We start from the raw sequence: 72,089 nt of genomic DNA, 5'->3' as shown, positions 1-72,089 counted from the left end.
AGTTGGTATGTGTTGCACATAGTTTTATGACTCGAACTCATCCTGTTCAACTCTTGCCCTATCATCCAAACTTAGGCAAATTTCATTTTCAAAGTGAACCCATAAAGACCAAGAGTGCACAAGTGCACTCGAAAGCCTTGATGGGAAACCTTTCATTGTTCAAGAGTGCGCCTTGTTCAATCCAAGAGCACAGAGCACACTCCTCAAGCCCGATTCCCTTTCCTTGTTCTAAAATGTGCCCTTTAAAAATGACTAAGTCTTCCTAAAGAACACTCCTTTGACTCACCCTCCTTAAGCACACTAACGCACCTTGAAGACCCGAAACTCAATCCTTCAGCGTTCCCTAATGTGCTATGCGACCTCTTGAGCTTCTTGAGCGCATTGACGCACTCCAAAGGCACGAAGCCCCAACCTTCAGCCTTCAAGAGTGTGCCTTGTGCCCTTCTTGATGCCTCTTGAACGCATGAGCGCACCCCAAAGGCATGAAGCCTCAACCTTTAGCTTTTGGGAGTGCGCCCTGTGCCCTCCCTCTCTCCCTCGAGTAAAAAATGCACTTGGGAAGACCAAAACCTCCCCCTTCTCCTTCAAACTTGCTCCTTGCTCCCGACCTTGACTAGTTTATTCTTTTGGGCGCATGAACACACGATGAAACCACAAAGCCTCTCCTCTTTAGCCCTTCAAACTTTCAAAGTGTGCCCTTGCACTTGGTAGCCCCTTTGACCCTATTTTAGTGCACTTGAAAGGACTGAACATAAAATATGCATGGATCATGGTAGAACAAGATATTTTCAGGTAGATAGTTGCTTGTCATGAGTGGTTGTAGATAAAGGTATTCCAAAAACACCATGGGAAGAACACTTGAGGAAGCTAAAACAAGGAGAACAAGCAAACGAAGCATGGAAATAATGAAGAACACACTTAAATCTTAATTATCGAAGCACTCTAAAGACTCCAAGATTGAAGACCCTTTGGAGGGTGAAAGTACCATGATTAGAAAAACAATAAAGAATGAAGACACAATTAACAACCATGTCACCACCGAATAAATCCATGTCATCAGTCGCTATTAGTCCCAGTCATCAAAATAGTGACATGTCAAGTGTCTTCACATGATGATGTGGAAATAATGATGTATTATTGTAATCATTGAAAAATAAAAATAAGTGGAATTCCAAGAGTCATGGAAGTCCAAAAGACATGTAATATCAAAAGTTATATGTAATTCCAAAAGCCATTTTGAATCCCAAATGTTGTAGAAGTCAAAAGGTCACAAGAAGTTATAAAGTTAAGAGTTATGAGGATATGAAAGGTCATTCCTCAAGTTATAAATAAATCCTCATTTCTCATGTAAAGGACTTTTAACCTTGGCTTCTCCCATAAGGCATTAGAGAGACAAAGTTAGTACTTTTGGGGAGCAAGTAGTGGCTCTAACACTCCACTATTGGAGCTAGTGGTGTTCATTGAATTTATGTATCTTGGGACTTTTGCTTGATATTGAAGTCTTCCAGGACAACATGTTTTCACACGTAGATTGTGAATGCTTCTAAGACTATTATTTGAATGTTTATGGTTCATGTTTGTTTTCATGAGTACTGGATTAGATTAGTTGAACTATTTCGTTTACTCCTATTGTAACTTTTTTCAACACCTTAAAAAAGTTACAATTTTTTTAAAATTTTTGTTAATCTTTCTCTCGGGTTATACAAATAAATCCACAAGCATATATAAAATTTCCTCAAAAAATGTTTTCTGGGTTAGTTTCAAATAATTATAATTTTAAATATATATATATAATTACATTTATTTTAAATTAATTTTATTTATAATGAAAATTATTACAAAGAAAATTATTGGGTTAACACCCAATCCCCAAGTTTATTTCACCACGAATAGCTTCGAATAGCTTCAACCATCAAATAGTCAAAGCAAAAAACAAGTGAAAGTTGGTATTTTTTCTGGGTTAGTTTCAAATAATTATAATTTTAAATATATATATATAATTACATTTATTTTAAATTAATTTTATTTATAATGAAAATTATTACAAAGAAAATTATTGGGTTAACACCCAATCCCCAAGTTTATTTCACCACGAATAGCTTCGAATAGCTTCAACCATCAAATAGTCAAAGCAAAAAACAAGTGAAAGTTGAATATACCAATGCTAAGCCATGGGATAAAAACATATAATGGTGTAACTGACGTTGAAAGTTATGTACATAAATAGTATATATATACACCTAAGTCTTTTTCATTCGGCTATATGTGGGATTATTCTTCGTGATAGAAAATTAAAAAACATTGAAGTGTCAATCCTGTTGGCCAACCCACCAACGAAAAGCTAGCTTTCAATACACAAGTGCAAGCCAATGGAGAAGCCCACAAGGGGAGTATATGTATGTCCAATGCGTCAACAAGGTTCTTAGGATTTGGTGTGTGTAAACACCAAATGCTTGTTGTAGATATTTTAAAGTGTCGAAGGGCAGAGCCAAATAAACCTGTCAAAACTTTCACAAGCCGAGTATCATGGTGATTGCTGAACATCATCAGTTCCCAACAAGAAAGCATCCACCTGTCAACATAAAACAAGCAACTATCACCGAAATCATATGCCAGGGATGGACTACGATAATCCAAGGAGTTACGATTTCATTTGAGAAAGCAGTAGATTTGATTGCTGGTAGAATAGAAGTTAGACAAGTTCATCGTTTTAGAATAAAATGTAGACAATTTTCAATGGTGGATCTTAGCAATCAGAAATCAACAGTTTGATGGTTTTCAAAGTTTAATTGAGAGGGGGGGTCTGCAATTGGTGGTTTCTTCTAAATCACATTGGCTTACATGGCAGCTCCAGGGAAACTGTGGCACCCCCTCATCCAAAACTGCATACTACCTAGACTCCCTTGCGTAATTCCATTTCTGGTTTTGCAAAGTCAACATTACAATGGATCGTTTCATTGCCAGGAATGGCCATATTTTTACCATTTTCAGAGAAATACCCATTTAGAAGGATTTGTATCAAATCCATAATTGAATTGAAGGCGGGAATGTGAATGACATCAGTCAAATATGGAAAGAACATATTACTAATTGAAGGTAATCAATAAGTTAGGAGACTAAAAGACTAAAGCAACTGAAATTTGAATCAAGATCACAGTGATCGATAATCCAAAAATAAACCCACACCTTCCAGGGACACTCTGAAAATTGGCTTCCATAATTTCAATTCATGGTTTACAGATTTTAATGAAGGACAATATAACCTGGATGAAATTTTCACAGTCAAACTCTTCCTACAGATTTAGATTTGAAGGAAGTGAATCAAATTGATCTAAATGCATTATTTGCTATCAGATACAGGTAGTGAATTTTGAGCTCAGTTTCTAGACAATTGGAGAGGAATTTCAGAAATCCAAGACGTGGTTTTTTTGCAGAATGGCATCAGTTATCTCTCATGTGAGAATTTTCACCAAATTGTCAATGGTTTGAGAGATTTCATTGGTTCTTTGAAAGGGAAGCGTTCATATTTCGTGAATGGTTGAACTGGCAAAACATCCAACGAGTGCAATAATCAAGATGAGCTCTTAGCAAATGGATTTTTGAGATGAATTCTAATGGCTCCATATTCAATTGCAAAGCACACAAACACAGATAAAGCTACAGGAAAATTATGGGTGCCGAAGATCGAATATATGGATTGGAGATGTTCAAGAATTTTGGGCAAGTGCTAGATTTTATCACTGTTTGTGACTTTTCAGGTTCAGGATGTTAAGCCTGCAAATGTTAGCATGAAGCAGAATGGAAGAGATACCTAAGAAAGGATAATGCACGAATTTCAGTCTGCTATTGGTTCCATAGAATACTTGCTAGTATTAGGAGAGAAGGTTCTTCTTTTCCTAAGAGGAGAGTTTTGAAGCAAAGAGCATGAAACATGTTCAAGGGGAAAATGTCTTTTACCTGTAAAATTCAGAAAGAGATAGAGCAATTAATGCAATCAAAGTTGTATTTTCTGAACTTTACCTAGTTATATTTTCTGAGTTTTTCTGGAGCTGATGTGCAAGAAAAAATTGTAGCTTCCCTTACAACTTGTGTTTTGTGAGTATTAAGACTTGAAAAAAACTCGATTGGTAGTATTTGTACATTGGAAATTATTTCCACACCTAAATTTCGCAAATTAAAGATATTTTGTTTATAAAGGTGATTCGAAATAAAGTTACAAGTTATCTAGAGGGTTTCATGAATTTTGTTTCTCATACAGTACCAAGTGCGGTGGTGATTCAAACATTACCAACATATTTGACTTCTAAACAGGAACATAAGAACATTGTTAGTTACCTGATAGAGTCACATTTGACTTCTAAACAGGAACATAAGAACATTGCTAGTTACCTGATAGAGTCACAGAGTCACATTTGACTAGTCATTTCTTTTCATTTACATTTAAAGAAAATATCACGAGCATTGTATCGGCAAGTCTTATTGGTGAATAGTTGTTGAGACTCTGGAAAAACAAAATATTATTCGAGATTATTTATGTTATGCCTTCTTAAGTTACCATGTTTGATGATGTCTCCAATTTATATAAGATGGTTTATCAATACCATTTTGAAAAATGTGGATGGAAATTTCTCTATTACTATATTGTAAAGAAAAACGTCATATATAGATTGTAAAACGTTGAAAAATACATTTCAATAGCTGGAGAACATGTGGCAGAGTTAACCAAGTTTGAAGGGGAGGTGACAAATTTTGTGAAGACAACTTCAACCACTCTAGATTCCAAGGCAGAGGACCAACATTAATAAAACCTTTCCAGATTTAAAGGCAACATTCAGGAACCTAAATTAGCATCAATGAAACAATTCCCAAAATTGAAGGCTTAAGATTTTCTATCAATTCTAGATTTCTTGTAATTAATTAGAAATTGTTTTTATTTATATTATATTTTTTAGATTTCTATTCCAGATAGCTAGACACAGTTAGGTGGATGTGATGTTCTATATATTGTTTGATTTTGAATGTAGAAGGGTTGGATTTTGATGCCAAAAACCATGACATTTTTTTAAAGACTTCTGTTGCAGAATTTTTAATCAAGGGCTTCTGGATTTAGTTTTATGACATACTTCGTTTATCATGTATGTCTTTTCCTATGATACATATATTCAAGGTTGTATACGACACCAGAGAAGGCTAGGTTGAGTATCAACATCCCTGACAACCTACCGCAGTGTTACGATCTTTACTGAGTAGATCATGGTGACAATGTGCCACTATTGATTCCTCTAAATCAATAAATTCATGCTTCTATACAAATTCTTAAATGTTATGAAACCAGCTCACAAAAATATAGAAAAGATAGATCAACGCCTTAGAATTCAACCTCTTCGAGGGGGCAACCTCCTTTACATTACATAAATGAACAATTCTTGGATGATTCAAATGACAAAACCTCCTTTCTATATATAGGAGTCTAAGGAGTCACAATATAACCCAACCGACCTAACAATAATAATATAAAGGCACATAAATAACAATAGAGGGATTCTATGGGGCAGAGTAATAACAATATGGGGACAATAGGGGCACAACAATATTAATAAGAGATATAACTACAATAGTAATGGGGTAATCACTAGTATTATAAGGACCTAACATGCCCCTCTTCTTCAAAAAAGTGTTGTCCTCAATGCTTGAGTAGTTCTGGATGCTTCTGTATAAAATTCTCATTCTCCCATGTGGAATCTTCAGCGGATAAGTTCTTCCACTTGATGAGATACTCCGAAATTGATCGATTTCGTAGCTGTCGAGTTCTTGTTTCTGTGACTGCTTCTGGTTCCAATATAATTTTTCCTTCCTTGTCAAGTTCTAGCAATATTGTTTGAACTGGGAGCTTGTCGCCTATAACCTTCTTTAAACATGAAACATGGAAAACTGGGTGCACTTGAGAAGCTGCAGGAAGCTCCAATTTGTATGCCATAGTACCAATCTTTTGCAACACCTTGTATGAACCGTAATACTTTGGTGATAATTTATTATCCTTCTTAGCTTGCTTGAGGGACATTTGTTTATATGGTTGTAGCGGTAGGAATACCCAATCACCTACATCAAAACTTCTTTCGCTGCGATGTTGATTTGCCTGTTGTTTCATTCTATTCCGCGCCAACACGAGGTTATCCTTTAAGAGTTGGAGGACTTGTTGTTGATGTTCGATGTGATGTTCCACTGCTTGAACCTTAGAATTTTCTCTTAAATATGATGTGATGGATGGTGGCTGATATCCATAAAGTGCCATAAATGGGGTCATTTTTGTTGCTGTATGGAAGGAAGTGTTATACCACCATTCAGCCAGAGGCAACCATTTGACCCATTGTGTCTGTTTATCAGATACAAAGCAATGAAGATATCATTCCAAACATTTGTTTACTATCTCAGTTTTCCCATCAGATTGAGGATGATAAGATGAGCTATGAGCTAACTGAATTCCAAGACAAGAAAATAATTCTGTCCAAAAATTTCCAATGAAAATGGGATCTCTGTCACTTACAATAATCTTTGGGTTTCCATGTAGCTTTTGAATTATTTCCATAAATGCAATAGAAACTGTACTGGCTTTAAATGGATGTGATAATGCACAAAAGTGTGCATACTTGGTAAGTCTGTCAACTACCACCATGATGACACTCTTTCCCTCAAACTTGGGTAAACCTGTGATAAAATCCATTGAAACCTCCTCCCAACGTTGGCTTGGAATGGATAAAGGTTGTAATAGACCCGGGGTCTTAATTGTTTCAACTTTATTTTGTTGGCAAACCAAACATTTTGCCACAAACTTTTGAATATCCGATTTAAGGCCATCCCAAAAAAATTCTTTCTTAACCTTGTGGTAAGTTTTTAAAAATCCTGAGTGCCCTCCTAAGGGAGAAATGTGAAATTCCATAAGAATCTTTTGTCTGAGTTGGGAATTCTTACAGAGGTATAAGTGATCTTTGTACCATAATGAATCATTTTGTGAGCTAAATGTATCAGATGAACTGAAATCTTGTTGTAACTTTTGAATAAGTGCCCACACTTCTTCATCATTCTTCCATTCTTCCCTTGCTTCGTTTATCCAATCTGGTTGGATAATAGAAATGGCACACAACAATGCTTTCACATCCTCATCCTTTCTTGAGAGTACATCTGCCACTACATTTTGCTTCCCTTTTTTGTAGATGATTTCAAAGTCATAACCCAACATCTTTGTGACCCACTTTTGTTGCTCTTCAGAGGATAATCTTTGTTCTAAAAAGTATTTAAGGCTATCATGATCCGTTTTTACCTTGAAGTGTTTTCCCATTAGGTAGGGTCGACATTTCTTAAGTGCATGTAGTATTGCCAACATTTCCTTCTCATAAATAGCTTTGTGTAAAAACTTTCCCTTGATTGGACGACTTTCAAAAGCAATGGGTCTTTCATCTTGCATTAAAACAACACCAATTCCATTTCCTGAAGCATCACATTCCACAATAAAGGTTTTTGTGAAGTCTGGTGTAGCTAAGATCGGTGCTTGGCACATTGCCTCTTTAAGATGTTCGAAGGCCTTTGTTGCTTCTGGAGTCCATGAAAATGCATCTTTCTTCAATAATGTTGTTAGAGGTGCTACTATTCTCCCATAATTTTTAACAAACTTGCGATAATACCCTGTCAACCCGAGAAATCCTCGCAGATGCTTTATGGATGTGGGGATTTTCCATTCCTTAATGGCTTTAATTTTGCTAGGGTCTACCTTAACTCCTTCATGAGATACAATATGACCCAAATATTCCACCTCTTGTACTCCAAAGAAACATTTGGATCTTTTTGCATATAATTGTTTCTCCTCCAATAGTTGTAGCACCCTGTCAACATGTTCAACATGATCCTTCCAAGACTTGCTGTAGATTAGTATATCATCAAAAAATACTAACACAAATTTTCTAAGGAAGGGTTTGAAAATGGAATTCATCAAACCTTGAAATGTAGAAGGTGCATTGGTAAGGCCAAAAGGCATGACCAAAAATTCATAATGACCCTCATGAGTTCTAAATGCTGTTTTCGGAATGTCTTCAGTCTTCATTTTGATTTGATGATATCCTGAACGAAGATCCAACTTGGTGAAGTAAATTGATCCATGCAATTCATCCAATAATTCATCAATGACAGGAATGGAAAACTTATCTTTAATAGTGAGCTTGTTGAGCTCCCTATAATCCGGACACATGTGCCATGATCCATCCTTCTTGTGCACCAATACTACTGGAGCAGAGAAAGAACTTTGACTAGGTTGAATTATACCAGCCTCTAGCATTTCTGCAACCATACGTTCAATTTCACTCTTTTGGGCATAGGGATATCTGTACGGCCTGATGTTTGGAGGAACACTTCCTGGAATCAGATGAATAGCATGATCATGATCACGAATAGGTGGGAGACCTTTGGGAGTTTCAAATACCTTGGAATGATTGTCCAAGACTTTTTGGAGATCTGGAGAAATAGATGATTTTGATGTGGAAACATCTAGCGAACATAATTGTGCAATTACACCTCTTTGTTCCTTTTTTAGAAGCTTTGTCATACTGTTAGAGCTGATTATCTTTCCCGGTTTCCCTGCAATACCCCTTAATTCAACTTCCTTTCCTTCTGCAAAAAATTTCATGAAAAGTTCTTGAAAATTAAAAGCTATTGTACCCAAGGATTGTAGCCATTGGACTCCTAGTACAACATCAACACCTCCCATTGGAATGGAAAGCATTGGGCTAGTCAATACATATTCTCCCATGGATAGCTTGATATTATGGCACTTTCCAGAGCAATTTATTGTTCCTCCATTTGCAACCATCACTTGACACTCTGGTGCTGGATATAGGAAGCAATTCAATTCTTTTGCTACCTTACAATGAATAAAATTGTGGGTACTTCCTGAATCAATCAACACTATTACCTTTTTCTTCTTGATTTGTCCTTCTATCTTGATGGTTTGAGGAGTGGTAATTCCCGCCAATGCATTACAAGATATGGTCGGATTCATTTCTTCTTTATCTAGGCTTTGTTCCTGGAGTATATCCTCTTCTTTTGAGTTTTCTTGCTCCTTTTCTTCTTCCTCTTCACAATCTATGTAGAATAATTTCTTCTCAGCACACTTATGACCTTTAGTGTATTTGCTATCACAACTGTAACAAAGCCCTTTTGCTCTTTTTTCTTCCAATTGTTGTGGTGTCAACCTTATAGGTTGTGGAAGACTAGGGGCAACAACACTTCCATCTTTATAGTTGTGAGTGGTATGCTTCCTGGTTGCCATAATTTTTCTTTCCATTTTTCTTGCTAACCTGAATGCCTTCTCTAATGAATCGGGTTCCCAAAGGCGAACATCATGTTGGATATTATCCTTTAAAGTCCCTATGAACACATCAATCCTATGCTCCTCTGGAATATTTTTTACCCTTATGTTCAATTTTTGGAACTCTTCAATGTGCTCCATTATTGAACCCTTTTGTTTGAGACTTATCAATTGGCTAAAAAAAGTGTTGCTTTTTGTATCCTCATAATGTGCTGTCAATTCTTCCGTAAAAATTGCCCAAGTGATAATTTGTTTACGAGAGAAAAGCCATTGATACCATACAAATTGATTTGGTTCCAAATATAAAGTTGTAATACGTACCTTTTGTGTGTTTTGCACATTATTGAGATCGAAAAATTGCTCCATCTGTAATATCCATGTTGCGGGATCCTTGCCATCAAACTTCCTCATATTGATTTTTGGAATATGGTGGGTCTTTGATCCAACATTAGAGTCTATGAAATCATGATTAACATTTCTTTTGTTCGCATCATGAGTTTCCTTTACTACCCTTTCACCATTTGTAAGTATTTATTGTAGAAAATTTGTCAAATCTGTCTTCAAATCTGCCATGTCTGTCTTCAAATATATCTTCAAATCTGCCATGTATCTCTTCAAATCTGTCTTCAAATCATCCATCTTAGCTTCCACGCCCTTTATCTTAGATTCCACGCCATTTATCTTAGCTTCTGTTAGCTTTTGTGAGAGTGACATTTGTTGCACTTGGTCTTGTAATTTTGATATATCATGTAGCATTTCTTCCTCTTCTTCATGAGTCATGCTAGAGCTTTCAGGTTGCTTACTAGGTGTTTGCATTTTCTTTCCTCGTGGCATCAACTACCGATAATAATGCTCTACTATGCCCTTTGAATTCCTTCAAAATAATTTTTCAAACCAAGCTTAAGCAAAAATTTAAAAAAATCTACACACCTTTTTTCACTTTGTAGGAGCTCGATATTGCCTCTGATGTATCTCTGTAATTTCAGATCATCCAGTTTTGAAATTGCGACTTGCAGTATCCCTCTATGTCCTCTTTCCAATGCCACCAGTCTTATCCAAATTGGATTCTCCAAGGGAGATTTATGCCAAATCTCCCATAGTGACCTGATTATAGACTAGTTCAATAGAATGAACTTGTACGACATGCCACATGTCCCTGTTTTGACCTTTGGCTATAAAAAATATATACAAGAAACTACAGTCCGTCCTCTTTCTGTATCTTCTTACGAAACTTCAATCCAATTCTCAGAGAGAAAGTTATGACGATTTTCCCTAGGTCACCTATTTGGAATGTAATTCAGGAATCTGCAAAAAGATCAACTTCCTCAGATCATATCTTTGCAAATATAGTGCGATAACCTCTGAAATTCGGACCCAAGGTTCATTGCGATTTCGTCTCAAATGGGTTTTTTTTTTTGCTTTTGAAACGTCGTAGAAAAAATTTATAGCAAAAATGCAACGATGACCTATTTGGAGCAGCGAAACCCTAGAATCGAAAGCTCTGATACCAAATGTTATGAAACCAACTCACAAAAAGATAGAAAAAATAGATCAACGCCTTAGAATTCAGCCTCTTTGAGGGGGCAACCTCCTTTACATTACATAAATGAACAATTCTTGGATGATTCAAATGACAAAACCTCTTTTCTATAAATAGAAGTCTAAGGAGTCACAATATAACCCAACCGATCTAACAATAATAATATAAATGCACAAAAATAACAATAGAGGGATTCTATGGAGCACAATAATAACAATATGGGGACAATAAGGGCACAACAATATTAATAAGGGATATAACTACAATAGTAATGGGGTAATCACTAGTATTATAGGGACCTAACATTAAATGTACTATTGTTTGTTGTAGAGATCCTTCTACACATTTATGTTCTTATTTAGATAATTAGACATCCACGAAGGATATTTAATTACGTAATTTCTCCTCCATTCCTCCATCAAAACCTTTCAAGCAATGTTATTATGATATAATTGAACACTGGCACTTTGATCAGGCCTCTACAAGAGAGGGATTTGTTTGTGAGTAAGGATTTGTTACTCATTAGCAACTACCTATACAAAAAATCCTAGATATGGCCACTGTATTTTATAAGCTGTTGTCCAGTGATAGCGAACAACATTAAAAAGCCTCGTAACACTTGAGGAGCCCCCTCTGGTTCGAGGGCCATCGTGAACCTAAAGATTGGTCGAGTTGGTTTCTTAGCGAAGAATTGCCTTCGATAAATAGATACAACATTTTGTGCCATTGTTGGGGATCAAAGTAATGAATAAATCTATCCTCGGAGAAGGATAATTGATTAGATTTATTCTTTATTGGTGAACAAAGACTAGAAATTTGATATTGGTTTCATAAATTTCACTTGGTGGCTTCACTATTTATTTGGTGATTCCATGCGTTGAGGATCCACTGGTTTCGAAATGGCATCATTGAGCAACATATTTTTCTTCCTTTCAGTTTTGATAAAAAACCTCAGATGTATACAAAGGATGCAACTTTCCAAGTTCACTTGTAAGTATCGGTTGCCTATGGAGTTTGTATTTCATATTGTAAATATTTTTCAAGGTATAAACTGCATACACGGTGGTTTTCCAGTCAATCCAATCCTCACATCGTTGCACGGGAGCTCATTCTACATTTAACATGTATACTTTCAGTTGACTACAATAGGAGTGTGTATATCAATCAGTTATGGTGCACACTTTATGAATGGGGTTTATTCTCAGCGGTTTATGGGTTGATTTAGTTTATAGCAATCGTTGTTTCAGTATAGTTTCCACTTTTGGTTTACAGTAGATGAAGTGTTCATTTTTAGCAGTTCCAGTTTTAATTTTTGAAGAATATTGCAGGTTGAAGGTTTGGACAAACAAGTTGAACAAGGAAGTTTGAGATTGTAGTACATATTGCAAATTTTAGATTATAGGTTATAAGGATGCAGTATATGGTTTCGGTTTGCATATGAAACCATAGATTATAGGTTTTATGGTATGAATCCATGCCCAATACTCAAGGCAGAAGTCTACAGGTTCTTTGCGTCCCACAGGAGGAAGCAATCGCCAATTGGAATGTTGTAACTTTTTTTGACATCTTTAAAAAGTTACAAAATTTAAATTTTTGCCAGTCTGCCTCTTGACTACAAAATTTAAATTTTGTACAAAACGTTCGAAGGTTTTGTACAAAAATAGTATATACATAAACCTGAGGATTTCCTCATTTGGCTATATGTGGGACTATTCAACCATCAAATAGTCAAAGGAACAACCAAGTTAGAGTTCAATATGCCAACGCTCAGCCATGTAATAAGAGTGTATAATTGTGCAACTCACGTTTGAAGGTTTTGTACAAAAATAATATATACATAAAACTGAGGATTTTTCATTTGGCTATATGTGGAATTATTCTCCACGATGGAAAATTAAAAAACATTGAAGTGTCAAGCCCATTGCCGAGCCCACCAACGACACACCAACTTTGAATAAACGAGCACAAACCAAGGGAGAAGCCCACAAGGGGCGTATATGTATGCATAATGCATCAACAAGCTTCTTAGGCTTTGGTGTATATGAAACACCAAATGCTTGTCTCAATTCATCGACGTGGTGGTATAAATGCTTGTTGCAGAGATTCTAAAGTTTCGAAGGGCAGAGCCAAATAAACCTGTCAAAACCTTCACAAGCCAAGTATCATGGTGATTGCTGAACTTCGTCAGTTGCCAACGAGAAACCATCCACCTATCAACATAAAACAAGCAACTGTCAGGGAAATCATATGCTAGGGATGGACTACGGTACTCCAAGGAAGCACGATTTCATTTGAGAAAGTAGTAGATTTGATTGCTGGCGGAATGGAAGCTAGACAAGTTCATAATTTTGGAATAAAGTGCAGACAATTTTCAAAAGTGGATCTTAGCAATAATAAATCAATGGTTTCATTTGAATTGGGCGAACACCTTTCTTTTCGAAGTTTAATTTGAGAGGGCAAGTGTTGAAGACCAAAATTGTGTTTTTTTACACTTTTTTTAACTCCATTCTCTTCCTTTTTGACCATAATAACTCCAAGTGAGTGTGAGCTTGCAAAGTTATTCGCAAAAATAAGTATTTAATCATCTTTTATTCATAGTTTCATTATTTTTTATTATTTGATTTAATATTTGCATCAATTTTACAACTAATGATCGATTATGCAGTTTACTTTGAAGAATCTATAGGTTTTTAAACATCAATTGAGGAATGAAGCATATGAATACGTCACTGGAAACTAGCATAGTGATATCCACCCATTCCTTTGATCCAAGAAGGTGATAAGGACACCCGTATGAGAAGGTCAATGTGAAAGTCAATCTAGTGGAAAAAAACGAAGACAAATCAGGGGAGTGAGACGATCATTGATTGAGGCAGATATTTTGCCTCATGATTTGCTTCTTCGATAACAAATTATGAAGAATCATTATTTCATTTAAGCAATGTTATTTAAAGATGTTATGTTGAGAAATATAGGGTTAGAAATCTCCAAATAATTTAACAAAGGAGGTTATAAAACCTGCTTCTTGGCACGATGATACACATGACTAGTTATTACTTTAAAAACTCTTTGCAATCGATTAATTGACCTCTTGATTCCACTCTGTTGTGTGTATAAATGCCTAGTTAATATTTGTTGATCTCTGCATACCTACACTCATGGGAGGGCCCTTTGGGAGCTATAAGGTTTCGTTTTTATTTTTAGTTAAGCTTTCTGTTTATAGGATTAAGTTATCATAATGATTATAACTTTTATTTTTAGAAGAACGTTAGTAATAGATTAATATAGAATTTGCTATAGATTTTGTAATAAAAATTGTTGTATAATTCTTTTCTAGAATTTCTTTCATAAACCTAATCTCGTTCTGTGAATGATGAAGAAAATAATAAAATGGACTTATTATGCACATGTAAATTTTTATTGATAGAAAATAGAATCATTTTGTTTGGAATTTGCAATTAGTTCAAGGTTTTATTTTTGTTAGTGCGAAAAAGATTTTGATTTTGCTAGTGTGATATTTATTTTTGCACATTAAGATTAGTTTTGTTTTTTGTCAATGTGAAAAGAATTTAGATTTGATTTTGCTATTTATTTATGCACTTCCGTTTACTTTATTTTTGTCAGTGTGCTATTTTCCATTTTTGCAACAGTAACATTATTTTTAATTTGAGTGATTTTTAGATAAAACATGTGCATAAAAACATCCTAATTCAATTTGAAAATTATTAATATAATAAAGAATCCTAGCACAAATGGTGCACATACAATTCATCGGTGTACAAGCTCTCGGATAATTTATGAATTAATTTAAGATCAATTAAATTACCAACCAGGAGTTCACAATTGGTGATTTTTTCTGAACCACATTGGCTTACGTGGCAGCTCTAGGGGAATTGCGAAACCCCCTTATCCAAAACTGCTTACTACCTAGACTCCCTTGCACAATTCCATTTCTGGTTTTTGAAAATTCAACATTACAATAGATCGTTTCGTTGCGAGGAATCATCAGATTTTTATCATTTTTAGAGAAAAGAGCCATTTTGAAATATTTGTATCAAATCCATAATTGATTTGAAAACGAGAATGTGAATAACATCAGTCAAATCTGGAAAGAGAATATCACTGCTTGAAGGTAATCAATAAGTTAGGAGACTAAAAGACTAAAGCAGCTGAAAGTTGAATCAAGATCATTGTGATCCATAATCCAAAAATAAAACCACACCTTCTAGGGAACTTCTAAAATTGTCTTCCATAATTTCAATTCATGGTTTACAAATTTTAATGAAGGACAATATAGTTTGGATGAAATTTTCATAGTCAAACTGTTCCAACAGATTTAGATTTGAAGGAAGTGAATCAACTTGATCCAAACTCATTATTTTCTAATCAAACACTGACACTGAATTTAGGGCTCAATTTATAGACAATTGGAGAGGAATTTCAAAAATCCAAGGCGTGGGTTTTTGGCAGAATGGCATCAATTATCTTTAGTGCGAGAATTTTTGTAAAATTATCAATGGTTTGAGAGATTTTATTGGTTCTTTGAAAGGGAAGTGTTAAAATTTTGTGAATGGTTGGACTGGAGAAACGTCCAAAAAATGCAATGATCAAGATGATCTCCTAGCAAATGGATTTTTGAGATGAATTCTAATGGCTCCATATGCAATTGCAAAGCACAAAAACATAGATAAAGCTATAAGAAAATTGTGGCTGATAGAGATCGAATGTATAGACTGGAGATGTTCAAGATTTTTGGGCAAGTGTTAGATTTGATCATTGTTTGTGACTTTTCAGGTTCAGGGTGTTAACCCTGCAAATGCTAGCATGAAGCTGAATGGAAGAGCCACCTAAGAAATGATAATGATTGAATTTCAGCGTGCTATTGGTTCCATAGAATACTCGCTCGTATTAAGAGAGAAGGTTCTTCTTTTCCCAAGAGGTGAGTTTTGACGCAAAGAGAAGGACGCATGTTCAAGGGGAAAAGGTCTTTTACCTGTAAAATTCAAAGAGAGAGAGAGCAATTAACGCAATCGAAGTTGTATTTTTTGAACTTTACCAAGTTATATTTTCTGAGTTTTCTTGGAGCTGATGTGCAACAAACAACTGTACATTCCCTTACAACTTGTGTTTCGTGAGTATTAAGACTCATAAAAACTCGATTTGTAGTATTTGGTAAATGGAAATTATTTCCATACCTGCTTTTTGCAAATTAAAGAGATTGTGTTTATAAAGGTCATTCGAAATCAAGCTACAGGTTAACCAGAAAGATATTTTTTTGAAGTTTGTTTCTCATACAGTGCCAAGTGTAGTGGCGATTCCAACATTACCGACAGATTTGACTTATAAACAGGAACAAAAGAACATTGCTAGTTACCTGCCAGAGTCAAAATTGACTAGTCATTTCTTTTTGTTGAAATTTAAAGAAAATATCATGAGCATTGTATCTGCATGTTTTGTTTGTGAAAAGCTGTTGAGACTGAAAAAAAAAAAAAAAAAAAAACCATTATCCGAGATTATTTTTGTTATGCCTTCTTAAGTTACCATGTTTGATAATGTCTCTAATTTATATAAGATGGTTTATCTATACCATTTTGAAAAATGTGGACGGATATTTTTCTATTTACCATATTGTAAAGAAAAAAAAGTCATATACAAATTGTAAAGCTTTGAAAATTACATTTCAACAACTAGAGAACATGTGGCAGAGTTAACCAAGTTTGAAGGGTAGGTAACGAATTTTTTGAAGACAACTTCAACCACTCCATATTCCAAGGCAGAGGACCAACATTAATAAAACACTTTCAAATTTAAAGGCAACATTCGAGCATCTAAATCAATATCAATGAACCAATTCCCAAAAATGAAGGGAGGAGATCTTCTATCAATTCCAGACTTTTTGTAATTAATTAACTAGGAATTTTTCAACTCCTAGGCAAAACCCACCCTAATGAAATGTCATTAGCCTTGGCCAAAACCTTGTCCAATTAGGCTAAGTGAGCCTTCACTGCTCACCTCCTTGACCTACTTTACAATGAAGTATTCCCAACATTTTATAGGCTCTATTACATGAAATACCATGGGCATAAAACCATGGGTACATAATACCTTGTGCCTAAGAAACCACTACTGTTAGACTTGGTCAACCTTGACTCTAACCCCGAGTCAATTTTACCTAACATTCCCCCCTTAGATTTGAATTGGGGTTCCTTGACTAAATCCAGCCAACCTTGCCAAGTGAATCAGACCAGCCCTGCTCACTTTGGCCCTTACCTCGTTCAAAATTTTATACCTAGGGTATTTGTTAACCTGACATCCCCCCTATCACCTAGGTCTAACCAAGACTATACCAATGATTACCCAGGGGTACGCATGCCTTATGAGGTCTTACAGTAGTATGCCCATTTACATGCAACACTTATTATTATTATTATTTATATCTTGACCTATCCTCTCGCCTGGCTCTCGATGAACCTGCTGCTCCTAGCAATACCCTATACACTTTTCCTTATATTCTAATTCCAACGCTCACTACAAGTGAATCAGATCAAAGAACATGTTATGCCATTTATAACGTTGTTTTCATGTTGTGGTGCCTCTCAATGAAATACAACCTCAATTCTAGTAACTCATCTACGCTCTCACAAGCCTTGCATTCTCGTTGCCTCAAGCCAGGTGTTGACTCTTCACATAACATATGCATCGACGGTCTACTCCATTTTTACCGCTTACAACGTAGCACAAACTCCAACTACTGAGTGGCAAATCTACTTGAGTCATTGATTCCCCAAAAAAATCACATCGCTTTCTTGAAACCCCATTCCATTGCTTGAGATCTGAGATGAAGTTTTCAACTCGTGCCAAAACTCATTGCAAGTCAAGCTAAGCTCATCCAACATTTCCAACTACAAGCTTGATTAAACAACTAGCGTGGTCGAGTGGAGCGACCTCTCCACTTGAGGATCAAAGCATTGTTACTGCACTCATCCTCATTCACGATCACTACAAAATTTGTGATTGATCCAAAATTCATGGAATATTTTAACAATTTTCACTTAGGCATCGATGTCTCCTGATCCCATCAATGTCGTCCTAGCCCACTCACATTCTTGTAAATATCCTTGGCAAGCATGACCCTTCATTGCACATGCTTTTTCCACTATTATGACCTCTTCAACTACGACTTGCAGGTTTCTTTGCTCATGTGCCTCAACCTCGGCTACACCGCCTACCTCTTCATGTTACTGGGCCTTGTACATGACTGAACTGATGACATCGATCTTGTACTGCAGCTAACACACTGCCTACCACATATGTCGCTTTCCAAACAACAACACCTCCAACTTGTTGAGAAGATTCTTGGCCAAAATTTCTCATAGATCTAGATCTCCAAGTGAGGAAGGGCTTCATGTATTTCATGCCATTATGATGTGACTGAGGCTACCATTTCATTTCGATTAGCGACCACCTTATCTCAATCTGCTTCTACAACTCATGACAACTTCCCATCATTTTTGGATTGATACTGACCCATGTAAATCAAATCGTCCCTAGACTTGATTCTACGATCCCATCCTCATTTTGGATTTTCTACAACGTTCAGATTCAACACTCAACATATCTCTAATTTGCTCTGTTATGAAACCAGCTCACACAAATATAGAAAATTTATATGAACGCCTTATAGATCAGCCTCTTCGAGGGGGAAACCTCCTTTACATTACACAAATGAACAATTCTTGGATGATACAAATGACAAGACCTCCTTTCTATATATAGGAGTCTAAGGGGCACAATAATAACAATATGGGGACTACATGGGCACAACAATATAATAAGGGGGTTGTACTAATTACAAGAAGGGGTTACACTAGTAGTATAGGGACCTAACACGCCCCTCTCCTTCAAAAAGTGTTATCCTCAATGCTTGAGTAGTTCTTGATGCTTCTGTATAAAATTATTGTCCTCCCATGTGGAATCTTCAGCAGGTAAGTTCTTCCACTTGATGAAATACTTTGAAATTGATCGATTTTGTAGCTGTCGGGTTCTTGTTTCTGTGACTGCTCTAGGCTCCAATATGATTTTTCCTTCCTCGTCAAGTTCTGGAAATATTGTTTGAACTGGGATCTTCTGCAAATTTTGAATGAGTGACCACACTTCTTTGTCCTTCTTCCATTCATCCCTTGCTTCATTTATCGAATCTGGTTGGATAATAGAAATAGCACAAAACAATGCTTCCACATCCTCATCCTTTCTTGAGAGTGCATCTACCACAACATTTTGCTTGCCTTTTTTGTAGATGATTTCAAAGTCATAACCCAACATCTTTGTGACCCATTTTTGTTGCTCTTTAGAGGATAATCTTTGTTCTAAAAATTATTTAAGACTATCATGATCCGTTTTTACCTTGAAGTGTCTTCCCATTAGGTAGGGTCGCCATTTCTTAAGTGCATGTAGTATTGCCAACATTTCCTTCTCATAAATAGCTTTGTGTAAATACTTTCCTTTGATTGGATGAATTTCGAAAGCAATGGGTCTTTCATCTTGCATTAAAATAGCACTAATTCCATTTCTTGAAGCATCACATTCCACAATAAAGGCTTTTGTGAAGTCCGGCGTAGCGAAGACCGTTGATTGGAACATTGCCTCTTTAAGATGTTCGAAGGCCTTTGTTGCTTATGGAGTCCATGAAAATGCATATTTCTTCAATAATATTGTTAGAGGTGCTTCTATTCTCCCATAATTCTTAAAAAACTTGCGATAATACCCTGTCAACCCAAGAAATCCTTGCAGATGCTTTATGGATGTGGGGATTTTCCATTCCTTAATTGCTTTAATTTTTTTAGGGTCTACCTTAACACCTTCATGAGATACAATATGACCCAGACATTCCACCTCTTGTACTCCAAAGAAACATTTGGAGCTTTTTGCATATAATTGTTTCTCCTCCAATAGTTTGAGCACCCTATCAACATGTTGAACATGATCCTTCCAAGACTTGCTGTAGATTAGTATAGCATCAAAAAATACTAGCACAAATTTTCTGAGGAAGGGTTTGAAAATGGAATTCATCAAACCTTGAAATGTAGAAGGTGCATTTGTAAGGCCAAAAGGCATGACCAAAAATTCATAATGACCCTCATGACTTCTAAATGCTGTTTTCAGAATGTCTCCAGTCTTCATTCTGTTTTGGTGAAGTAAATTGATCCATGTAATTCATCCAATAATTCATCAATGACAGGAATGGGAAATTTATCTTTAATAGTGATCTTATTGAGCTCCCTATAATCCAAACACATGTGCCATGACCCATCCTTCTTGTGCATCAATACTACTAGAGCAGAGAAGGAACTTTGATTAGGTTGAATTATACCAGCCTCTAGCATTTTTGCAACCATACGTTCAATTTCATTCTTTTGGGCATAGGGATATCTGTAAGGCCTAATGTTTGGAGGAACACTACCTGGAATGAAATGAATCGAATGATCATGATCACGAATAGGTGGGAGGCCTTTTGGAGTCTCCAATACCTTGGAATGATTGTCCAAGACTTTTTTGAGATCTAGAGAAATAGATGATTTCGATGTGGTAACCTCTAGCGAACATAATTGTGCAATTATGCCTCATTTTTCTTTATTTAGAAGATTTGTCAGTTCGTTAGAGCTGATTATCTTTCCCGATTTCCTTGTGATACCCCTTAATTCAACTTCCTTTCCTTCCAAATAAAATTTCATGAAAATTTCTTGAAAATTAAAAGCTATTGTACCCAGGGATTGTAGCCATTGGACTCCTAGTACAACATCAACACCACCCATTGGAATGGAAAGCATTGGGCTATTCAATACATATTCTCCCATGGATAACTTGATATTATGGCACTTTCTAGAGCAATTTATGGTTCCTCCACTTGCAACCATCACTTGACACTCTGGTGCTGGATATAGGAAGCAATTCAATTCCTTGGCTATCTTACAATGAATAAAATTATGCATACTGCCCGAATCAATCAACACTATTACCTTTTTCTTCTTGATATGTCCTTCTATCTTGATAGTTTGAGGAGTGGTAATTCCGGCCAATGCATTACAAGATATGGTCAGATTCATTTCTTCTTTCTCGATGTGATCTTTCACTTCTTGAACCTTTTTCTTCTTGATATGTCCTTCTATCTTGAGAGTTTGAGGAGTGATAATTCTTTCCAATGCTTTACAAGATATGTTCGCATTCATTTTTTATTTCTTTGGGGTTGGTTCCTGGTGTATATCCTCTTCTTTTGATGTTTATTGATCATTTTCTTCTTCCTCTTCACAATCTATGTAAAATAATTTCTTCTCAGCACACTTATGACCTTTAGTGTATTTGCTATCACAAATGTAACAAAGTCCTTTTTCTATTTTTCTTCCAATTGTTGTCGTATAAACCTTGTAGGTTGTGGAAGGCTAGAAGAAAAAACACTTCCATATTTATAGTTGTGAGTGGTAGGATTCCTTGTTTCCATAATTCCACTTTCAATTTTTCTTGCCAACTTGAATGAATGCCTTCTCCAATGAATCAGGTTCTCAAAGACGAACCTCATGTTGAATGTTATCCTTTAAAGTCCCTATGAAGACATCAATCCTTTTCTTCTCTGGAATATCATTTACCCTTATATTCAATTTTTTGAAATCCTCAATGTGTTCTAACCCTTTTGTTTGAGATTTATCAATTGGCTAAAGAAGGTGTTACTCTTTGTATCCTCATAATGTGCTATCATTTCTTCCGTGAAAATTGACCAAGTGACAAGTGCTTTACAAGAACACAACCATTTATACCATAAAAATTGATCTGGTTCTAAATATGAAGATGCAATACGTACCTTTTGTAATAGTTGCACCTCATGTAGATCAAAATATTGCTCCATATGTAGTATCCAATTTACCGGATCCTTGCCATCAAACTTCCTCATATTGTCTTTTCTTGATTTTAGGAGCTCGATCTTGAAACGACTGTAACTTTGTAATTTCGGATTTTCCAGTTCTGAAATCGCGACCTGTAGTATCCCTCTATGTCCTCTTTCCACTGCCACCAGTCTGATCGAAATTGGATTCTCCAAGAAAGAGTTATGCACCCAAGATGACCTGATTATATACCTTTTCAGAAGAGCAAACTTGTATGAAGTGCCACGTGTCACTGTTTTGACCTTCAGATCTGAAAAATATAAGCAAGAAATTATAGTTTGTCCTCTTTCTGTAACTTATGAAATTTCAGTCTGATGCTCAGAGAAAGTTATGATGATTTTTCTAAGGTCACTTGTTTAAGATGTAATTCAGGAGTCTGCAAAAACCATAACTTCCTCAAATCATATGTCCTAAAATATAGCGAGAAAAGATTTGAAATTCGGACACGAGGTTTAGAACGCTTTCTTCTCAAATGGTTTTTTTTTAGCTTCTGAAACTTTGTAGTGAACAAGCTATAGCGGAACTTCCACGATGACCTGTTTTAGATGAAATTCTAGAGCTTGCAAAAACCCTAACTTCCTCAAATCATATCACTGAAAATTTGGCAAGACAAGATCTGAAATTAGGACCCGAGGTTCAACGAGATTTCCTCTCAAATGGGATTTTTTTTTTAACTTCGGAAACATCGCAGAAAAAAATTTATAGTGAAAATTCCATGATGACCTGTTTGGAGCAACGAAACACTAGAATCCAAAGCTCTGATACCAAATGTTATGAAACCAGCTCACAAAAAGATAGAAAAGATAGATTAACGCCTTATAAATCAGCCTCTTCGAGGGGGAAAACTCATTTACATTAGACAAATGAAAAATTATTGGATGATACAAATGACAAGACCTCCTTTCTATATATAGGAGTCTAAGGGGTCATAATATAATCAAAATCGACATAGCAATAATAATGTAAGGGCACAATAATAACAATAGTGGGCTTCCATGGGGCACAATAATAACAATATGGGGACTACATGGGCACAATAATATAATAAGGGGGTTGTACTAATAATAATAAGGGGTTACACTAGTAGTATAGGGACCTAACATGCTCACATCCAGTTCTTGGACTACGACCAATCTGAGTTCTGTGGCATCTCCACACATGTGACACCTCTTTTCCAGTGATGCCATGCTCCTTATGCCCAAAGCTACGAATAGATTATGCATCCTCTTCCACTGTTGGAACCCTCCATGGGATTCCCTGTTATTCCTTAGTCATATGTTATCACCAGAGCCATGAACTCTCTTATGCTATTGATTCCACGTACTCGTCTCTCCACCTAGCATGCACTCGTCTTCCTTAGTGATCTAGTTTCATATCTATATCACCACGCAGTATAAACACAACTTGAAAACTTAGTGCTTCCTTTGAAATTTTAGATCGAGCATGTCGCTTTATTTATCTGCGGTCATATCTCTCCATTCACCAGGCTATATAACCTTTGGCAAAAAAAGCGTCTTTGTGAAGCCAAAATGCTTCTCATACTAAATGAATAAAATTTAACCAGAGAGATAATTTAAAATATTTACCCATATATAAAATTATTGATAGAAATAATGCAACAACAATAATAACACATAAACACAAATGTTTATCATGGGAAAACCTCAACTGCAGGGAAAAACCCACCCTAATGAAATGTCATTAGCCTTGGCCAAAACCCAGGCCAACCAGGCCAGGTGAGCCTTCATCTCTCACCTCCTTGACCTACTTTACAATCAAGTCTTCCCAGCCTTTTATAGGCTCCATTACATGCAATACCATGGGCATAAAACCATGGTACATAATACCTTGTGCCCAAGAAAGCACTACTGTTAGACTTGGTCAACCTTGACTCTAACCCCGAGTCAATTTTACCTAACAACTCAAATTTTTTTATTTCAGAAAGGTAGACACAATTAGCTAGATGTGATGTTCTATATATTGTTTCATTTTGAATGTAAAAGGGTTGGCTTCAGATGCCAAAAACCTTGACATTTTTCGTAAATACTTCTATTGCATAATTTTTAATCAAGGGCTTTTGGCTTTAGTTTTATGACAAAATTCGTTTCTCATGTATGTCTTTTTTTGTGATACATATCTTTTTCCTGCATATATTTAAGGTTGTATAGGAAACTGGGCAAGACTAGGTTGAATATCATCTTATCGCAATGTTATAATATTTACTGAGTAGATCATGGTGACAATATGTCATTTTTGATCCCTCTAAATCAATAAATTGCTGCTTCTATACAAATTCTTAAATGTACTATTGTTTGTTGTAGAGATCCTTCTACACATTTATGTTCTTAGTCAGATAATTAGACATCCAGGAAGGATATTTAATTGCCTAATTTCTCCTCCACTCCTCCATTAAAACCTTTCAAGCTATGTTATTTTGCCCTAACTGAACACTGACACTTTGACCGAGCCTCTGCAAGAGAGGGATTTTTCTATGACCGAGGATTTGTGACTCATCAACAACCACCCATACAACAAATCCTAGATCTGGTCAAGTTGGTTTCTCAACATAATTTCACAGCCAAGAAATTCATTCGAGAAATAATACAACAACTCCAGTGCTCCTTGTTGGAAATGTGTTGTTATGTTTATAATGATCATCACATCTTTGTGAACTATTTCACTTGGTGTTAGATGAACTTTTATCTTTCACGTGTGTCTCCATTAGGGTAGTACTATTACTTCTCTCTTAGAGGCTCACTTAATCCCCCCCCGGTAGTAGAATAACCTTGATACATCGACAATTGAACATTCACAAGGAATACTAGCTTGCTCATTCAAAAGGATAATTTTCTTTCTCTCTCATGCTGATAGCTAAAGCCAAGGCATATATTTAAGTAAATGACAGCTAGGTCATATTTCAGATGGGAATCTTGCACCAAAAAGTGTGAAGTCTAGTTGGGACCTTATATCGGGGAGATCCCCTGTATGTTAGCAGTATCCAACACCATCAATAGGCTCTTATACCTAATCGTGTGTCTAATTGGGAATTTTGATTGGGGAGACCCCCTTGCATGTTGGTGAGTTCCAACGCTGTCAACACCAAGACACCAAGCTCTATTGACAAAGAACATATCCACAATAGTATGAAATATTCCATAGCATTAGAGATTTAATCTTAGAAAGAAAATCCCCAAACTCAAATCTAATTCTAAAATTTAATCCTATAGGAAAAGTTCCCCTTATAATAGTGCAAATAGTTTCTCTGTTGTAGAATATTGGAACTCTTAACTCATTTTTAGAGCTCATAATTATAATTTACAATTAAATAAAAAAAGGAGAGTTGTTTCCAAAGTGTCGAATGAATATTTAGATCCTTGATTTTGAGATCTAGAAATTTCCTTTGTTTCTCAGTTGCTCCAAGCCTAAGGATTTGAGGCTCTAGTTCATCACTGCACTTATCTAACTTTGCAAACAAAACAACAAAATTATGATTAAAAGCATATGAAAATTGCAAACAAAAACCAAAATCCAAAACTATAAAAAACAAACATTCTAATTAAAATTCAATTCAATTAATTAATAATAATTAAATCTAAACTCTCAATGGCTCCATGTTCTGATGTTTATAGGAAGAGGATAATCTAGAAACAAATTCCTAACAATAATATGTTCTCGCAAATGAAATTTCTCCAAAAGGCTCACTTAAAAAAATCATTTGGTTACAAATTCACAACCCATTTTTTTGCTAATTTTTTGGAGCATTAAATTTCCATATTTTGTTAGAAAGGTGCTTCCATATCATTCCTCCCTAAATTACATTTCCAGGGAGTCCTCTTGGGCCTTATTTGGTGCCATAAGTCATGAGATATGACTCCCAAAAGTAGAAGGCTTGTAACTATTTAAACTATGTTTAACAAATATTTTGAGGTACTGTCTTTTAGTATATTTTGATTTTTTGGTTTTAGTAATTTTAATTTTAAAATTAAATCCTAGATGGTGGTCAAACTTTGTTAATGGTTCATGGGAGCACCATCACGGTGGAGGTCCAACATGTGTAAAGAGGTAAGGATAGTGAGTGGAGAATGGGACACACGCCAAATATTAAATTAAAATTAAAACCTTACACCTCCTCTACGTCATATGCTTCATAGCCCAGGTCGTCCCCTTACATCAACCAAATACTTTCATCCCAGGAGTTTTAGAATGGGACTCCATAAGGAATCCCCAGGATTTATATGTCTTGGGACGAGAATATTTGAATTGAAATAACATAAAAATATCCATCCCAACCCAAAACAAACTTGTGCTTTTAAAATTTGTTGGGATATTTGTCCTAGGGAAAAAAGTCAAAGGGGGTCTCACGTAATTGGTAGTTGGGAACCCTAGAGGAGGCCACATGAAATAAAAAAAATATTTTTCTTTACATATTAAATAATATATATAACATGTTACCTGTTGGGTCTTGAAAATGTCATTCATTTCCATTACACTTTCACTATTATGTCCATTATATCACCTCCATTTCACCTCCATTTCACTATTATGTAACTACATTCATCTCACTTTCATTATCATTGGGCCACATTTATGTTTTTCCAAACTTTATTAATTCTTAGCCTTTTTAAGTGAATTTGTGGTTAAAAATTAGAAAATAATGTACATATGCTTATACCTAATAAGTGGGTTGAGATTGTTGACATGTGTAGGTCAAAAGGAGGCTTCTAGAAGACCCTTATGTGACACTCTAAGGCCAAATTCGAATTTGAGTGGAAAGAATCATGGGATCACGAGGATATGTGTCACATCTCCTAATTGTATTGAAACTCTAGGAAGACATGTGTCTTATCAGTTCCTATTTTGATTAGGACTCTAGAGGTAGAAGGAGAGATTCATGGACTCTCATTAATGAGGTGGCTTCTCATCTTTTTATATAAATAGGAGATCTCTCTCCTTCATTTGTTAGTTTGTTAGTTTATAGCTTGTTAGCTTGTTAGTCTTAGCTTAGTTTGGCTTTGTAGTTCTTCCTTGATGGCTTTGGAAAGCTTTGGAGAGCTTTGTTGTACTTTGTAATTTTGAAGAATTTGAATAAAGCTTTGATGTTCTCAACATGGAAGGAGATGTGAAGTAGATGTCATGGAGCACATTAGAATGTAAGGTATAGTAGATTTTATTTTGTAATTTTTCTTTGATTTCATTATGTCATTTGATTGCTTTCAAGTTTGATAGGTTAGAGTTTCCATTGATGCAATTTTAATTCATGCAAGTGTGTTCAACCGGTTGATTGTAGATTAGTTTTTATTTACATGTTTTTGCATCAAATAGTGACATGAGATTTGCCTCTCTGCTGAACCTTTTCTTAAGCTTTTCAATTTCAGTTATGCTTTGATTTCAGTCTTATTTATTTGCTGTTGTTAGTTAGTTTAGATATCAAATTCTTCATGTCATTTGACGTTATCTCCAGAGCCATGGCTTAACCCCGAAAAGCTACTTGACGAGCTATTGGATTATGAGTGAAGTGATTTGATTTTACTTTCATCTCTGCAATTAGATATCAGGTTCTTCATGTTATTGACGTTATCTCCAGAGCCATGGCTTAACCCCGAAAAGCTACTTGGCGAGCTATCGGATTATAAGTGAAGTGACTTGATTTTACTTTCATTTGCAAGTAGGTAATTTAGATATCAGGTTCTTCATGTTATTGACGTTATCTCCAGAGCCATGGCTTAAACCCAAAATGCTACTTGGTGAGCTATCGGATTATAAGTGAAGTGACTTGATTTTACTTTCATTTGCAAGTAGGTAATTTAGATATCAATTCTTCATGTTATTGACGTTATCTCCGGAGCCATGGCTTAACTCGGAAAAGCTACTTGGCGAGCTATCAGATTATAAGTGAGGTAAATTGATCTTGCTTTTGCTAATCTACAGTTTTTGGTTTGTTTGAGTGCAATAGGTTAGATTTTATTTCTGTAATTAGATGGGCAACAGAGACAATGATTTCATGATTAGTGTTTCATCTTTTGTTTGATTTAAGTAGCTGCATATTTACATTCCTGTTCAAGTATTAATTTTATCAATAGCATGTTTTGAGATCTTTTGAAGTGCTATGTTAAGCCCCTATACTACTAGTGTAACCCCTTATTGTTATTAGTATAACCAACTTGTTATATTGATGTACCCATGTAGTGCCCATATTGTTACTATTGTGCCCCATAGAAGCCCACTATTATTATTATTGTGCCCTTACATTATTATTGTTATGTCGGCTCTGATTATGTTATGACCCCTTAGACTCCTATATATAGAAAGGAGGTCCTTTCATTTGTATCATCCAAGAATTGTTCATTTATGTAATGTAAAGGAGGTTGCCCCCTCGAAGAGGCTGAATTCTAAGGCGTTGATCTATCTTTTCTATCTTTTCTTGAGCTGGTTTCATAACATTTGGTATCAGAGCTTTGGATTCTAGAGTTTCGCTGCTCCAAACAGGTCATCGTGGCATTTTCGCTATAACTTTTTTTATGTGACGTTTCAGAGGTTGCAAAAAAAACCCATTTGAGAAGAAATCGTGCTGAACCTTGGGTCCGAATTTCAGAGCTTTTCGCGCGATATTTGCGGAGATATGATCTGAGGAAGTTGGTCTTTTTCCAGACTCCTGAATTACATTCAAAACAGGTGATCTGGGGAAAATCTTCATAACTTTCCCTCTGGGGATCAGATTGAAATTTCGTAAGAAGTTACAGAAAGAGGACGGACTATAGTTTCTTGTATGCATTTTTCAGATCCAAAGGTTAAAACAGTGACTCGTGGCACGTCGTACAAGTTCGCTCTACTAAACTAGTCTATAATCAGGTCATCTTGGGAGATTGTGCATAACTCTTTCTTGGAGAATCCAATTTGGATCAGACTAGTGGCATTGGAAAGAGGACACAGAGGGTTACTACAGGTCAAAATTTCAGAACTTAAAGATCCGAAAGTACAGAGTTACAGTCGTTTCAAGGTAGAGCTCCTAAAATCAAGAAAACGCAAGATGAGGAAGTTTGATGGCAAGGATCCGGTAAATTGGATACTTCAGATGGAGCAATATTTTGATATACATGGTGTACAACTATTACAAAATGTATGTATTGCATCTTCATATTTAGAACCAGATCAATTTTTATGGTACAAAGGGCTTTGTTCTCGTAAACAACTTGTTACGCGGTCAATTTTCATGGAGGAAATGATAGCACATTATGAGGATACAAAGAGCAACACCCTCTTTAGAGCAACACCACAACAATTGGAAAGAGTAAAAGGGCTTTGTGACATAGTGGAAAGCAAAATTATGGAAACCAGGAAGTTTATCCCTCACAACTATAAAGATGGAAGTGTTGTTTCTCCTAGCCTTCCACAACCTACAAGGGTTACACCACAACAATTGGAAGAAAAAAGAGAAAAAGGTCTTTGTTACAATTGTGATAGAAAATGCACTAAAGGTCATAAGTGTGTTGAGAAGAAATTATTTTACATAGAATATGAAGAGGAGGAAGAAAATGATCAAGAAACAACAAAAGAAGAAGATATACGCCAGGACCCCACCCCAGAGAAAGAAGAAATGAATCAGACCATATCTTGTAAAGAATTGGCAAGAATTACCACTCCTCAAACTCTCAATATAGAAGGACATATCAAGAAGAAAAAGGTGCAAGAAGGGAAAGATCACATCGAGAAAGAAGAAATGAATCAGACCATATCTTGTAAAGCATTGACAAGAATTACCACTCCTCAAACTCTCAAGATAGAAGGACATATCAAGAAAAAAAATGTGCAAGAAGTGAAAGATCACATCGAGAAAGAAGAAATGAATCCAACCATATCTTGTAATTCATTGTTCGAAATTACCACTCCTCAAACTATCAAGATAGAAGGACATATCAAGAAGAAAAATGTTCAAGAAGTGAAAGATCACATCGAGCATCAAGAAATGAATCCGACCATATCTTGTAAAGGATTGGAAGAAATTACCACTCCTCAAACTCTAGAGATAAGAGGACATATCAAGAAGAAAAAGATTCAAGCAGTGAAAGATCACATCGAGCATCAACAACAAGTTCTCCAACTTTTAAAGGATAACGCCACTTCGGTGCAAAATCAAACGAAACAACAGGTAGATAAACATCGTAGTGAAAAATGTTTTGATGTAGGTGATTGGGTATTGTTACTACTACATCTCAACCAAGCTATTTATGAGAAGGAAATGTTGGCAATACTACATGCACTTAAAAAATGGCGACCTTACCGAATGGGAAGACTCTTCAAGGATGAGGATGTGGAAGCATTGTTTTGTGCTATTTATATTATCGAACCAGATTGGATAAACGAATCAAGGGATGAATGGAAGAAGGATGAAGAAGTATGGCCACTTATTCAAAAGTTGCAAAAGATCCCAATTCAAACAATATTGCCAGAAATTGAAGAGGAAGGAAAAATCATATTGGAACCTGGAGCAGTCACAGAAACAAGAACCTGACAGCTACGAAATCGATCAATTTCAGAGTATCTCATCAAGTGGAAGAACTTACCCACTGAAGATTCCACATGGGAGGACAATAATTTTATACAGAAGCATCAAGAACTACTCAAGCATTGAGGACAACGCTTTTTGAAGGAGAGGGGCATGTTAGGCCCCTATACTACTAGTGTAACCCCTTATTGTTATTAGTATAACCCACTTATTATATTGATGTACCCATGTAGTGCCCATAATGTTACTATTGTGCCCCATAGAAGCCCACTATTATTATTATTGTTATGTCGGCTCTGATTATGTTATGACCCCTTAGACTCCTATATATAGAAAGGAGGTCCTTTCATTTGTATCATCCAAGAATTGTTCATTTATGTAATGTATAAGAGGTTGCCCCCTCGAAGAGGCTGAATTCTAAGGCGTTGATCTATCTTTTCTATCTTTTCTTGAGATAGTTTCATAACATGCTAAGTATTGGAAGTTACCATAAGGGACATAAACCTTGTCTTGAAATCTACGTCCATACTTGACCTTTAAAAGTATTCTTAAAACCTTAGAATAGGATTTCCATTTGCATTAGACACTTTAGGAGATCAACAAGAACAAAACCCCAAAACAAGATAAAAACTATAAAACAACAAAGTAAGAAAAAAGGTTAACTAAGCACATATGGTGCACCACACTTCATCAGTTTATGATACTGGGATTGATAATTTATGTAGAGAAATTTAAGACGTTAAATTGACTAGACATTTTGGCGCCGTTGCCGAGGAAGTGTAATTAAGAGACCTTATTTCTTACATCTAAAAAAAAATTAGTAATTCTTGAGTATGCTCTCCTCCTGCACTTTGTGTGATCTGGAGGATCAGAAAAAGAATTGTTATAAAAAAAATAATAATTAATAATTCTTGAGTATGCTCTCCTCCTGCACTTTGTGTGGTCTGGAGGATCAGAAAAAGGATTGTTATGTAAAAAAAGAAGAAGAAAAAGGGAGACAAAATAAACTTCATCATTTCAATTGATTCACAAAAAAAAAAATGAAACCCAACTGCTTTGATAGGTTCAATTGTCCAAGATTGACTGGTTATAGTTTGTAGTGGTTCTCAAAACACTGTATCCCGTTTTAATAAGATTTTGCAGCTTAGCTGCAGAATGTTGCCTGATTCCACAGCTAATTTCAAGGTTTAGCAGGTTACAGGCATCCAATGAAGAAACCGACCACATGGGCATCTCCAGAATTGTCCTGACCTGGATCTTATCCTAGTCACCCAGCTCAGATCGATAAAAACCAGCCTAAGACATCAGTCAAAGTCCTGTTTTTAGCATATTTACCTCAAAGTCTTTGCTGCTTGAAATTGAAAACCATTAATCATTTTTATAAATTTTAAAATTTCAGAGAAAAAAGAAAAGCAACTCAATGGCACGACTCCTGTGGTTTTTATCGAGGATATCTTTGCCTTGTAATACATTCCACAACAGTTTCACGTCCACTTTGTATGGATCGCTCATGTTGCCAATAAGTCGAACCAATGCATCGTTGACCTTGAAAATATGATTTCCATGGCTTCAACATGTCAATTGTTCCCAATCCAACGACTTCAATTCAACATTACAAACCCCATGCGTAGTCTCTCGGTCGTGGTTTTGTTTAGCGATTCCCCACTCTTCTTTATGAAATGGCTTCGCGACTCTTCAAATAGTGCATTCTCCATTAGTGTGCCTTTCTTCTGGTTGGATTGGAAATTTCTTGTCTCCCACATAGATTTATAATAAGGATCAACAATGTGCACACTACCACTATCAAACAAAGACGTATTGTCTTACCTCTGATTCGAAATTTCACAGCCGAATGTAGCAATTTAGTAAAACACAAAACAGAGAAAAACGTCAAACTTCAACTGCACGATCCAGCCAAACGAAGACGAATTAGGGAAAAATAAAACATGGGGTTTTTCGGCAGTAGGGTCAATTAGATAACCCAAAAATGGTTTTAAGAAATTCGTGGCGGTTTGAGAGAATTTCTCGGTTCTCTGAAGCCTCTTTTTGCATGCCGCGTGAAGAAAAACGGATTTTAATTAATGAACAGGCTGATTGATTTAATTCGGCTGCTTGGAAAGGGGAATTCTAATTTGATTATGTGCTGGCATTTACTCCACCATGTCTCCTGCCTTTTAATGCCACCCGTCTGTAACTCATTAACACCTGTTAACAACAATCCCAATTGAATACGACTCTGTTTAGTGATTAACTCCATTACGTGAACCAGTTGGATACGGCTCTTCACAACCGATTGATAGACGTGGCATGGAGCTTCTTGGCATTCAATCTTGACTTTAATGTATAGTGGTTTCTCTCCTGAATTTTACTTCAGTCACGGCTGATTATATGTATCCAAAAATCACACGACTCTTCTCTTTATTTCCACGTTCCAGAGTTTTTGTGTGATCTTATGGGAGTTGGCTATTTTACGTATGCCACGAAGTGGAATGAATCCCATGCAAGTAGTTGGTGTTATTTTTCAGAATCGCCATCTTAATATTCCTGGGAGTTGTCTTAAACATGAGCTATGGCTCAGTATATGCATGCCTAAACCAAAAACAGCTAAACTCTATTAAAGGAAATGTAGAAGACCATGGCTATCTCATTCAACAACTATGAACTTTTGGGAAATGGTTTATTGAGAATTTTCAAATCCAAAACAAGTTTGAGTGTTGCAGTAGTTGGTCTGCAGAATAATCCTCTATACATACAAAAAAAAAAAAAAATTCAAAATTGATGGTTGGCTGTCTTTTAGTTACGGAATGCAGCCTGATTCCGCAGCTAACTCGCAATTCCGTAACCATTTTATTACTTCTATAGGTTATACGTGTCAAGAGACGAAACAAACCACATGGGTAGCTAGAAAAATGTCAGTACATGGATGGTGTCCTATTCATTTGATCCAAGTCGATGAAAAAGACCCCGGTCAAAGGGAAGTCAAGTTGTGTGTTATCACTAAGTCGCCACACTAAGTCGCCGCATGTCAATAAAAAAAACAATTTTGAATCAATTAAATGAATAAGTTATTTGCTTACTTTTCTAAAGGTATTAATTAATTTTGGACTGATAATGAAAGATGAATGGCTAACATTTTATTCAAGATTTTTAGCTACAAAAACTGTGCACATTCCGCAGCTAAAGTCCAATTCTGCAGCTAAAAAAACCTCATTGTTCAAATCAGCTTAACTTTCTCATATAAAATCAAATTTTGATGATTCAAGTACTGTTGGAAAGATCTCAACAAGATATACACAATGAGGAATCCATCATTAGAGTTTGAAATGGAAAATAATGAAATAATTTGTTGAAAAGAAGCAAAATCAACTTGAGGCAACAATTACAAAGAATGTATAAATTCTTTTGATTTTTCCTTTGAGAACTTGTTTCATTAATGCAAATTCTTAGTTTTGTGTGTAAATATCATAACTAGAGAGATTGATCACCTCTCTCCTTCGATAATCTTACATTCCATTGTAGAAGAAGTATTATTTTTTTGCAGGTTCCAAGAGGAAGGACAAATGACTACAAAAGAATGGTGTTTCTCTAAGAGACCAATTTGTTTCATAAGAGGATGATAAGAAACAAAGAGGAAATACGCTAATGCAAAATTAGATCCAAACACTTGAAAAACTTTCAAATACTATTGTCTCCACCACATCTATACCTCATAATAAACCATTCACCTCATTTCACTGCATATTTTCCATTTACATTCACATCCACTTTCCATCTCTTTTTTTCCATTCATAACCCACAAATAAAAGCAAGAGGCTCATTCACATGCTTATTGCCCATTGCCATTTCTACTCTCCATTTCCATCTTCCCTTTCCTGTCATTTTCATTCCGCAAATAAGCCCTGCTTCAATGCAAATTATTGAGTCCATAGTCTTTTGAGTCTAAGTTCTTTGTAAAAACACCTTGAGGCTTGCATGCCTTAATGGCAAGTCCTCATGCTGACAAACAATGGGAATACATTAATGTCCCTTGTTCATCAGATCTTCTAGGTGACTTGACATCAACAAATTCATTCGTACCTAGCAAGATGTGTTTGGGCATATTGACTCTCATTGTCATCAATGGTGAGAGTTCTCGTGTTGACTAGTGGCATCCATCAATGGCCATTAAGTCAACAATTTCCTACTATGTTCGACATCAGAACATATTTTCACATAGTAGGAATTGTGCCAATGAGTTTTGAAGACATGAAGACTATTATTTTCAGCATTTTGGAGCAGATTCAACAAGTTTTAGTAGAAGCAATAAAAATTCATCTTAAATATTTATCCATGACTCCTCTTGTTCAACCACTTGAAGAAGAATATGATCAGAATTTTGCAGCCACCACACATACAACTCATCCTTTCCAAAGGGTAAGTTAAGGTACGTCATTTTCTAACTTTTGACCATAGAATTCTATAAAATGCTAGAATGATAATTGTTGGAAAAACATTTCTCTTCCTCATTTCATAAAATTGCCAATACCATCAGTTGGGGGGGGGAATACATTCATATTCATATCTTGCCATGTCCATATCATACTCAATAGCTCACATACTTCCAACATATATTAACTATCACATTGTTATTATGAGCATACAATGGCTTTTCAAAAAAAAATGTTTAAAGGATAAATTGGATACAAACAAAATCATGGTTGTCACACAAGAATCAACCATCATGAAATCCAATAAAGATATACTTTGCAACAATAATGAAAATACCATTATGCAAAGTTCAAAGATCAAAATAGAATGCAACAAAATTTTTTTTTGTTGTAACACAAGAACCAACCATGTTGCAATTCAAGTAAAACACTTTGCAAAAATATGAAGTTATCAAATGATATCATGCAAAGTTAAGCCAAAGCTCAAGGATCAAAAGAGTTAATGTAATATATATTGCATGAGGACATGCAATAACTTCAGTTGGGGGGTATGTTGGGTCTTGAAAATGTCATTCATTTCCATTACACTTTCACTATTATGTCCATTATATCACCTCCATTTCACTACATTCATTCCACTTTCATTATCATTGGGCCACATTTATGTTTTTCCAAACTTTATTAATTCTTAGCCTTTTTAAGTGAATTTGTGGTTAAAAATTAGAAAATAATGTGCATATGCTTATACCTAACAAGTGGGTTGAGATTGTTGACATGTGTAGGTCAAAAGGAGGCTTCTAGAAGACCCTTATGTGGCACTCTAAGGCCAAATTCGAATTTGAGTGGAAAGAATCATGGGATCATGAAGATATGTGTTACATCTCCTAATTGTATTGAAACTCTAAGAAGACATGTGTCTTATCAGTTCCTATTTTGATTAGGACTCTAGAGGTAGAGGGAGAGATTCATGGACTCTCATTAATGAGATGGCTTCTCATCTTTTTGTATAAATAGGAGATCTCTCTCCTTCATTTGTTAGCTTGTTAGTTTAGAGCTTGTTAGCTTGTTAGTCTTAGCTTAGCTTGGCTTTGTAGTTCTTCCTTGATGGCTTTGGAAAGCTTTGGAGAGCTTTGTTGTACTTTGTAATTTTGAAGAATTTGAATAAAGCTTTGATGTTCTCAACATGGAAGGAGATGTGAAGTAGATGTCATGGAGCACATTAGAATGTAAGGTAGAGTAGATTTTATTTTGTAATTTTGCTTTGATTTCATTATGTCATTTGATTGCTTTCAAGTTTGATAGATTAGAGTTTCCATTGATGCAATTTTAATTCATGCAAGTGTGTTCAACCGGTTGATTGTAGATTAGTTTTTCTTTACATGTTTTTGCATCAAATAGTGACATGAGATTTGCCTCTCTGTTGAACTTTTTCTTAAGCTTTTCAATTTCAGTTAGGATTTGATTTCAATTTTATTTATTTGTTGTTGTTAGTTAGTTTAGATATCAAATTCTTCATGTCATTTGACGTTATCTCCAGAGCCATGGCTTAACCCCGAAAAGCTACTTGGAGAGCTATCGAATTATGAGTGAAGTGATTTGATTTTACTTTCATCTCTGCAATTAGATATCAGGTTCTTCATGTTATTGATGTTATCTCCAGAGCCATGGCTTAACCCCGAAAAGCTACTTGGCGAGCTATCAGATTATAAGTGAAGTGACTTGATTTTACTTTCATTTGCAAGTAGGTAATTTAGATATTAGGTTCTTCATGTTATTGACGTTATCTCCAGAGCCATGGCTTAACCCCGAAAAGCTACTTGGCGAGCTATCGAATTATAAGTGAAGTGACTTGATTTTACTTTCATTTGCAAGTAGGTAATTTAGATATCAATTCTTCATGTTATTGACGTTATCTCCGGAGCCATGGCTTAACCCGGAAAAGCTACTTGGCGAGCTATCGGATTATAAGTGAAGTAAATTGATCTTGCTTTCGTTAATCTTCAATTTTTGGTTTGAGTGCAATAGTTTAGATTTTATTTCTGTAATTAGATGGGTAGCAGAGACAGTGATTTCATGATCAGTATTTCATCTTTTGTTTGATTTAAGTAGCTACATATTTACATTCCTATTTAAGTATTAATTTTATCAATAACATGTTTTGAGATCTTTTGAAGTGCTAAGTTTTGGAAGTTACCATAAGGGACATAAACCTTGTCTTGAAATCTACGTCCATAATTGACCTTTAAAAGTATTCTTAAAACCTTAGAATAGAATTTCCATTTGCATTAGACACTTTAGGAGATCAACAAGAACAAAACCTCAACACAAGATAAAAACTATAAAACAACAAAGTAAGAAAAAATGTTAACTAAGCACATATGGTGCACTACACTTCATCAGTTTACGATACCCGGATTGATAATTTATGTAGAGCAATTTAAGACGTTAAATTGACTAGACATTTTGACGTCGTTGCCGTGGAAGTGTAATTAGGAGACCTTATTTCTTACATCTAAAAAAAATTAGTAATTTTTGAGTATGCTCTCCTTCTGCACTTTGTGTGATCTGAAGGATCAGAAAAAGAATTGTTATAAAAAAAATAATAATTAATAATTCTTGAGTATGCTCTCCTCCTGCACTTTGTGCGATCTGGAGGATCAGAAAAATGATTGTTATGTAAAAAAAAAGAAGAAGAAAAAGGGAGACAAAATAAACTTCATAATTTCAATTGATTCACAAAAAAAAATGAAACCCAACTGCTTTGATAGATTTAACGGTCCAAGATTGACTGGTTATGGTTTGTAGTGGTCCTCAAAACACTGTATCCTGTTTTAATAAGATTTTTCAACTTAGCTGCGGAATGTGGCGTGATTCTGCAGCTAATTTCAAGGTTTAGCATGTTACATGCGTCCAATGAAGAAACCGACCACATGGGCATCTCCAGAATTGTCCTGACATGGATCTTATCCTAGTCACCCAGCTCAGATCGATAAAAAACTAGCCTAAGACCTCAGTCAAAGTCCTATTTTTAGCATATTTACCTTGAAGTCTTTGCTGCCTGAAATTGAAAACCATTAATCATTTTTATAAATTTTAAAATTTCAGAGAAAAAAGAAAAGCAACTCAATGGCACGACTCCTGTGGTCTTTATTGAGGATATCTTTGCCCTGTAATACATTCCACAACAGTTTCACGTCCACTTTGTATGGATCCCTCATGCTGCCAATAAGTCGAACCAATGCATCGCTGACCTTGCAAATATGATTTCCATGGCTTCAACATGTCAATTGTTCCCAATCCAATGACTTCAATTCAACATTACTAACCCCATGCGTAGTCTCTCGGTCGTGGTTTTGTTCAGCGATTCCCTACTCTTCTTTATGAAATGGTTTTGCAACTCTTCAAATAGTGCATTCTCCATTAGTGTGCCTTTCCTGTGGTTGGATTGGAAATTTCTTGTCTCCCACATAGATTTCTAATAAGGATCAACAGTGTGCAAAATACCACTATCAAACAAAGGCGTATTGTCTTACCTCTGATTCGAAATTTCACAGCCAAATGTAGCAATTTAGTAAAACGCAAAATAGAGAAAAACATCAAACTTCAATTGCACAATCCAACCAAACGAAGACGAATTAGGGAAAAATAAAACATGGGTTTTTTTCGGCAGTAGGGTCAATTAGATAACCCAGAAATGGTTTTAAGAAATTCATGGCGGTTTGAGAGAATTTCTCGGTTCTCTGAAGCCTCTTTTTGCATGCCGCGTGAAGAAAAACAGATTTTAATTAATGAACAGGCTAATTCATTTAATTCGGCTGCTTGGAAAGGGGAATTCTAATTTGATTATGTGCTGGCATTTACTCCACCATGTCTCCCGCCTTTTAATGCCACTCGTATGTAACTCATTAACACCTGTTAATAGCAATCCCAATTGAATACGGCTCTGTTTAGTGATTAACTCCATTACGTGAACCGGTTGGATACGACTCTTCATAGCCGATTGATAGACGTGGCATGGAGCTTCTTGGCATTCAATCTTGACTTTAATGTATAACGGTTTCTCTCCTGACTCATACTTCAGTCACGACTGATTATATGTATCCAAAAATCACACGACTCTTCTCTTTATTTCCACGTTCCAGAGTTTTTGTGTGATCTTATGGGAGTTGGCTATTTTACGTATGCCACGGAGTGGAATGAATCCCATGCAAGTAGTTGGTGTTATTTTTCAGAATCGTCATCTTAATATTCCTGGGAGTTGTCTTAAACATGAGCTATGGCTAAGTATATGCATGCCTAAACCAAAAACAGCTAAACTCTATTAAAGGAAATGTAGAAGACCATGGCTATCTCATTCAGCAACTATGAAATTTTGGGAAATGGTTTATTGAGAATTGTCAAATCCAAAACAAGTTTGAGTGTTGCAGTAGTTGGTCTGCAGAATAATCCTCTGTACATACAAAAAAAAAGAAAAATTCCAAATTAATGGTTGACTGTCTTTTAGCTACGGAATGCAGCCTGATTTCACAGCTCACTGGCAATTCGCAACCATTTTATTACTTCTATAGGTTATAGGTGTCAAGAGACGAAACAAACCACATGGGTAGCTAGGAAAATGTCAGTACATGGATGGTGTCCTATTCATTTGATCCAAGTCGATGAAAAATACCCTGGTCAAAGGGAAGTCAAGTTGTGTGTTATCACTAAGTCGCCACACTAAGTCGCCGCATGTCAAGAAAAAAAACAATATTGAATCAATGAAATGAATAAGTTATTTGCTTACTTTTCTGAAGGTATTGATTAATTTTGGACTGATGATGAAAGATGAATGGCTAAATTTTTATTCAAGATTTTTAGCTACAGAAAATGTGCACATTCCACAGCTAAAGTCCAATTCCGTAGTTGTTCTCCAATTCCACAGCTAAATTCCAATTCCGCAGTTGTTCTCCAATTCCACAGCTAAAAAAACCTCATTGTTCAAAGCAACCTAACTTTCTCATACGAAATCAGATTTTGATGATTCAAGTACCGTTGGAAAGATCTCAACAATATCTACACAATGAGGAATCCATCATTAGAGTTTGAAATGGAAAATAATGAAATAAATTTCTGAAAGAAGCAAAATCAACTTGAGGCACAAATTCCAAAGCAGGTATAAATTCTTTTGATTTTTCCTTTGAGAACATGTTTCATTAATACAAATTCTTAGTTTTGTGTGTAATATCATAACTAGAGAGATTGATCACCTCTCTCCTTTGATAATCTTACATTCCATTGTAGAAGAAGTATTAGTTTTTTTTCAAGTTCCAAGAGGAAGGACAAATGACTACAAGAGAATGGTGTTTCTCTAAGAGACCAATTTGTTTCATAAGAGGATAATCATCAATAAAGAGGAAATACGCTGATGCAAAATTAGATCCAAACACTTGAAAAACTTTCGGATATTATTGTCTCCATCACATCCATACCTCATAATAAACCATTCACCTCATTTCACTGCATATTTTCCATTTACATTCACATCCACTTTCCATCTCTTTTTGTCCATTCATAACCCACAAATAAAAGCAAGAGGCTCATTCACATGCTTATTGCCCATTGCCATTTCTACTCTCCATTGCCATCTTCCCTTTCCTATCATTTTCATTCCGCAAATAAGCCCTGCTTCAATGCAAATTATTGGGTCCATAGTCCTTTGAGTCTAAGTTCTTTGTAAAAACACCTTGAGGCTTGCATGCCTTAATGGCAAGTCCTCATGCTGACAAACAATGGGAGTATATTAATGTCCCTTGTTCATCAGATCTTCTAGGTGACTCGACATCAGCAAATTCATTCATACCTAGCAAGATGTGTTGGGCATATTGACTCTCATTGTCATCAGTAGTGAGAGTTCTCATGTTGACTAGTGTCATCCATCAATGGCCACTAAGTCAACAATTTCCTACTATGTTCGACATAAGAAAATCTTTTCACATAGTAGGAATTGTGCCAATGAGTTTTGAAGACATGAAGACTATTATTTTCAGCATTTTGGAGCAGATTTAGCAAGTTTTAGTAGAAGCAATAAAAATTCATCTTAAATATTTATCCATGACTCCTCTTGTTCAGCCACTTGAAGAAGAATATGATCAGAATTTTGCAGCCACTACATATACAACTCATCCATTCCAAAGGATAAGTTAAGGTACGCCATTTTCTAACTTTTGACCATAGAATTCCATAAAAAGCTAGAATGATAATTGTTGGAAAAATATTTCTCTTCCTCATTTCATAAAATTGCCAATACCATCAGTTGCAGGGGGGGAAATACATTCATATTCATATCTTTCCATCTCCATATCATACTCAGGAGCCCACATACTTCCAACATATATTAACTATTACATTGTTATTATGAGCGTACAATGGCTTTTCAAAAAAAAGTGCTTAAAGGATAAATTGGATACAAACAAAATCATGGTTGTCACACAAGAATCAACCATCATGCAATCCAATAAAGATATACTTTGCAACAATAATCGAAATACCATTATGCAAAGTTCAAAGATCAAAATAGAATGCAACAACAAAAAAATTGGTTGTAACACAAGAACCAACCATGTTGCAATTCAAGTAAAACACTTTGCAAAAATATGAAGTTATTAAATGATATCATGCAAAGTTAAGCCAAAGCTCAAGGATCAAAAGAGTTAATGTAATATATATTGCATGAGGACATGCAATAACTTCAGTTGGGGGGTATGTTGGGTCTTGAAAATGTCATACATTTCCATTACACTTTCACTATTATGTCCATTATATCACCTCCGTTTCACCTCCATTTCACTACTATGTCACTACATTCATCCCACTTTCATTATCATTGGGCCACATTTATGTTTTTCCAAACTTTATTAATTCTTAGCCCTTTTAAGTAAATTTGTGGTTAAAAATTATAAAATAATGTGCATATGCTTATACCTATCAAGTGGGTTGAGATTGTTGACACGTGTAGGTCAAAAGGAGGCTTCTAGAAGACCCTTATGTGGCACTCTAAGGCCAAATTCGAATTTGAGTGGAAAGAATCATGGGATCATGAGGATATGTGTCATATCTCCTAATTGTATTGAAACTCTAAGAAGACATGTGTCTGATCAGTTCCTATTTTGATTAGGACTCTAGAGGTAGAGGGAGAGATTCATGGACTCTCATTAATGAGATGGCTTCTCATATTTTTGTATAAATAGGAGATTTCTATCCTTCATTTGTTAGCTTGTTAATTTAGAGCTTATTAGCTTGTTAGTCTTAGCTTAGCTTGGCTTTGTAGTTCTTCCTTGATGGCTTTGGAAAGCTTTGGAGAGCTTTGTTGTACTTTGTAATTTTGAAGAATTTGAATAAAGCTTTGATGTTCTCAACATGGAAGGAGATGTGAAGTAGATGTCATGGAGCACATTAGAATGTAAGGTAGAGTAGATTTTATTTTGTAATTTTGCTTTGATTTCATTATGTCATTTGATTGCTTTCAAGTTTGATAGATTAGAGTTTCCATTGATGCAATTTTAATTCATGCAAGTGTGTTCAATCGGTTGATTGTAGATTAGTTTTTATTTACATGTTTTTGCATCAAATAGTGACATGAGATTTGCCTCTCTGCTGAACTTTTTCTTAAGCTTTTCAATTTCAGTTATGCTTTGATTTCAGTCTTATTTATTTGCTGTTGTTAGTTAGTTTAGATATCAAATTCTTCATGTCATTTGACGTTATCTCCAGAGCCATGGCTTAACCCCGAAAAGCTACTTGGCAAGCTATCGGATTATGAGTGAAGTGATTTGATTTTACTTTCATCTCTGCAATTAGATATCAGGTTCTTCATGTTATTGATGTTATCTCCAGAGCCATGGCTTAAACCTGAAAAACTACTTGGAGAGCTATCGGATTATAAGTGAAGTGACTTGATTTTACTTTCATTTGCAAGTAGGTAATTTAGATATCAGGTTCTTCATGTTATTGATGTTATCTCCAGAGCCAAGTGACTTGATTTTACTTTCATTTGCAAGTAGGTAATTTAGATATCAATTCTTCATGTTATTGACGTTATCTCCGGAGCCATGGCTTAACCCGGAAAAGCTACTTGGCGAGCTATCGGATTATAAGTGAAGTAAATTGATCTTGCTTTCGTTAATCTGCAATTTTTGGTTTGTTTGAGTGCAATAGTTTAGATTTTATTTCTGTAATTAGATGGGCAGCAGAGACAGTGATTTCATGATCAATATTTCATCTTTTGTTTGATTTAAGTAGCTACATATTTACATTCTTGTTCAAGTATTAATTTTATCAATAGCATGTTTTGAGATCTTTTGAAGTGCTAAGTTTTGGAAGTTACCATAAGGGACATAAACCTTGTCTTGAAATCTACGTCCATACTTGACCTTTAAAAGTATTCTTAAAACCTTAGAATAGGATTTCCATTTGCATTAGATACTTTAGGAGATCAACAAGAACAAAACCCCAAAACAAGATAAAAACTATAAAACAACGAAGTAAGAAAAAATGTTAACTGAGCACATATGGTGCACCACATTTCATCAGTTTACGATACTCGGATTGATAATTTATGTAGAGCAATTTAAGACGTTAAATTGACTAGACATTACCCCCCATGATTTTATCTCGAGAGTTTTTGAATGGGGCTTGTTAAGAAAAGAATAGGGATTCTGGGTGTCGGGGAGAGGGTTATATGACTTATTTTAAAATATATAATGGTTCAAAGAACTATTACATAGTGTATGCGAGACTAAAGCAAATAAGTAAATAAACTAATTAAATTATATTTACATATTTATACAATTTTATATAACAAATTATAAAATACATATATGCATGTTGTTATGCCCACACGATGAAAATGTGTCAACTTTAACTAATCATAACTTTCAAACCGTAAGTCAAAATCAAACAAATTTTTTATTGTTGGAAAGTTGTTAAGGAAACAGAAACAATAGATCCATAAAAAATGAAAATTAAGGGAAGCCAAACTTACTCAAAATAAAGCAAACTAATGCAATCCAAAAAATGCTATTAGCAAAATTGATATGGAAGACCCCATAATTTTGAAGAAATTAAGGGTAATTGTTGAAGCCTCAACAATTGGCTACACATGTGGATGGAGCAATTATCTCTAGTATATAAATAGTGGGGTTAAATTTTTCGAAAGTTGAAAAGATAAGTTTTGTAATATTACCAAATATGACACTATTACCTATGGGCCTTGTATAAATAGATCAAGTAATGTAGGCTCTAAAATAATAAATATCAACATCAACTTAGTCTAGAAACCATGAATCTAACAATAGGGGTGTTCATTGTTTTTTAATGTTTTCCTGGTACTATTAGATGACAGAGGTAGTGCTAGGGAATTTTGAGATCAATATACATCTATTTAATGTACAGTTACCTCTTTTTCCCAACATTTCTTCATTTCTTGCGAGTTTCCATAACGTCGATGAAGATGTATGGGTACCATACAAGTATGGCCCTGCTACCAATGAGCATCCATAGCCCTGGCGGGTTTACTTGTATTTGCTACACACTATTGCATAGTGAACTAAAATCTGGTGGCCATGTGTTGGATGTTCGAAAGAATACTTTTTTCACTCTGACGAGTCTCATTTTCCAGGCCAGTTGGTGCAACATGGTCGAATAATTGATGGAAAAAATGGTCGTCAGATATCTGACTCCAACCTCTAGTTAAATAAACAATGGAAAATATATGAATACTCTGTCAAGTATCAAACACCGTGTCCATCAGATAACTAATGTCATCTCACTAGACAATCCACAAATTTGATGACAAGAATTTGACAATGTGGTGTCAGATAGTCAACGGGAAATATTCCAGCCTCTAGTCAGCAAAACTGAAAACATGAGATGAATATTTTGTTGAGTATCCAATGCCACATCTGTCAAATATCCGATGAAATTCAATAGGATAGTCCACAAATTTGACGATAAGAATCCGAAAATGGGGTGTTGGATAGTCAACGAGAAATTTAACTGTGAACCGAATGCTAAGATACACATCCAAATAGGGGCTTCTGCCATTTGGTCATTACAAATCCAATGGATGAATATGATGTTTCCACTATACATCCGACGAACCGTTCCGACCTTATGGCGTTGGAAATCTGTTGGTTGTCATTGTGCATTTGATGGCCACGTTGTGCATCCGATGACCCGATCCAACCTTATGGTATTAGAAATCCAACGGTTCACAAGGGTGTATTTGATGGCCCCAAATTATATTCGATGGTGTTGGTTTCAAATATTCATTGGTATAAAGAGGAGAATTTGATGAGTTTAGCATAATAAATCCGATGGGTAATGGGGTACTAAAAAAATTTGATATTCACAAAACCATAAGAGAATGGTTATATGTTGTATTTGTGTGATCCCCTAGGCTCGATATCATCAAGCTCGGATTGCAAATCCCTCAATCTTACGATTGATAAGGCACATCACCCCTGAACTTACATGCATTTCAATGTGATTTTAACTCTCAACGTGATCTAATGACCCACACTCATTCCATCCAATGGTCAATGTGTTATTTTGGGCGAGACGATGAGCCTTTTATAACGCCTTTTCACTAAGTGATATGATCCAACGTCCATGAGCGATGCAAATAAAAAATTTTCGTGATATATCAGAATTCCAGTTGTGTGGGAGTCAATGACCTTGACCTGAACCATTATGTCATTGTCATAAATTTTCATAACCTAATTAGACATCGAGCAAAGAATGACATTTCACCATCAAAACATATTGATTTTAGTTAGGTTAGAATATTATAGAATTAATGTTCAGTACACAACATTTAATGAAATGGGTAAATTCGTAACCTAACCCGCATTTGTGCACTAATCAACCATTCTAGTTGATGTTGCTACATTGTTGAACCCTCTGGACCATAGTTAAAATCCAAGTGACTGACCTTAGGAGGCAGGAAAGTAGCCCAACTTCCTCCACTAGATAATTTTAGTACTATTGTAAGCTATCTTCATGCCAGTTCAAGATAAAGGGATGAGTGACGACCCTTTAGGAAAAAAATTTGTCAACCCCTAGCCAAAATTAGGGATTATAGTAGACAAGATTGATATATATACCTTGAGAGTGGAATTGGAGTTGTCTCTCTCCCAACTCCAAGAAATTTCTAATAAAAATTAGGTTTCTATGCGCAAGGCTACCACCTATCCATTACGAACTTGATACTATCTTTTTAGTTGCAAAGAACTTTCACGAGCATACTTAGATAATTGATTATCCCTTTAATGGTATAATATTTTTGGAAATTTCTAAGCAAACCACAACTAGAATGATTAATTTACCTCTTCTAGAAAGAATATTATAGGAAAAGGGTTAAGTGAGGAGTTTATCGTCTGGACAGAATAGGAAACTTGACGTTTTTACATAGCCTGCTAAAGAACCCTAATGACTCTTCAGAAGTAGTATTTCCAATTTCAACTAAATTTCTCAAACTCTTATACTAGACTATAATACCACTTTTAGAGGTTATGCAGGGTTACCCTAATGATCTGGTGATGGATGAAGAGATGTTTATGTGCTTGACAAAAGTACCATTGAATCCTAATGAAATTGTTACCAATTTTCCAGGGTACTTGACTAGAAATATTTATGAATATTTTAGCTTAATACTAGCCCTTCATCCTTTTTGTCACTGTACTTATTTAGTACATTTAATATGTTCAATTATTCACAATATTTTATTGACACAAAGCTTATAGAAATGCTTAAAAATATTGATGGAAATGAAAGGGAGGTTGATAGGTAGACTCATGTACTTTATCCACAATTTATCCTCGTAGATTTCTTTGGAGTTATGTGAGGTTTTTTAATCAATTTTAATTTTCAATTAAGAAAATTCTTTTGGTAGAAATCACATAAGAGAAATTTTGGCCGACGCGTTTCGAACCAACAAGTGTGGTTCATTGTCAGGACCAGATGAAGGGGCAGACAATGGAAAAGGCTTAAATAGAGAGCACACTTGTTGGTTCGAAACACGTCGGCCAAAAATTTCTCTTATGTGATTTCTACTGAAATACTTTGCTTAATTGATTATGGCTCAAAAAAGCCTAAATACATAAATTTTCATTTTATTTAAAGGTCAAGTTATTGATGAAAACATTAGACATAATATCTAAATATCTTAGGAAAACTCTATGGCTATTCAAGGAGACTAGTATCGTTGATTGGTACCCCTTCCCTGATTTTTATGTGATTCATATTTATGGTTTTGAGGGAAAGCCATATCTCCTTCCCATGTTTATTACTCTTCATATTTTTCCTTGGAAGTTATTGGACAGAGAATGGATGCAAATGAATTCCATTTTGTTTCAAAAAGTAAGAAGGCTTTACTTGTTACACCCTTTGGTGTGGGTTCTTTTATAGTTAAGAAAAAATCTGCCTTAGAAGTTATTGAAAAAGAATTGAAATCTTATCAATTTGAAGAAGATGTACCTTGGCATTATTAACCCCTTCATATCACATCAGAGGCAAGGAAATAGGTTGGTTTATCTGCCTATAATCATGACTCAAAGCTCGAAATAGAGGAATGGGCCAATATTGACTTGTTATGTCATAATGATGAACATTTAGTTGATATGTAGGTACTTAGAGAAGATGATACTAAGATCATTAAAAAATAAGCAATCCTTGCCACAAATAATATGCCAATCTAAGAGGACATTAGAGTATCCATTAGGGCTCTGAAGCTGAAGGTGGCAATCTGCAAATCAATCCATTGAAAAGGAAAGTAGATGAAATGACCCCAAATCAGGCTCAGTCTGGATCAAGATCAAAAGTTGGTCACTGTAGTGTCAACATACCCACACTCCAAAGTACGAATGAAGATTTACTCAAGAAAATATAGGATATAATGGAAGAGACAAACCCAAATATTATAGGGAGGATGCTTTATCAATAATCAATAACATCATGAGATATAAACTTATCAAAGCTAAAGGAAAAGTGTTGATAACGACGACAGGGGAAATATAAGTTACAAATGAGACCACAATGAAAGTCATGACTTCTTACATAGAACCAAGATACCTGTCAAAGATGGATTTTAATCAAAATATGTTTAATATGATAGTGATACAGTCTATAAAGGATGCACAAGAGCAACCTATTAGTTCTAGAGCTATTTCTATTAGTATCGACCTAGCCAAAGTCAATGACATAGATGCAGTGGGATGGCATAAACAAACTATCGAACTTGTTACAAGAATATTATTGGAATCCAACGGTAGTAATAAGAAACTCATAGCCATTCTATCTAAGTTACAAGATTAGTTAAAGGATGTTAGAATTGTTATTATAACTCAATTAAATTAGTTCAAAGATATTGAGAGTGAAGTGGTTAGCTAGTCAAGCTTACCTAAAGATGGCTTTGTGACCAATAAGATGATAGAAGAAAAGGAAAAAGAGATTAAAAATTTGAATCTAGCTCTGGAAAATCCAGACTACAACATAACGACTCTGCTTAAAAATTTCCAAAAGAAAGAGGATGACAATGAGAAATTACAGGATATGAGTAGATCATTAATCATGAAGGAAGGTCAGTATAATACCCACAAGGAGGAATTTGACAACTTTGTCAAGGAATATAAGGAATGGGAAAGGAAATATGTTGAGAAGATATATGAATACCAATCCACTCTTGACAAAGCTCTCAAATGGAACTCAACTGGTGGATTCGATCTTGAAAAAATTCATATTTATGAAGTAGGAGTTGCTAATTTAGAGGAGTTAAAGGAACAATGCCTAACAACTGAGTAGTTTAACAAAGGTTGGAAGAACAAGATCGAAGTAAAAAATAGTACTATTGCAATATTACAGGAGATATATAAGAATAAAGAAGAAGAGATCCAATCCCTGCAAAAATGTCTGGAAGATACTACATTTGGAAAATGTATTCTACTCCAAGCCAAAAGTGATATATGGATAATGATTAATGATAAAATCCTTCAAATAAAATCTTATGTTGGCATCTTGCAGGAGTGTGAAAAGGGGATAATATGCAATGTAGATTTATACATCAAGACCATGAATGCCACTCTATTAGAAAGGCTAAAGGATTTTGACTCAGTCATTGATTGTTTCAATTCGCTTGAAGATGCAACATTTAAAGGTTCAGGTTTTCCATCAAGAGACAAATTTATTTTAAGTGTTTCATCAGTCAAAGAAATAGAAAGCCTTGTGTGTTAAGGGAAATGTTCCCCTAGGGCTTTTGGGTTGAAACCCTAGCAGACTGAAAGTTGTCTATACAGGGAAACACACATTCACACAGCCGTTAAGCTACTATAAGCAAATTCTATGATAAAGGGGCGTACCTGTTGAGGGCCCTGAAATCGGGTCAACAACAAGGGGGATACCCACCCGGTCGGGAACCTGGTTGGCGGATCCGTGCCCGTTTGGTGTAGCGGGTCCGACTGGGGATAACGGGACCAACTTCCCGTTCTAAGGGGGGGTGTGTGTGTAGAATTTGATGATGTGTGTGTGTGTAAGATTTGATAATGAAAATATGGAATTATTTCTAAGCTAATCTAGTTCTAAACTCTGAGACTAAATTTTATACTACTTTAATCTATCAAGAACAACACATCTAATCTACGCTAACCCGGGATAGAACTTTTTCCATTATGCGATCTAGAAAGATTTCACACAATAACTGGTAATGAAGATTATTCAGCTATTATGAGAATCTAAATCAATTAAGATGAACCATCCTGCATAAGAAGTTAAACAAAACGGTTGTGAACAGCATATCGCATAATCAGTTATTCATGTATTAAGCATAAATCAATGACTCCACCGTACAGAAGTGCCAAATGGTATTCCACTCATTCATACGTTAACATATAAACAACATCAGCTGTATATTACTCTAAGAATGCAAGCAGAAACTCGTCAAGAGATAAAAGTACCATTTATGACTGACTTTATACTCACAGACTTGAAGCAATAATGATCTATTTCTAATTACTTCTAATGCCTACTAAGAGTACAGAAGTGCAACATCAGTAGCAGGTATTAAAATGCAAACATAAATAAATCTTGATCCGTCCATTCATCAAAAACCCCCTCCGAGGGTGCAAAATTGCATGTTCTGAGGACAAGTTTTTTGACAAATTTCCGGACCCTTCTCCAATGCAACGAGAAGGGTTAAATACTACTAACCGGCTAATTTTAATTACATAAATTTAGGGAACGGCTTCAAATGACCGCCCTTTTACTAAAACAAATTTATTTCTAAAAACTGAATCTAATTTCTAACCATTTCTGTATCTGCTCCTTAGTGCTGTAAGCGATGCGCTGTTCGCCGTGAAAGAGTCGGCTGCTTGTCCTTTCCTTTTGTTCAAGCTTGAAAATTAGAAATAACAAGAGCTGGCACCTCTTTCTGACAAACTAGAAGATATTTTTGAAAGTGTTCTTCTGGAGGAGTGTCTTCACGGCGTGTATACTTAGTACAACTCAGATTTCTTTCAAACTGATTGTGCTGTTGCTATTTCGGTTTCCGGCCGTGCGAATGACTCAATGAGCTGGGGATTTTGTTGCCTGAACGATTTTCTCAATTGAAACTTGTTTCCATTCTTTGTTCCAGGCTTTTCTGAGACGTCTTTCCCCTTAAGCGTTTTTCTTTTTTGCTTTACCCAATTTGGGACTTAGGATCTTTCATAAACGCTTTGCTTTTGTGCGCCTTTGACTCTGAGTTCTAGATATCCTATTTCCATCAGAATTTGTTGAGTGATACTCTGGGATCCGCGGTCCTGCAGTATGCGGTATCCATCTGCGAAGTCATCTCTTCTTTGTTCTTCTAGTTCTGGCGCTTTTCCTTAGATGTTTCCTGCATATAGATTTATATCAGTTGCTGACTTATAGTTCACGTAAATGAAAAGAGACAGAAGAAAAGATTGACATGAAAGCAATTAAGTTCTAATGAATGCATAATCATGTCACCCATTATGACTTGACTCTTCGAAAAACGCAACATAATCATCTTTGGATACACAGGCGTACAATCATTAATTTCCCGTAAGGTGCGCGCCTAATTTTAGGCTCATAGATCGTGCCGAGGAATGCTAGCGACGATTGGCTTCTGCGATTTGCATCGCAGCATCGAAGATTGCGAGGTAAATAGGTGGCATCGCAGCGATTGATAGTCTCATTTGTCGCACACCATAGATTGCAGGTCGCAGCTTTGCATGGTCGCAGATCGCATATCGCAATATCGCAAGGTCGCAAGGTTTTTCGCTTTGTCACTTTGTGCTGCTTATGCGACATTGCAATGTGCGACGTCGCATATCAGCCGTCGGCTGTTCTTTAGGTTTTCCCCTTTTGAGCACCTTTAATGCACGCGATGTGATGAGTTCTCGCGTCGCTCTTCCTTGGTGTGTTTATGCGCTTTGGGAAAGCGCTCCTTTTTCCTTTGCGACGCGATATAGCTCTTAGGGAGTTGATACAAAAGATTTTTCAAACAAAAATATTTTTTGGATTTTTTTGGTTAAGGGTCCCCCTTTGCTTGATGTTATTACTAATATCAAACACAGAGGGGGGTTGTTGGTGACCACAACAATGGCGATTCACTGTGAAGAACCAGTTATCTCTGCATTTCTATTGACCGTTCACTTCCGAAACAGCAAAAATTTTTATACGTCTAAATTTTGTTATGGACAGATAGAGTAGATTTCCCCTCACCTTGTCGACGATATTTTGTCTCAACCCTTTTCATATCCCAATTTCTTGCTTCCTCAGGTTTTTTCTTGCATTCGCATCAGACATTACTTGGTCTTGATAAAAGATAAAATATGGTCTTCTTTGCGTACTGGCTTGAAAGTATGCTCATTTGTCGTAGGTAGAGCCTCTGCTGCTCGCAAGCGTCCATAGCCTCGACAGGGTTACCATGTTATCCAGCAATGATCCTTTTTCCTGCTTGAGGTTACTCGCAACATTCCAGAGAAAAATCCTTTTTAACACACTTTTCCTTTTTTAATTCTCTAAAGAACAATGTCTTGGTTTGGTGGCCAAATTATGACACAATCATTCACCTGATTTACACTTTTGCTGAACAAGCCGGCTTGTGATGAGACCTCTTGTCTTTTGATTGCAACAATCTTAAGTCGTTGCCCTGTTTTGATAGACAGTATTGGCAAAGTCAGCAAGTTATAATATCTGTGATCATGATAAGCCGGCTCGTGATGAGACCTCTTATTATTTGAGATATAGTGTTTTGTTTGGATTGTTTCTCTGGATGCTGTAGTTTCCTTTTAGCAGGGAGGAAGTCATTGTTTTTCCTTAAGAAAGCTCTAGACGACAATAATAGAGTTTTTGAAAACAACAGCTTTGCAGAGAATGCTTATTTTATTATTGATGATACCTTTCATGGTGCTGATACAAAACAATTCTTTTACCAGAGGTTGCTTTTGTCAAAGTTTTTTAGAGGTCGAAACGAGTATCGTAATCAAAGTGAAGTTAACTCTATTTGTCAATAATAAAATTCAGCTTTTCAAATTTTTTTGCTATTTGTACAAGCGAAATCAAAATCTGATAGAGAATTGGCGTGCTCTTTCATGAATCCTTTTTAAATGATCATTTACAACGGGTTTTATTCATAAAAGAGAAAAACAAAACAAAATAAAAACTAAAAACTAAATCTATCCTACAAAAATTAGAAGATTTCTCTTCTATGGAAAATATAATTTAAGAATCAGTCCATTGACAGGTAAAGAATCTCTCTTTCCTGCCAGATCCTGCAACACGAATGTAGACGGGCCTACGACTTCTACAATCTGAAAAGGGCCAAGCCACAGCTTCTGAAATTTCATATGTTTGCCCTTTTCTTCATGAGCCTTATCCCATTTCAAAACTAAATCACCCATCTGAAAGTTTTTTCTGGTTATGATGCTTGAGTCAAAAGAAGATTTTATTAGCGCTTGGTGATGAGCATGGGTTTTCCTAGCTTGTTCTCTTTGTTCTTCTAGTTTGATTATTTCCATTTGTCTTGATTGTAAAGAGGAAGTAGATACTTCATCGATATATTGCACTAAAGACAAAGAGGGAATGACTAGGTGAGTCGAAAGAACCACTTCTCTCCCATAAACTAAATTAAAGGGAGAAGTGCCGATTGAAGCTTTCTTTGTGATTCTATCAGCCCATAAAGCATTTACCAGTGCTTTGTGCCAATTCCTTTGGTTTTGGTCGACTATTCTTTTGATAATTCTGATTAGGTTCTTGTTTGTTGATTCAGCCAATCCATTACCTTGCGGATAGTAGTTGGCAGAATATTTCAGTTTGAACCCTCTTTTAAGCGCAAACTCAGTCATAGTATTTCCAGAAAAATATGAAGCGTTATCAAACATTAATGTTGTTGGCAATCCAAACCTAGTGATGATAAATTGATCTATGAATTCAATAATATTTTCAGAATGAACTGTCTTGAGAGGAACTTCTTCTACCCATTTGGTAAAATAATCAGTTGCCGTAAGGATATACTTATGCTGCTTAGAAGAGTGAGGAACGATCTCACCTATTATGTCCAAGCCCCATTGACTGAATGGTTGGTCGATGATGACTGGTTGTAGCGGCATGGACGGTTTCCTTTGTTTTCCTGCAACAGTCTGGCAGACTTGGCATTTCCTCAAGTGATTGTATGAGTCTTTGAACAGCGTGGGCCAATAATATCCTGCACGCAAGATTTTATGTGCAGTCGCATCTCCGGCATAGTGTCCGCCCGCTGGTCCATCGTGGAGTTCCTGCAAAACCTTTTCGGCTTCAGTTTTCTCAAGACACCTAAGAAGCACAGAATCGTAATTCCTTTTAAACAAGACATCATTTATGAGCTGGTATTGTTTAGCTTTTAATCTCAGAGCTCTTTTCTTGGTATGATCCAGACGTGATGGAGCATACCCGTTCTTAAGAAAATAAATGGTGTCAACATATGATGATTCTGCATCGTTTAGGCTTACCTCGTATGCTTGTACCTCTTCAGATGAGTTCTCCGAGATTTGCGATGCTCCGGCTAACATCTTGCAGAAGCCTTGACCTCTTACGATGTTTGCTAGTTTGATCTCAAGATCATATTCTTGTAAAGCGATAATCCAATTAGCTCTCTTTTCGCCCACGTCTTTCTGCACCAAAAGGTTTCTTACCGCCGGAAACGGTACTACGACTTTAGTGTGGGCTTTAAGCAAGAAAGGCCTGAAATATTTGATCGCTTTGAAAACAACGTATGATTGTTTCTCTACGTCTGAGTAATTAATTTCAGCACCTTGTAAGTTCGAGCTAAAGAATGCGATTGGAGCCTCCGCTTTCTCTTGATTTGCTTGGGTCAAAATCGCGGCATAGGATTTCTCTGAGGCAAAAGTGTATAAGGTGAAAGATTCTGAAAAATTTGGGGTGGCCAAAGATGGAGCATTGATGATAGCTTGTTTGATTAAGTTGAATGCTTCGTGCTCATCTAGACCCCATTTGAAATTTGAATTCTTTTTTATCATATTTTGTAAGGGAGAAATAATACGTGAAAAATCCGGGACAAATCTTTTGACAAAATTGATCTGTCCAAGGAAGGCTTGCATGGCTTTCTTGTTATGGGGTATGGATATTTCGGAAATTTCCTTGATTCTGTCGGGTTCTATATGAATACCAGATTTCGACACTATGAATCCGAGCAATTTCCCTTCGCTTAACGCAAAGAAAGATTTCTTTGGGTTGAGCGAAATCCCATACCTCAAGCATCTTTGAAAGATTTGTTTCAAATATTTGAGGTGGTTGTTTCGTTTTTTGGAGTACACTGTTATATCATCCAAGTATATCAATACTGATTTATTGACTAACCCTTTAAACGCGATGTCCATGGCTCTTTGGAAGGTAGCTCCGGCATTGATCAGCCCAAATGGCATCTTCCGATATGCATAAGTGCCCCATTTGGTTCGGAACGTAGTCTTTAACTGATCATCGGGATGCACCAGTACTTGATTGTATCCTGAAAATCCATCCAGGAATGACATTAATTCTGAGCCTGCTACCGCCTGTAATATTTGCTCCATAGGTGGGAGGGGAAAGTTATCTTTCTGACAGGCTTTGTTGAGATTTCGGAAATCGATACAGATTCTAATGTCTCTGTTTTTCTTCCTAACGGGCACCATATTGGATACCCATTTAGAATGCCTTACGGGGAAAATTATTCTGGCTCTCAACAACTTATTAAGCTCAGTTTTTATCTGATTTTCTAGGTTAGGGTGTATTTTTCTGAGCTTCTGCTGGACAGGTTTTTCATTGTCAATCATAGGGATAACATGTTGAATGATAGAAGTGTTGTATGTTTTTAGCTCATCGTAATTCCAGGCAAAAAACGTTTTTGTATTGTCTCAGAAGACGGATATATGCTGATTTCTCTTTAGGGGCTAGGCCGTGACCTAGGTTAACGTTTTGTGGCTTCTGATCGGTCCCTAGGTTTACTAATTCATAGTTCAGGGTAGAACTGCAAAGTTTAGCATTGGCGGACCTTTTAAACCGACTTTTCAAATCATATAAATCTTCTAGCTTGACCACCGATTTCGGTATAGCATTGTCGGAGCCATTTTGTTGTATTTGATGATCATGATGGTCTTCGTCGATTATCTGATTTGAGTAGGATCCTTCAGAAGTAAGGAAATTTACGATGTCAGGATCGTCGTTGAACACTCTCCAATTGGTGATATTGTCAGGGATGGATGGTCTAAAGATTAATTCTATTGAAAACCTATCAGGACTAAAATCTTCAGAAGGGATAAGTCTAGAGGCTACGTTAGCTAACAGGTCTGCGCTTGCGTTTTGAATTCTTGGAATTGATGAGATGTTGAATGCTATGAAATGTGCAGTGAGATCTTGAACTAATGATTGATAATGCTTTAAATGACTTGACAGGCAATGTATGGTGTTACGTACCTGTTTTACAAAGATCTCCGAATCTCCAAAGACTTGAAGATACTTAACGTTCAATCCGATTGCTTTGTATAGGCCTTGAACCAAGGCTTCGTACTCCGCTGTGTTGTTCGTGCAATCGAACTCAAGTCTGCATGTGAGCATAATCTTATTCCCGTCTGGGTTAATCAGAACGCATCCTGCTCCTGCCCCCTCATTGGATTTTGATCCGTCAAAATATAATTTCCAAAATAAAGATGTATTTACAGAATTATCTAAAAAACTAAAACATTTTGAGTCATCATTTTGGGAGAAATTTTCAACTTGGGATGAAACTGAATTCTCTAAGTATGGTGAAATATGAGCATTGAAATTACCTAGGAAAGAATCTATTGCGTAATTGCCTACAATGCTGCTATTGTACGTTATGGCCTCATTTTCTCCTTCCAGTATCTGTCACTATGTATTTTTGGTGCAATTCTCGTTCAACCTTTATCTGATTTGGTTTACCATTGTATGGTAACCACATGTGCGGCCAATCGGTTGAAAAATATCTGTGGAGTTTTTCCGACCAATCCCTGCTAAGAATCAAACCATAGAATTCAGGGATATCAGCTACTAGAATGTCAATAACCTGACACACTTTTGGGTTAGACGACAATCTTATGGTCACCTGATTGAGTTCACCAATCACTTCGACTTGGGATCGATCAAGTTGAACTATACGTACTGCGGATTTTTGAGGTTGCACATTCAATTTGGCACATATTGACCTGGGTAAAATATTCGTTGAAGCACCAGAATCGACCAAGCAATTGTGCACGTTTTTGTTGAAGATTTCATATGTGAGAAGAAAAGGAGGAGTATGAGATCTTGATCTTCCTCCAATCAAGGCGATGCCATTTGGATCAATTTTATTGATCGTGTTGGATGGAGGCCTTCCCAGATTGTGGGAAGCTACAGCTGTAGGTAAAGATGTAGTAGGCACAGCATGTAATTCTTTCATCATTATTTTCTGCTGGTGTTTCAATTTACTCAATTCATACAGAGTGATATTAGCCCTAGTCTTCTTCATGTCATCAATGATGTTATACTCCATTTCATCCGACACTATTAGTGTTCTTGATGGAGGCGTTTGATCAGATTGGACTGGGCTAAACTGGTTCGCTTTAGCAGTTGTCTTTCTTGTTGTGACCTTTTCTTTTAATGCAGGGCTTGCGCCCTTTTGTTTTGGGGTATCTAGGGGAGGATCAAGTTGATTTTTGCTTCTCGTGCTAACAGGCAATGCTTCTTGATCCTCTTCTTGTGGGAGGATGAAGTCCCACATTCCTTGTAGTTCTACGACCTCTTCCTCGTCGGTCTGCCCTTCAGTGGTATTCTCTTCTTCTTCGTCTTCTTCAGATTCAACGTTTGAGACAACACTAGGTGGTCTTACCTCTATGGGAGGATTTCTTTTAAAAGTCCTAAAGGGATTTTTCGAAGAAGTATCTGCTACTTGTTTCTTAATATCAATCATCTCATTTGACATGGCTTTCAACACTTTTTGTAATCCTTCCAAATCGAAAGGATCTTTCGTTTGTTTCTTCTTGGTGTCTTCTTTGAAAGAGATATTCTTAGATTTGCGTTCTTCTATAGCGGATCTCTTTTCTAGGGCTACCACGCGTTTTTCCACTGCTAACGCTTCTGTCAAGTTGTCAACTAAGGTGGTCTTGTTTGCCCTATCTACGAAGATAGCCAAGTTTGGAGGTAAAGCCGTGATGTACCATTCACATCTTACTTCCTCGCTGGGTTGTGAGGCAGCGGGGATTTTGTTGAGGATCTTATTGAACCTTAAGTTAAAATCTTTAATGGGTTCTCTAGCCTCAGCCTTAAGATTAGATAGATCATTGATCAATGTCACCGTGGATCTGTCATCACCAAACTTGGTGAGGAACTGACTTTGAAAAATGTCCCAGCTTGTGATGGATCCGGAAGGTAACGAAAAGTACCATGACCCGGCTGTTCCTTGCATTGTATAAGGGAAAAGCCGGACAACAGCGTCTTCGTTAGTGACTCCGTTGAGATTAACAGAAAGCATGAAATTATTGATATGTTCCTCGGCTAGCATTCCTGCTTCCGGATTGAATTTAGGCAGCCATTTCTCAGGATGGGCCGGTATAGGGCTCAGGGGTGGAGGCATTAAAACCGCCCCAGGATTGTTCCATGGAGACTGAGCCATCGTTGAGCTGCTAGTTAATGGAAGTGCAGAAGACGATCTCTGATGCTGAGAAGATGAAGATATTAAGATCTTTGATGTTTGAAGAGGAAGGTTTGTAGAAGATGGGTGAGTGAGTTGGAATGAAAGAGTGGGTGGTTGACTTCGCGGTGAGGGAGTTGATATGGACGAAGTGGATGAAGGAGTCTGACTGTCAGACTCTGGTGGTGTTTTCCTTGCTCTTTTCCTGGTAGGGAGAGGGATTTCACTTGGTTGTATGCCAAATTTTTCACTCTTTGATCTGGTAAGGGGATGAGCAGGGTTGTACTGCGAAGTCACGCTGCTTTTAGATTTATCAGACTTCTGGTTAAAAATAGAGAATCCCTGGAGTTTACGAATCAAAGTTCGAATTTCAGGGGGATCAATGATAGATTGGTCTGATATGTTCGAATATGTAGCAGTGGTAGGTACTCGAGCGACTTCAAATTCTGGGTTTAACCGTGTTGGAGAAGTCGAGGGAGTTGATGAGGGTGTATTACTCTCAGAATGGTATTTAGATGTTGCTTTAGGTGCCATTCATAGTTCGTGCCCTCCTTCTAGCGCCAAATATGTTGAGGGCCCTGAAATCGAGTGAACAACAAGGGGGATACCCACCCGGTGGGGAACCTGGTTGGCGGCTCCGTGCCCGTTTGGTGTAGCGGGTCCGACTGGGGATAATGGGACCAGCTTCCCGTTCTAAGGGGGTGTGTGTGTGTAGAATTTGATGATGTGTGTGTGTGTAAGATTTGATAATGAAAATATGGAATTATTTCTAAGCTAATCTAGTTCTAAACTCTGAGACTAAATTTTATACTACTTTAATCTATCAAGAACAACACATCTAATCTACGCTAACCCGGGATAGAACTTTTTCCATTATGCGATCTAGAAAGATTTCACACAATAACTGGTAATGAAGATTATTCAGCTATTATGAGAATATAAATCAATTAAGATGAACCAACCTGCATAAGAAGTTAAACAAAACGGTTGTGAACAGCATATCGCATAATCAGTTATTCATGTATTAAGCATAAATCAATGACTCCACCGTACAGAAGTGCCAAATGGTAGTCCACTCATTCATACGTTAACATATAAACAACATCAGCTGTATATTACTCTAAGAATGCAAGCAGAAACTCGTCAAGAGATAAAATTACCATTTATGACTGACTTTATACTCACAGACCTGAAGCAATAATGATCTATTTCTACTTACTTCTAATGCCTACTAAGAGTACAGAAGTGCAACATCAGTAGCAGGTATTAAAATTCAAACATAATAAATCTTGATCCGTCCATTCATCAAAAACCCCCTCTGAGGGTGCAAAAGTGCATGTTCTGAGGACAAGTTTTTTGACAAATTTCTGGACCCTTCTCCAATGCAACAAGAAGGGTTAAATACTACTAACCGGCTAATTTTAATTACATAAATTTAGGGAACGGCTTCAAATGACCGCCCTTTTACTAAAACAAATTTATTTCTAAAAACTGAATCTAATTTCTAACCATTTCTGTATCTGCTCCTTAGTGCTGTAAGCGATGCGTTGTTCGCCGTGAAAGAGTCGGCTGCTTGTCCTTTCCTTTTGTTCAAGCTTGAAAATTAGAAATAACAAGAGCTGGCACCTCTTTCTGACAAACTAGAAGATATTTTTGAAAGTGTTCTTCTGGAGGAGTGTCTTCACGGCGTGTATACTTAGTACAACTCAGATTTCTTTCAAACTGATTGTGCTGTTGCTATTTCGGTTTCCGGCCATGCGAATGACTCAATGAGCTGGGGATTTTTTTGCCTGAACGATTTTCTCAATTGAAACTTGTTTCCATTCTTTGTTCCAGGCTTTTCTGAGACGTCTTTCCCCTTAAGCGTTTTTCTTTTTTGCTTTACCCAATTTGGGACTCAGGATCTTTCATAAACGCTTTGCTTTTGTGCGCCTTTGACTCTGAGTTCTAGATATCCTATTTCCATCAGCATTTGTTGAGTGATACTTTGGGATCCGCGGTCCTGCTGTATGCAGTATCCATCTGCGAAGTCATCTCTTCTTTGTTCTTCTAGTTCTGGCGCTTTTCCTTAGATGTTTCCTGCATATAGATTTATATCAGTTGCTGACTTATAGTTCACGTAAATGAAAAGAGACAGAAGAAAAGATTGACATGAAAGCAATTAAGTTCTAATGAATGCATAATCATGTCACCCATTATGACTTGACTCTTCGAAAAACGCAACATAATCATCTTTGGATACACAGGCGTACAATCATTAATTTCCCGTAAGGTGCGCGCCTAATTTTAGGCTCATAGATCGTGCCGAGGAATGCCTGCGACGATTGGCTTCTGCGATTTGCATCGCAGCATCGAAGATTGCGAGGTAAATAGGTGGCATCGCAGCGATTGATAGTCTCATTTGTCGCACACCATAGATCGCAGGTCGCAGCTTTGCATGGTCGCAGATCGCATATTGCAATATCGCAAGGTCGCAAGGTCGCAAGGTTTTTTGCTTTGTCACTTTGTGCTGCTTATGCGACATTGTGATGTGCGACGTCGCATATCGGCCGTCGGCTGTTCTTTAGGTTTTCCCCTTTTGAGTGCCTTTAATGCATGCGATGCGATGAGTTCTCGCGTTGCTCTTCCTTGGTGTGTTTATGCGCTTTGGGGAAAGCGCTCCTTTTTCATTTGCGACGCGATATAGCTCTTAGGGAGTTGATACAAAAGATTTTTCAAACAAAAATATTTTTTGGATTTTTTTGGTTAAGGGTCCCCCTTTGCTTGATGTTATTACTAATATCAAACACAGAGGGGGGTTGTTGGTGACCACAACAGTACCTTAGGTCCTACGTTTGAGAAGGTCCTTTAGGGTCCAAACCCTTCTTCAAGTTCCTTTTGCTCCTTTTTCCTGCAAAACAACCAATTCCAAAGAACACAACAGTATATGGACAAAACCTTACAAAGAAACCATCTTCATGTTATAAAGAAAAGGTAGTTAGTTATGAACTTTAAACAACCATTCACATATGAATTCTAACATGAATATCATAAACATAAAGAAGATTTATATCAAGAACCAAGACATGTGTTTCTTTTATTATAGACAAATAAAGTACAGAAAAGGAATAATTTCACCTGAGTCACCTTTCGCAGGCTCCAAGCAAAGCTTCCTTCCGGATTCGTTCAGCCTCAAGCCTTTAACAAACTCCTTCCATGACTTACTCCATGATGTCACAAGTAGTGGATGAATATCAACACACAAGGAAACAAGGGTTTCCTGTACAAATGGGGGAAGTGCAGAAGGCACAAGGGCCTTCAGACCTGGTCAGGGGAAAAATCTCAACATAATAACCTTTCTCTCTCTTCTCTCTTCCTTTAGGCCTTCCCATTGAGGTCTTTTTATACCTCTCCCAAAGTAGTTTTTTAGTTGGGAGTTGGTTGGGAACAGTTGGGCCACGAGCACTAACAGGTGATCAACAGGTAAAACCCGCGATCTCCGCCCGAAATTAAGGAGTTTTATATTTTTTTAAGTGTTTTAATACATATACGCGAGTTGGGTATATGCCTACCCGCGTATACACACGTTTAACTCAGGGCAATGTCGCGTATAGGGGATAAAACACTGTTTTTTAAATTTTGGGACCAGGTCTGGAAGGAGGGGTTGCCCTAGGCCATGAGTGCAGCATCACAAACCATAAGAGTGAGATTTGGAGCTATAACAGATGCCCCATAATATATGAGGTCATAAGGGGTACATGATGGCCGAAATGTATTAAGCAAGTACATGGAAAGGAAATCTGTCAAAAACCGAGGAGGACTTCACCATAATTCAGCTTGCCAAGCCACAAAAGGAGATCAGAAGAAAAATTGTCTGAGGCGGGCATACCCATGCTCAGAAAAAGTAAAGCATGTCCGCATATCAAGTACAAGCGGATCCACTAAGTTTATAAGTATAAATGACTAGAAAATACATAATGGATCATCTGATTGTGATCGAACAAGTACATGTCTGAATATCACATATAAGACTGTCAATGATGCTGAAAGATGCAACGGATCATTGATATCAAAGACTGATCCTGAAAGGTACCAACTGAACATGATGGAATAGGATGGTACTACACTGCAAACTCAAGTGCCAGCATATAGAATGTCGCCATGACTGACTGCAACATATAAGGTGGAGTGGTATCAACTAGCAGCAACAGGAGCAACTGTCAAGTGAATCAATGAATGTTGAGACAACCTGAGGTCTTCATCGACCGCCGTGGTACATTTCTACACCATGGGAATAAATGATCTGAAGTTGACCATGTGAGAAATCATTTGATTACTGGTCATTGATGTATACCGTTAACAAATGCGAGACTACTCACCAATAATGATAATGAGCGTCAAGGTACCCAGTACAATCTAACAAGTGTGAATAGATGAGGTGGAGACGAACACCTATAAGAATCTATCGATTAGGAGACAATGATGGTTTCCCACTGTCGATAGCGAAGGATCTGCCACTAATGACTGCAAACCCCAAGGTACTGCCAAATGGACTCTAGATCTTTGCCCCAGAGCAATGAGTCGGAGTTGATAGGGAAAGATCCGCTAGAAGGAAGGCATTAAGGCATCCTTCATCATTCTAGCGCGAGTGTAACCCGTAGGCCAATAATGTGGAAGGAATCAGACGAAAAAGATGTAGTAACCCAACCGAAGTACGTTTCCGGCGTACACAAGATGTGGCTAGCGCACGATAGAAACGCTCTGAACCAACCAATAATGAAAGCTGACACAGAGGCTAGGTATCCACCAATAGGGTCAAATGGAAACCAAGGTACTGCACGAATCCCAATGTGTGATAATGTAAGCTGATGTCGAACACAAGGGAAACCACTTAGTCAAATACCCATGATACTGATCAATGCTGAGCACAAGGTGACCTATCAATAATGAAAATAGGGCTAGGGTGCAGCTCTAGGCCTGTCCTCAGAGCAAGGTGTCGTTGTCGATAAGGACAAGACCCGCTAGCAAGAAGTCAATGGGGACCTTCTCAAACCGGCACGAGTAAAGGACCAATATAGCTGATGTGATGATAGACATGATACTGACAACCAGGGATGGACGACTAAAAAATGAGTCAAGGAACACCACAGAGAGGCCGACTCAGGCTAACTTCCCTTGAACAAAAGCACGACTCAATGTGACTATGTGGCAGCATATGATGACTCTGTATAAGTTCATCATGCAGGAGGCACGAACGAACCCTCCATATGATTGGAAGAGATAACTAATCGGGGGAGAACTGACTCAATAAAAAGGTTAAGGCGTACGTAAGTCAAACTAAATCCCGCCCAAACAGAGGAGACTTTGCTTTGAGTGCTTTGTTCAAGGGCGACATGACTGACTCTAGCTGCCAACAATAAATGGAAATACTGTCCCATTCCCACTCTTTTTTGGAATATTTAATTTTTTTGTCTTTTTCTGTTAAGCTTAAAAAAGAATAAAAGAATACTATGGTATAGTGGAAAGAACGAGTGTCGGTGAAACAGATGATCTAGTTCCTGGGAATGGAACGTTCCTATGCTCCATGCAGGGAGGTGAAAACTGATCAGTGACACTCAAAGGTGTGTTCCTTCCACGGGTCAAGGTGTGTCAACTTGTAGAAGTCAAAGGTATGCAAGGTTGATTTTGCAGTCGTCATGGTCAAAAGTTGGCTTAAACACGAGTCCAATTGAAGCCGGCTCTAGGCCAAAAGGTGCAAGTGGTCAACATGCAATGCAGTAGTACAACTCAACACAAAGGAGCCTCTAGGGTATAAGTCCAGAACAAAGCGAAGAAGTTAAGAGGAATGAGTCTTCAGCGCATAAGTCATGGTGGGACTACAGAGGACTCCCCAGCCTACTCAAATCGGAGCAGCATGGGCGACAAATGTCAGTGAGGTGCTAACTACAATGCCCATGTAAAGGATGGCTCTACCATCGTGTCATGATTAAAAAATCGGCGAGTGAAGATGGCTTACGAATCATAACATGATGGGGTCGACCCTATGGCAGATGTATCGGCAAATGGAGGCTAGTATGCATAATGCAACGAAAAAATGGTGTCCCTAACCTATATGCCAGTGAGAAAATGATACCTGCCATGACGGGTCAGCAGTCATGGAACCGTCTCGAAACTGTCGAAAAAACGTCCAAAATGTCTTGAAAAACAAACCATTCTCGACATTCCAAGCTCCCAAGTTAAAAGTCACATGAGGCCAAACAAAATAAAATTTTGAAAAAATTTTGCATTTTCAAAACCTATAAAAGGGATTTTGGACTCACCATTTTTACCATTTGAGTTTGAGAGCAAAGAGTTGGAGCAAAAGGAGCAAACTTTCCGTACACCAAATTCAACCGTTCAAATTCTTCAAAAACCTCTAGGTAACTCTTATACTTAGCTTGCAATTGATTGTGACTGGTTTTAAGATTTTTAATTGATGTTTCACTGTTGAATTTTTTGCCAAAAATTTCACCGCGGCGTATACGCGGGTTGGTAATATGAAACCTGCGTACACGCGGGCCCTATACGCGACTGTGTGCACAGGGACTCGCGTATACACCGCGAACATTTTTAACCAAAAAACTAACAGTTGAAAATCATTTTTTGCTCAGAATGCCGGTCACCTGGCGAGAAAGAGAGCATGCAGCGGTAGATAATGAAGTCATGAACGATCCTGATGCTTTGGAAGCCCTACGGGGATGTAGTTTGCTTAAATTCTTCAAACTACCGAATATAAAAGCAAACACACGTCTGCTTGAGATGCTCATTGATTATTGGGATGTCGAGGAGGATGCCTTTATGATTGACCAGATTCCACTCAGGGTAGAAGTGGAGGATATCTATTTCATCACGGGCCTTTCCTGAAGGGGAGAGGTAGTACATTCCCGGGGCAAGACACGGAGCAATCTCATGATAGAGGCCTATGTACATATATCCCAAGAAGTTTGGGAGCCAGATTTCCATCACACATGTGGCGAGTTTATCACTGAGGATAATCCTGTTCACCATAGCTCGAGTGAACGGATCAGCCTCTCTGCATCAGGCATCACGGCTAACCATGAGTGTTGCAGTTGACTGTCTCACCACTGTATTTGACTGGTGTACTCCTCTTCTGGCCAACATGAAGAGCCAGCTCACTTCTATCAAGAGGGGACAGACCAAAAACTTTGGATATGGGACTATCTTATGTTCTTTCTTTTTCGAGAAGGTTCCTGCACTCCGCCCCAGGGTAGCAGTTTCCATCAGCACCCCATGAGATCCACGCATGGGCCGGTGGGCTGACCTGATGAAACGTCTGGGGGGTGGGGAGGTCCCAAGGACTGCCTTTGACGATGACTTCTTCACCTGGTGAGATCATCAGATCATCGCCGTAGATGACTACCCCTATGCTGGGCTGGATTTCCGAGGAGATCCTGATCTAGCATTACCACCGAACGCAGCATGGGGCGAGATTGGTAAGAATTTTTTGATTTTATGATTTTTCAAATATAATGATGCATTTTGAAAAATATTTTTGATGGGATTCAAATGGCTAATATGATGATCATGTTCCAGATATTGGGCTGGTACGACCAGATGGGTTCCCGCGGCATGGACGGCGCGGCCGAGGAGCCGAAGAGGTGGCTGCTGATATGGAACGAACTCTAAATAACGTCCATCGACACTTGGCGAGACTGAGCTGCCGAGTACTAATGGCTGCCATAGAGGACCTTCTTGAGGATATGCAGCGTCATGTGGTTGGCATGCCACGTGACTGGGTTCACACTTTTCGGCGTGTGGCCAATGCGATAGTTACCTACTTGGCCGCTCATCTTGAGCCAGGGCATTAGATATGCCGGACATGATTATGGGCATTTGAGTCCCAATTTTGTATATTTTTGGACAAACATATGTACACTCGAGATGCTTTATGATATATATATCTATATATATATATATATATATATATATATATATATATATATATATATATATATATATATATATATATATATATATATATATATATATATATATATAGATATATATATATATATATATATATATATATATATATATATATAGTTCGAATTTTTGATGCTTGATTTTATTGTGATGAATGATTGATGTGCCAGTCTAATGCTTGATTAGCGATAGAATCAACTAACCAATTATGAGATCTTAGAATGTGCAAATAATTAATATAAGTAAATGATCTTTGCAACAACCTCACCCTTAAATACTGGCGATATAAACATGGATCCCTTACCCGATAAATGTTGTTTAATTGTGACACTATCAATTGAGAATTAAGATAAACTACCAACGAGTCGATCCCATGAGAGATTGCCTCAGATAATAAATTAATAACGGCAGTATACTCAGCCATATTGTTTGAAGCAGGACCGATGCATACGCCTCTTGATACCATCAATTAACCAGTTGGATAATAGAGTACCCAAGCTGCGGAAGCGAGATTCTGAGTGTGCCGACTAGCACCATCGGCGAACCCAAAATAGACCAAGCCATCCATCAACACCTGCAACAGCAGACAAAAAAGTGTTGATATCAAAAAACTCTCGATGATATATGTACAAATATACATAATGTACAAATAAGCCATTGCCTAACTCCTACTTAAGCAAATTACTTCTTTAGGTAGAGCCCGTTTCGGGGCTCTGCCAGCTTGTTTCCCTCAAAATCAATTAACTCATACGACCCTTTTTCTAAAACTCGTTTAATAATGAAAGGACTGTACCACATAGGCTTAAAATTGCCTGCCCCCAAGGTGTCTTTATCTTGGTCATAGACCAAGACAAGGTCACCTTCAGAAAAGACTCGAGGGTGGACAGATTTATCATACTGCATTTTAACCCTTTTCTTATGAGCCTCATTCATCGTGGCGGCATCTCGACGCTGCTCATCGAGATGTTCCAAGTGAAGGAGGCGCTCTTTGAGACTCGAAGTCTCTGGAAGGAGCTCAATAGCTAACTTAAGAGATGGAATTTCACATTCAACCGGAAAGATAGATTCCATCCCATAAACCAACTGAAAAGGTGTAAAACCAGTAGTAGTCTTTACGGAGGTTCGGTATGCCCAAAGAGCCGAATACAACATAACGTGCCAATTGGACCGATTTTTATCGATTGTCCGTTGGAGGATCGTCTTAAGAGTTTTATTGACTGCCTCGACCTGTCCATTGGCCTGAGGATAATAAGGAGACGAATGCTCCTGCCGGAAACCCAATTTGAGAGCCAATTCAGACATCAGTTGATTCTGGAAATGACTGCCATGATCAGTGACAATCTCTCTCGGGATACCGAATCTTGAGATAACCTGATTAAAAAGGAACAACGCTACCGTGTCACTATCATTTTTATAAGTGGGCATGGCCTCGGCCCACTTCGTAAAGTAGTCTACAGCCACGATAATGTACCTGTGATTCGCCACTGAAGGCGGATTACAAGTTGTAAAATCAATACCCCACTTAGTAAAGGGACTGATGGTGACAACGAGAAAAAGAGGAGCTGGATGCGCGCGCATCTTTCGAGTAAAAATTTGACAGGGGTGACAGTGTTTGACCGCTTCCACACAGTCTTTAAAGAGTGAAGGCCAAAAATAGCCGGCACGTAAGATGCGCTGGGCTGTAGCAAGCCCTGATAGATGACCACCACAAGCTCCACTGTGGCAGTCATTTAGTACTGACTCTGCTTCCTCTAAGGTCAAACAACGCCGAAGGATTGAATCAACCCCTCGACGGTATAAGGTATCACCAATGATAACATAATTTTTAGCCAGGTGACGTAATTTTCGACGTTCATCCTTGGAGAAAGTAGAGGGACACTTCGAAGTCTGGAGATAAACAATGATATCTCCATACCAAGGGTCGAGTGAAGAGATGAGGAATAAATTTTCGTCGGGAAAACTTTCCTCATAAACAGTATCCTCTCCACAAGGCAGCTCATAAATTAGCTCAGCGAAAACCATGGATTTCTTAGACTTGGCAGACAAGAACTCGAGATCAAATTCTTGCAAAATGACTATCCATCGATTATATTTGCCCCCAATCACTCGCCTACTGAGGACAAATTGAAATGGATTGACCACCGCTAAGACAAAAGTTTTGCGTAGCAGGATATAATGACGGAGCCGCTGGACAACATGGACAGCTGCCAAGGCCAACTTCTCAACCGGAGAATAGCGAAGTTCAAGACCTATTAAGCCTCGGCTCAAATAATAAATCACATGCTCGGTGAGAGCATCGTCCTCCTGAACGAGAACCATACCAATGGTTGATTCTGCTGCAGCGAGATATAAAAGAAAGTCTCTACCATAATCCGGTGGACTCAAAAGCGGGGCAGAGGCTAATGCCTTTTTCAAAGCATCGAACGACCACTGCGAAAAGTCGTCCCACACAAATGGAACTCCTTTCTGTAGCAAACGCATGAACCCTTTAGTGATCTCGGCATAGTTTTCTATAAACCGTCTTAAGAAATTAGCCTTCCCTTGAAGACTTTGAAGTTGTCGAATTGAGGATGGGGGAGGAAACTGAACTATCGCCTCAACCTTGAAGGGATCAACCCGAATCCCTTCATTTGACACAATGAACCCTAACAACCGACCGGACGTAACCGCGAAAACGCACTTGTTGGGATTCAACCGGATTTTATAAAAACGACATCGCTCAAAAACCATTCGAAGATGACTAGGGTGATCAGTTCTCTTTCGAGAACGAGCAAGCAAGATCGTCCAAGTATGCTTTGATGACATGTTTGATGTCGTGGAAAGCATATGACATGGCCCGCTGAAAAGTGGCTCCAGCATTTTTAAGACCAAAAGGCATCTTTCTATATGCAAAGGTACCCCAGGGACATATAAAGGCTGTCTTATGTTGATCTTCAGGATGGATAGAAATTTGATTATAACCCGAAAAACCATCCATGAAGGAAAAAATCTCATTACCCGCACACTCGTCGATAATCTGATCAATGAATGGCGTGGGGTAATTATCTTTTGGACAAGCCTTGTTTAGGTCCCTAAAATCGATGCATACTCGGATTGTTCCTTGCTTTTTATCCACAGGGATTGGATTAGAAACCCAATCAGTAAGAGGAACAGGGTATATGAAACCCGCCTTTAGCAGCTTCTCAACTTCAGCTTTGATAGCTGCTGCTTTCCTAGGGTTAACCGGTTGAAGCCTTTGACGAACCGGTTTGGCGTTTTCATATGTCTTGATCTCATGTTGAACTATAGAAGGATCAATGCCAGGCATTTCTTCATAAGACCAAGCAAATACATCTCGAAATTCCTTGAACAGGTCGGTGTAAATTTGAATTTCTTTAGGGGAACATTCAATTCCGATGAAGAGATTCTCGATCACGTTAGGGTCCCTAGAGATGTTTATAGGTATCGTTTTTGAAATCACCGACATATTACCTTCGGCACGAACGTGTGCTGGAGCCAAAGGATTTGACACCGTACAAACATCACTAGTAAAGAGCTCGGAGAATCTAGATTCTACTTCCTGCAATGGAGGAAGAAAGTATGAATGATGGTGTAAGTCTTCCCAAGGTCGATCTATACCCATCATTGCTTCGAGGATTGCTTCTTCAGAAGGTAAAACTGAATCTAAGCAGTCCAAGGTAGAGGTAGAATCAAGGCTCCAGGCCAGGGCCACATCACCATCTAACTCCTCTTCGGAAAAAGGAGTAGAGTGGTTGTCTGTAGAGTTAATGATAGACTGATATCTAAGCTTAGCTGCAGATATAGGGAATGCCATTCCATTTACTTGTCCTTCAACTAATGTGGTCATAGGTGAAGGCAAGGTCCAAGGGTCTGAAAAATAACGAGTTCGGAAGAACTCTTCTCGAGGAGACTCCTTAGATGATGAAATGACATGGATTTTAGCGAAAGGAGAGGGAAGATCAAAGGTACCCATCAATGAGGAATACATCCCCACTCCTAAATTCTCAGTAGGCGGATGAGGGTTATCCACTAAAGGAACAGTAGAGTCAGAGCTTGCTTGAGGATCCACTGGAAAATAATCCAATTGATCAACCTTAATGATTTTCCCCTCACGAGGAAAGCAAATGACATGAAACATAGTCGAAATAACGACGTCCATTTCGTATACCCAGTTCCTTCCTAAGAGGAGATTGCAGTCTAGGTTAGCATCTATGACTTCTACTTCAATATTGACGACCTTCCCCCCAACACATATAGGAAAGGCCGGGATAATCCCATGCAGCTTATGAGAATGACCATCAAATGCAGTCAAGACAGTAGGTGAAGGAACAGCCGAAGGCGATCCAATAGCCTTCCAACATGACATCGACATGACGCACGTGGAAGCTCCTTCATCGATAACGGTACGAAAAATGTTAATTTTCCGGTATGTAGACTTTATTTGGAAAGCCATATGATGAGGGAGTCACTTTTGACATTTAACATGTCAAAAGTGAGCACTAAGGAGTTAGTTGGATCGACTGCCCCAATCACGGAAAGGAAAGCACTTCGCTGAGCTGGACACGACTGGAGAACCTCTAAAGCGGACATGGTGCATGGACTCTGAGCCAGATCCTCAACAATGGAGTAATTCTGGGCAGCCCTAGCATTAGGATTAATAGTCGCGCGTTTAGCGAAACCTTTCGGTATTCGTGGTATAGTCTCGACAGGGGGTTGCTCAATATGAAGGTCGGTATTTCTAGGAACAGTCTTGTCCTTGGAAGTTTCAGCTTCACCATAATCACGTGACCAAGTAGCCACATGGACGTTAGAACCCATCATGAAAACATTTGATGATTTTTCCCCTTCCTGGTTGCCCCCTATGGAGGTTCCAGGGTTTGAACTCGCGCCAGCAAGAAGTTGCTGCCCTTGGGGAAAAGGGTTAGTTAACACAGCCTGAGAACTAGAAGTCCCTTGCTGCCCTAACAAGCGCTGAGCATCTTCAATCTTGGGGAAGAGGTGAGTTAAATGGTCTCCACTACACAACTTGCATGGAAACTTGACTTTCTTTCTAGACTCATTTCTACCACCACCAGCATTATTGCCGGATTTATTTGCGTCAGCCTTCCCATCCTGATTCTTTTTCTTACCTCGTCCTTTCTTTTTCCCATTGGAATTTTGATTTCCTTTGGGGTTATCAGATTGGACGACATTAATCGAAGAGGTTTGGGAAGCCGGAGGGTTAGACGATGTGACTTGGTTGTTAGAAGCAGTTTGTAAAGACAACTGCTGCAATTGGTTCAACAAGTTCATCGCATTTGTGTCTATTGACCCAACGATACCATCCGCGTGGGGACCTGGCTTCGACTTAGCTATGTCAACCTTAGACCCAGGAGCATTTGGCAAGTATTTTTGTAGGATCCCAGACTGAGAGTAGATCAATTCTAATTGCTGGGCCCTAAAAATGGCTTGCTCCTCAGAATAGACTCCAGACATGGAGACATCCTTAGAGATCTCAGGTTGTAAAGATTTCAAAAACCATTCGAGACGGTACTCCGGAGGGATTTCGGCTTTAATGAGCCTCTTTCTCCGTCTCCATTCCTGAATATGGTCAGAAATGTGAGTTGCCTTATCCTGACGAAAAGTGGCCAGAAGTTCAGTTCCGGCATCATAACGGACAGGAAATTGAAAATGATTTAAGAAAATATTAGCTAAGTTAGCGAAAGATGTAAAGCTGCCCCCTGGCAACTCTATATACCATTTGGCCGCATTACCAGTCAAGGTGCGTTGAAAAAGTCTCAACCTAATCGAGTCATCAATAAGGGAGTTCGATGAGCACCACAAATGGAATGTGGTTACATGGTCGCCTGGGTCTTCACCGCTCTTCCCTTCAAATTTTGGAATGTCCGAAGGGAGTTTGGTTGGGACCGGAGGCCAGGCTGGATTGTACTTGATTGGATCGTTTGTTAACTTAGTGAGATTTGGCAAGTTCAAAGTTGCCAGAAACGGAAGCCTAGGAGGACCTTGGGGATTCCACCCAGACTGGGCGGAGCTCCAAAAGTTCTGAAAAGATTGGCCTGGATTTTGGAAGGCACCAGGCTGCCCAAAGTAACCAGCAGAACTGGCTGAACCAAAAGGCAAGCCTTGTGATCCAGCAAAATTCAGAGTTTGACCAACTCCGGCCGCAAAGCCTCC

This window comes from Pinus tabuliformis, chromosome X (assembly GCF_031772625.1).
Source record: "Pinus tabuliformis cultivar Carrire ecotype Pingquan chromosome X, CPIR1, whole genome shotgun sequence".
Taxonomy (NCBI): domain Eukaryota; kingdom Viridiplantae; phylum Streptophyta; class Pinopsida; order Pinales; family Pinaceae; genus Pinus; species Pinus tabuliformis.
The sequence above is the reverse complement of the archived record's forward strand: the minus strand, read 5'-3'. Positions refer to the sequence as shown.